This window comes from Rutidosis leptorrhynchoides, chromosome 6 (assembly GCF_046630445.1).
Source record: "Rutidosis leptorrhynchoides isolate AG116_Rl617_1_P2 chromosome 6, CSIRO_AGI_Rlap_v1, whole genome shotgun sequence".
Lineage (NCBI taxonomy): Eukaryota > Viridiplantae > Streptophyta > Magnoliopsida > Asterales > Asteraceae > Rutidosis > Rutidosis leptorrhynchoides.
The window spans coordinates 317754875-317826963 of record NC_092338.1 but is presented as its reverse complement, the minus strand read 5'-3'; positions in this window follow the sequence as shown (position 1 = coordinate 317826963).

Sequence of the window (72089 nt, the reverse complement as noted above, 5' to 3'; positions counted from 1 at the left end):
CATTTGCCTTTTTACCCTTTATATTTTTGGGCTGAGAATACATGCGCAATTTTTATAAATGTTTTACGAAATAGACACAAGTAATTGAAACTACATTATATGGTTGAATTATCAAAATCGAATATGCCCTTTTTATTAAGTCTGGTAATCTAAGAATTAGGGAACAGACACCCTAATTGACGCGAACTCTAAAGATAGATCTATCGGGCCCAACAAGCCCCATCCAAAGTACCGGATGCTTTAGTACTTCGAAATTTATATCATGTCCGAAGGAGGATCCCGGAATGATGGGGATATTCTTATATGTATATTGTGAATGTCGGTTACCAGGTGTTCAATCCATATGAATGATATTTTTGTCTCTATGTATGGGACTTATGTTTATGAGAAATGGAAATATGAAATCTTGTGGTCTATTAAAATGATGGAAATTATTATTTATGATAAACTAATGAACTCACCAACCTTTTGGTTGACACTTTAAAGCATGTTTATTCTCAGGTACGAAAGAAATCTTCCGCTGTGCATTTGCTCATTTTAGGGATATTATTTGGAGTCATTCATGACGTATTTCAAAAGATGTTGCATTCGAGTCGTTGAGTTCATCAAGATTAATATTAAATCAATTATAGTTAGGTATATTATGAAATGGTATGCATGCCGTCAACTTTCGATGTAATGAAATATTGTCTTTTCAATAACGAATGCAATGTTTGTAAAATGTAGCATATAGAGGTCAAGTACCTCGCGATGTAATCAACTATTGTGAATCGTTTATAATCGATACGGACTTCGTCTGGATGGATTAGGACGGGTCTTCACATGATTCGTACGTTCGGTTTGACCGTCCGTTTGAGGATGATACGCTGTGCTCAATTTCAATTGTGTACCCATATCTTCATGAAACTTTTCCCAAAACCGAGATGTAAACGAGTATCTCGATCCGAAATAATCGATATAGGAACTCCGTGTCGAGAGATGACTTCCTTGATAAACAACTTAGCCAAGGTCTCCGACGATATCGCTTCCTTAATAGAAAGAAACAAAGCACTTTTCGTCAATCGATCAACTATCACCCAAATTGAATCAAATTGGGTTCTCGCCATTTTAGGTAACTTTGTAATGAAATCCATGGTAATGTGCTCCCATTTCCATTTCGGGATTTCTAACGGTTGTAACTTACCATACGGCTTTTGGTGCTCGGCCTTAACTTGCAAACACGTGACGCATTGCTCAACATACTTTACAACATCACGTTTCATGCCCGGTCACCAATAATCCTTCCTCAAATCAAGATACATCTTCGTTGCTCCCGGATGAATGGAATACTTTAACTTATGTGCTTCATCAAGTAGCACTTGTCGATACTCACCCATCTTAGGCACCCACACTCTTCCTTGAAAGGACAACAAACCACGCAAACCCATAGTAATGAATTCCGATTGCCCCACAATTCGCTCCGCATGCTTGTTGTGAACGTAAGCCTCTATTTGAATCACACCAAGTTTTTCAAGAAAATCGTTAGTAATAATCATACGTAACAATCCCAATCGTAATGCCGGGTGATGACTCTTTCGACTTAACACATCCGCGACCACATTCGCCTTGCCCGGATGATAAAGTATTTCACAATCAGAATCTTTTACCACATCCATCCACCTACGTTGACGATAACTTAAATCTCGTTGATTAAAGAGAAGTTTCAAGCTCTTATGATCCGAATAAATCGTACTCTTAACACCATACAAGTAATGGCGCCAAATTTTCAACGCATGCACAACCGCCGCCAACTCAAGATCATGAGTCAGATATCTCGTCTCGTGTTCCTTTAATTGTCGAGAGGCATAAGCGATGACTTTACCCCTTTGCATAAGAACACACCCGAGTCCATTTAGCGAAGCATCACAATAAACCGTCATGTCTTCCACTCCTTCCGGCAAAACTAACACCGGAGCTTGACACAACTTCTCTTTTAGCAATTGAAAAGCAATTTCTTGCTCGTTCTGCCAAGTAAATCTCGCGTTCTTCCTCGTCAATTTCGTCAATGAAGAAGCGATCTTAGAAAAGTCTTGGATAAACCGACGATAATAACCGGCCAATCCGAGAAAACTTCGGACTTCTGTAGGCGTAGTCGGTTGTCTCCAACTCTTCACCGTCTCTATCTTCTCCAGATCTACTTGAATACCATCTTCGTTCACAATATGGCCAAGGAATTGAACCTCCCTTAGCCAAAATTCACATTTGGAGAACTTAGCATACAACTTCTCCTTTCGTAACGTCTTCAATACTTCACGCAAATGACGTTCATGTTCGTTCATACTCTTCGAATAAACAAGTATATCGTCGATGAACACAATTACCGACTTGTCCAACATAGGTTGGCACACTCGGTTCATAAGGTCCATGAATGCCGTCGGTGCATTCGTAAGACCAAAAGGGATAACTACGAATTCAAAATGCCCATAACACGTTCGAAAAGCCGTTTTCTCGATGTCTTCCTCACGGACCCGCATTTGGTGATAGCCGGATCGTAGGTCGATTTTAGAGAAATACGTTGCACCTTGGAGTTGGTCAAACAAATCGTCAATCCGAGGTAATGGATAACGATTCTTGATCGTCACTTTATTTAACTCCCAATAATCGATGCACATCCACATACTACCATCCTTCTTCTTTACAAATAAAATCGGAGCACCCCATGGTGAAGCACTCGGTCGAATAAAACCCTTCTCAAGCAACTCTTGGGTTTGATTTAACAACTCTTGCATTTCCGTCGGCGCTAAACGATAAGGAGTTTTAGCAATGGGAGTAGCTCCTGGAACCAACTCAATGCGAAATTCAACTTATCTTTCCGCCGGAACACCCGGTAACTTGTCCAGAAAAACGTCTTCGAATTCACTAACCACCGGATATTGACGAATGGGTGGTGACTCATCACGAGTATCAACAACATGGGCAAGAAAGGTCATGCCACCACTATCGAGGAGACGACGTGCCCGTGCAAAAGTGCATATCGGCACAAGTCTTCTACGCTTATCACCGTGAATAATTAACTCCCCCCCACTTGGGGTCTTCACACGAATAAATTTTTCATGGCATACAATATCGGCTCTATTATGATCGAGCCAATCCATACCCACAACAATATCAAAATCGCCCAAGGTCATCGGAATGAGATCTATCTTAAAGTTTTTGTCACCAAACACAACATCACAATTTTTACACACATCAACTACTAGCACCATCTTGTCGTCCGCTATTTCGACTTTTACCGGACGACTTAACTTAGCTAACGGTCTATTAAGTTTAGGCACAAATTTAGGAGACACAAACGACAAATTTGCACAGCTATCGAAAAGAATCCTTGCCGGATTAGAATTGACCATGAAAGTACCTGAAAAAACTTCGTTCGATTGTTTGGCTTCATCATTGGTCATCAAATAGTTGCGACCCCTAGCCGTACCCGCTGCCTTCTCTAACCGCTTCACATTATCGTTTCGCAAATCGGGACACTCCGGCTTCTTATGCCCTTCTTTACCGCAATTAAAACAAGTGACCTTGTTTCCGAAAGATGGTTTAGGACATTCACGAGCCATATGACCCGATTGCCCACAATTGTAGCACGCATAAGAAAAACCCCTGGAAGCGCCCTTCTTCACGCTATTAACACTCTCGGAATCCTTCTTGTTCTTGTTCTTCTTGTTAGAAAAGTTAGAATGACTAGAACCTTCGAACTTTCTTTTGGAAAACGTGAAATCGCTTTTTCTTGGAACATCAGGCTCAAAACCCCGAGCCAATTCAAATAACTCATCAAAAGACTTAGATATACCCCGACTAATCTTGCCCTTGAACTCATCATTCAAAGTACGGTAGAAATCTTTCATTAGCTTGTGATCTTCACCCACATATTCCGGACAAAAACGAGTTTTTGGCAAAAAGGTAGACTTGAGTGTGACCAAGTCCATTGAACCTTGTTGCAAATGGTTCAACTCGTCCTGGATTCTATCAAGGTCGGAGGAAGTTCGGTATTCTCTAAAGAATTCCTTCTTAAACTCCTCCCATGTCAAGCTCATGCATTGTTCTTCACCATATAAATTGATTTTATCGTCCCACCACAACTTGGCTTCTTCCCTCAACATACTAGAACCATACCTCGCCTTCTTTTCGGGAGGACACTCCACGGTACCAAAAGCCCCCTCGATATCGGAAATCCAACACGTGCTTTTCAACGGATCTCGCACCCCATTAAACATCGGGGGTTGAGCGTCCTTGAAGTTCTTGTAGTGAAAGTCCCGCCTCCCTTCGCCTCCTTCACCACGAGGATAAACATTTCTAGCGTCAAGTGCCTCTTCGACACTGGCCTTCATTCGTTCATTAATTAAATTGGTTATTTGCTCGTCAACCGATTATTTGAAAACTTTCCTCACGCTAACAAGAAAATCCTCCTTGTAGTTCTTCAAGATGGCCTCAACCTTGGCCGTGAATTCGGAGTCCTCGCTTGTACCTCTGATATCGTTATCGCGTACGTTTCTCGTCTTCATTCTATAAAACGGAAAAGGTTAAACAAAGAACGAAAGGACATAACACGTAAGTATACATGTACACCACGCCACCCTATCTTGCTCAACAATCATCGTACATTGCTTGTTTGATACGATTTGCACCCGAAACAATGGTAGCTAATCGTTGTTACGCGAGCACGTCGCATTAACTCGCTAGTACCACGTCTATCTCGCTTGATGATTGCTAAAACAACACAAAGCAATTAGTGCATGGTTAATTCACATAAACACTAGCACTAACAATTCCATTTCCGACCCAAAGTCCTACAAGTCCCGCATAAAGCGTACACACAGTGAAGTCTAAGTCTAGGCACCTATCTCAAGTCGCCTAAATCCCTTAGACCATACTCTGATACCACTTGTAACGACCCAAACCAAAACACAAACGAACCCGCAGAAAATATCAAATAAAAAAAATTTGTTTGTTCAGCATCTGGCGCGGCGCGCCAGACCCCCGCGCGGAGCGCCACACTGGTCTGTCCCAAAAGTCTTGAAATGCAAAAAAAATTGGCCACTTCCCGACATAATTAGACAAAACGCTTTTAACAACATATTCAAATATGTAAAACTAACCCATTCCATTAATAAAAATGAGTTTTACGAAGCAGGGCCCACATCGGCCGTTTTACGAGTTTAATACAAAATATGAGTTTCGACCATCAAAAGTTTAAGTACCAAACTACACTACGAGCATGGTGTTTGGGATTAAACTACCCAAGTCTCGGTCAAACTCCAAAAGCTAATATCTCCAAAAGCGTTCCCTAACAACAACGGGATCTTTAATCCAAGATGATGCCCTTACCCTTGTCCACAACCGAACCTATAAAAAGGTAAACAACAAGAGGGTAAGCTAAAGCTTAGTGAATGCAATAATTATACACATACATATATAATATACCTACTTGCAATCACTTACTCAAACAACGCATACATGCTAGCAAAACAATTAGTTTATAATCTCGAATACGAGCTAGAAATCTCCAATACCACAAGCTAGCATAGCGACGCATATAAATATAACTCGAATAATATAATATGCTTACACTTACAACACAACAACCATGGTTAACCAATCGTACAAGGGAATGGCGCTCGCGAAAACGCCATCGGTGTTCATAACATCCGTTAGGGTACTTAACACCTCGTATCACTAACCCCTAGGGTGGCACCTTAACACCTCGGCACTTCACCCCGAGTGGCATCTTAACACCTCTATGCTTCACTCATTATTTTACAGAGTGGTGCCTTAACACCTCGACACCACACCCCTAGATGGCATCTTAACACCTTGATGCTTCACCCCGAGTGGCATCTTAACACCTCGATGCTTCACTCATCACGTGAAACGTGGTGTCTTAATACCTCGACACTACGCATTTCACGCTACAACAAATAGATACATTATATACCTACACATATAATTATTCCACTCACCTCAAAATCTCTTGTGAAAAGATACCCGAGCTTGCAAAACCTCAATGTAACATACCTATCACATTATACATATTATCAATCACAAACTCAAGTTGGTCAACCAATTCTTTCACCATTCTAAAGTCATTTTGACCCAAAGTGCAATTTCAACCCATTTGCACCCTTAACCCTAATTTTGGGTCAACTCATACCAAAACCCTAACATTAGCCATGCTAGGTTTAAAACACATCTCAAAACAAGGTTTAGACATTAATCACAAACATTAAGTCCACTTTAACCCATTTGACCAATTTAAGGTCTACACACCCTTTCGGGTCATCCACTAACCCACTTAACACCCCTTTATATATATAAGTGTGCTAGTAATTTGACTAACCAATTTAAGCTCATAAACATAAATTAATACTTTTAAAACCCTAGTTAGTCAACTTTGAGTCTACATGACCCAAATTCACCCAAAAACCCCTAATTCATAACAAATGGGTTTTATGTGCAACACTACCCAAACCCTAACCCTTAATACAATTAAAGTAAGATATTAGGTTTTATAACTTACCAACACAATCACCACGTAGCTAGCGACTAGATAAACGACTTTAGAACTCGCACTAAGACCCGATTCAACCTCCTTCTTCCCTTAATGGAGCTTTCTCACTCTAGAACTTCCTCTCTATCTAGGATTTAATGGAAAGTGATAAGGTAGATGAAAATGGAGTAAATGAGACTCCAACAACTGATCCCAAGCCTTAAAGTCGGGTCCCATGTGAATTTACCAAAAAGCCCTTAAAATATCTAATTTAAAAGCAAAAGATGAGCTGTCAGCCCGTAATGGCGCGGCGCGCCACTGTCCCGCGCGGCGCGCAGATTGCCCAGTCCAGATTCTTCTCTATTTTACAATACACAACGAAAACCCCCACAACTTGAATAACTTAATTAAACATATGTACAATGAAATATTTGGGTCTTACACCCGAGTCCCTGCGATCTCGGACGAATATTTATGTACGCACCACTCTTCAGGTTCTAATCTAAACGTTCTCTTTATTTAAACATGTCTTGTTATTATCAATGTTTAAATATGCGCTTCGATACTATTATGCGTGCGTAAACTATTCGTATGTTGCCATGATAGAAACTTAGGCTAGTGTAATTATGTAAATATAGTACGATTACTGTCGCTGAGCTGAATCTATGACCCCGATAAGTTTGTACACTAGAATCTTGAGGATTGACCAACTTAGGTTGTGATCATGACTTTCCACCTATATGAAATTAGCTACATCATATGATTAAGACCCTCGTTTATACTGTATCTAAAGATTCTATGAACTCGGTACGGCTGATGTTCCCGAGAGGTATCCAATACACTTTTAGGACACAGAACCTAGGAATTGAGACATGAATGACCTAGTATGCATAATAAATGACCTCGAGAGACCTTTTAGGATCTGTTATGACTTGTTTAGATGCACTCAATGGTATGACTTAACCTTATTGCATGTTCTTGTCTGATGTTGCTTAAGATTGCTTGTACTAAGTATTGTATGCACTTTGCATGTTCTTATCTGTTTCATAGTCAGTTTAACGCTGTAATGCAGTATAATAGTTAGGGTATTGTGATCTATTATAGTATGATGACCGGTTTGTTAGTGCTTCTATTCATTTTGTCAACTTAACCCGACAGGCCTCTCCTGCTAGTAACTGCGTTTACTCAACATAGCGCGATATTATTCTGTTCCCCCGAGCAGATAACTAGGGTTAGGATTATAGTTTAACTACCAACAATACCTAGCAATTTACTGTAATAACCCGACTTTTTCCGTTAACTTTCCGTTAAAAAAACATAACAACCGTTACTTAAAATCTACAATTTTATATGTAAATTTTTTTTTATAATATACTACTATTAATATTGGTTACATTTTTTTTGAAAACACTACGGTTAGTGAAAACGAAAAAAAATAAATTTTAAGACAACAAAATGTATGATTATTAATTTTAATAATTAGGTTATATAACAATTGAGTTTTGAAAATCATTTTAATTAAGTAGGATGATGATACTTATATTTTTATTCAACAAGTATTTATACGCGTATTATACGAACGTTTCTAGATATATAGTTTTATACACTAATAATTCAAACTAATAAATGAATTAATAATTCAAATTAATAATTCGGTTTAATAATTCAAACTAATAATTCAGTTTATTATTATAATATTTTATATTATATAATGGATATAAAAATTCGTAACCCACTTGCCAACTACTCCCATAATTTACGTAATACATGACTTATAAACAATATAATTACTCTATCATACAATTTAAATATTATAGTGATATTTAAACATAATCTTAATAATTGACTGGAATTAAATATAAAAGGTTTCGAACAATATACATAGATGTATTTTTTTAAATATAAAATTTATCAATCACAGAAACATGTTAAGGCAAAATACATTGGGTTTTAGATAACGGATAAAAATCTAATAAAAATCTAATATATATATTTTAGGGATACCCGTAAATGCCATTGATAATTACCCTTGACTATATATTATATCTATATTTCCTTACTATTAAACCCGTGACTACAAAAATTTATAACCCGTGTTTATTTAATATTACACCCATGATATATCTATACCCGTGACTATAAAGTTAATACCCGTGATATCTATTATTGAGATAGATATTTACCTGTGACTCTGTCTTATCTATATTATCTACATCAGATTCATTTCATCAAACAACCACGTACACAATTTTTCTATTAAGAACACCCATCTACTATTCATCATCTTCATCGATCTTCTTTCCTCAAAAACACCTTCAAGAAATCACTTGATCATAAAATCGTTTACATATTCGGACTCCTCTCGAAGAGTTCTACACATCTATACTAATAATTTCTTGATTAGGGTAAGTTTTAAAAACTCTAATTTTTGAGTTTTCATGTTTTTGATACATATTAGGGTAGATATAGTGTCTAGTGCTCAAGTCCTTGAATATTTACAAATGAAATGGTGTTTAATTGATCATTTGAGTAGTTATAATGAAATTCCATTTTTGAACTGATATGAACTCATTCTTACATGTTAAATACAGTTAATCAAAGTTCATAATTGAATTGCTATCGAAGAGTAGTTAATTTTTCATATAGATATTGCGCGATTTTGATTTCTAGATCAAAAATTGTGATTAATTGATTTTGATTTGAAAATTCGTATTTGATATTGCTAATCTGGAAAAGTTGAGTTTACAATCTGTTCTTGGCATGATAATATTTGAAAAGATCTTGAAAAATTATTAACTTTTCGTTTAGATATCATATGTTTTCGATTTATAGAACTTAAGTTATGAACGATTGAAGTTATGTTTTTGTATGAATAAAGGTGAACGTTTTTGGCATGCTAAATGACATATAACTGAAAATATAAGTTCATAGGATTGTTGGACTTGAAAAACCACTGATATTAGACTCAAGAATCGGGTCGATTCGAATTTTCTTTAGACTTTTACGCTCGTTCAAAGTTTGGTACATGTTAATAAAAATGCTGTTTGATTTCTGAAAACTGCACGAACATAGTTTAACGTATTCTGTAACTGGGGCTATTCTGGGACAAATTAGACTATACGAAAAATTAGGTAGATTCTCTACTTAAAAACGCCGCATCTCCAATTGGCGGTGACTGATTTGGAGTTGCGATGATTTTTCTAAAAATCACAGAAGTTGCTGCTGTAAACCTTGTTTTAAACTTGTGTTTTTGCAAATGTTTCGGGTTATAAAAATAATGACCAATACTTGAGACTTGAAAATTTTTGTATGAACTTAATACACTTATATTAACTATTTCATATAGTGTGGGGTGTTCTAAAGTGATAATTTTGTATATGTATAAACCATGTAATTTAAACCGTCCGTTTGGACATTTAACCCGTTTAAGCCAAAAAGTGTCAAAATGGGTAACGGGCACCGAGGACACGTCCGATATATCAATTTAAGTAAGTTTGAAGTTTGTAATATTTTAAAAATGATTTTTGGCATGTTTTGATCAAAATGGGTATTTATGACCCATTTGAGGCATACGCGTCTACTCTGACCAATATGCGAAATTTTGAGGATCAAAGGTATGTAACACGTCTAAAATATCATTTTTAAACTTATGACATGATTTTTACATGCTCAAGTATTATGGTTTGGAATTTGAGTTGTCAATGAATTTTTTTTATTATTTTAGTGAAATTGTCAAAATGACTCTCGGGCTCACTTTGTAGGCTCGTAAATTATAAATGATTAAGTTATGGCGAAAGCTATTAATTGGGTCAGACAGTAGATATGAGATGCTTTAAAATGATATAAGATATGTATGATTTTGTCGAGTCAAAACTAGTTTAAAACGAGCCTGAAAACAGGATGTTGGGGCTGACTTTTAGTTTTGGTAAAGTGTCAAAAATGACTCTTGGGTCTACTTTGCGGACTCGTAAGTTGAAATCAGTTAAGTATGGATAAAAACTATTAATTGGAATTGAAAGTATTTACGACATGCTTTAAAACGATATATTATATGTATGATTTTGTTTAAGTCTAAACAGGTTTAAAACAAGCGTGAAAATGGGTAATCGTTGCTGATTTTGAACACAGCATTTTATCAGCAGTTTACATTTTATCAGCAGTTTATGTTTCGGGAGGCTGTTTTCGCGAGGCCATAACTTTTAAACCGTAACTCCGTTTTCATCAAATAAACTGTCTATAGAAAGGTGGGATGATATACTTTCCAATGGTCATGACCTAAGGTATTATATCAAAGTTGATGGGACCCGTAATCAGCTGTAAAATACCTAAAAAATACATATATGTAAATAATATTTTATCTAAGTAAAAATAGATAACCTAAGTTTGACTTATGTTTGACTATTTGACCAACTTGGGTAATATTATGAGATTGTTTATTTGTCTTGACCATGTTGACTGTGTTTGACTTGCGTTTGACTTACATTTGACTTACTTTGACTTCGGTTGACTTTTGTTGACTTTTGCTAAACTTTGCTAAATTTATGAGTCGGACTTGAGCAATAGGACTATACTTACCCTATGGACTGACCTAGCTTATTAGACACTTATTGACCAACATATGTTCTCTAGGTTGAGGTCTACGGTTACTTTCATTCCGATATTCGGTCACATCTCTGCGATTTATTTCTGAAGTTGTCAGGTGAGTTTCATTTGCTCCCTTTTTAATTGCTTTTGCAAAATATATTTTTGGGCTGAGAATACATGCGCTGCTTTTATAAATGTTTACAAAATAGACACAAGTACTTAAAAATATATTCTACGTTGAGTTGTACCACTGCATATTTCCCTGTAGCTTGGTAACTACTATTTACATGAGGTATTTTAAACGCGAATCCTGTTGATAGATCTATCGGGCTTGACAACCCCAACCGGACTGGACGACCAGTATTCAACGGTTGCACAGTACTTCGTTTCGGTGACTACTGTAACATCCCGCGTTTTTCCGTTAAATTTATTTTAACACCGTCTTTTTTTAAATAATATCTTTCGCGATTTAAATTTGTATCTTCATTAACTAACGTTCATAATATCCTCGTTATTTAAATATAACGTCACCCGTTTACTCGAGCGTTTTTTTTTAAAATATTCGTTTGGTTAATTCCCGCACCCGACTACAAACTCGAGGGACCATTTTTGCCATATGGCCAAACTAATCACTAGTAGTTGACTAAGTCAACTACTTCTCCACCATTCCCCACATTTTTAATTTCTTTTCTTTCTTCTTTTCTCTCAACCAAAAACTCAAACCTTAAATTCTTCATCATCTTCAATCATCATCCAAATTCAAGCAAGGAATCAAACATCAAAACAAATTGTACTTTTAGAATCCTCGTTTCATCCTCTTCGATTTGATACCAACCTCATTGATTTTGGGTAACATTTCTAAAACACTAAATTTCTCTAAATTCGTTTTAATTACTTGAAATGTTGTTAGTTAGTGACTATGGCTCGTGTATAACATGAATATATGATTTGTTTGCTTGATTTGTTGATTTTGGTGTAACTAGCTTGAAAATGAAAATTGTATGCTTAATCTTTGATTTGGATGATTAAAGGTTGTTAGATTGTTAAAGTTCATGTTTTAAAAGTGTTACTAGCATCATTAGCTTCATGTTGATATATAGATTGATCAAAGAAACTTCAAAAACGTGATTATTGATTTTGGTGTTGCTTGACTAGGGTTTGCTAGTTCTTGAAATGAATTTTTGGATGCTTGAATGCCATGGAATGTTAATTGTTAGTGATTAGTTGTAATGTATGCTTCATTACCTTCAAAACGGCATATCATATGTGTAAATTGGATTCCCGGAACTTAAAATGCATATTGATGAACTTGAGGCTTTGAAATGAGCGTTTATTGATCACATGACGAGAATTCGATTGTTGTAAATGATGTTTTTGTTTGAGGATTTGTGTTTAGTTGTGTTCCTTGTCAAAAGAGCTTTCCAACGGTATAAGATACGTCTTCTAATTGTTTGCGGTTTGCGTTTTGCGTTTGTTTGAAGTTTTGACCAAGACTTGAACCTTGAAAACGACCTGACACCAGACCATGTGTTATGTCGCGGCGCGACACCCCTTGCCGCGGCGCGACATTTGCCTTGTCCAGATTCTGTCCAACTTTTCCATTTTATCAAAAATGTTTGCCATGTTCTAGACCTCCAATTCACATGCAACTTGTTTTAACATGCTTATATATGAATAATTAGCATAGAAAACTTGTCCGAGACCCGACCCGAACATGTTGACTTTTTCGTTGACTTTGACCGACCAAGTTTGACTTTTTGTCAAACTTAGCCAATTAATTATGCAATCTTCCTAACATGCTTTTATACTTGTATCTTGCATGAAACTTGACAATTTGCTTCACATGCTATATTAATCGAGTCGTATTGAGCCATAGGACTAATTGAACATCTTTGACCCTTCGTGACTATCGTTATTGATACAACCTAATTGTGTAGGTCGAGACTAGCATTGTTCTTTGCACGTTTACTTGTTGAAGTACTATTTCACTCTTGCAATCAAAGGTGAGATCATAGTCTCACTTTTACTCTTTTAAACTTACTTTTGGGATGAGAAAACATAAACGATTCTTTTGAACTAAGTGAACACAAGAACGGGAAAACAAACATTCTACATACGAGTTTAGAACGAAAATCCTCAATACGATTATCATTAGTTACATCAGATGGTGTAAGCGAGAACTTATGTTATATGGCCATATGGGTTTGACAAACCCTCATTCAAACGGTTCGCTACCGTTTACGAATGAAATATATTTTCGGGAACAGTGTTGTTCTAGCACTAATTGATGGGGTATTCAACGGACGGAACGTTAAGCTTTGATAATTGGGTGCTCGTGAATATTAACTTTTAGAATGTACTATGGCTTTATCGATGTTGCAAATCTTGTGGTTCAACTTACTATTACTCATTTACTTATTTAAACCTATGATTTCACCAACGTTTTCGTTGACAGATTTCTATGTTTTTCTCAGGTCACTACACGATATGTGAAACATGCTTCCGCTTACTATATGATACTTGCATTGGATGTCGAGTATACGTGCATTTCATGGAGCGTCTTTTGACTTACCTTAAACTGTGTCGCCTAGATTTCAATCGTACTTATAACGTTGTAACTTAACTTTTGGTTGAACAATTCTTGTAAACTTTGAAACAATCCTTATTTTGAAATGAAGGCGACATATTTTGGTCAAACGTTATCTTAAAGACTTATAATCAGGTAATGGGACCCACGTAGTCGACGCCGTCACTTGACGATTTGTCGGGGTCGCTACAAGTGGTATCAGAGCCTTGGTTGTAGGGATTTAGAGTTCATTTGTGTCAACCCCGAGTCATAGGGTACATAGGTGAATCTAGACTACAACCGGCATATAGACTGAAGTAGGAATTACTTGACTATTTGTGCATTTATACTCGAACTCTTCTATCATATCTGACTTGTATTCGATCTTGATCTTACGTTGATAAATTTTGTTGATGCGCCACCTTGACTTTATGAAGTAATGTTAAATGCACATGAGAATCAGGGTAATATAATTTCCGGGATTATATTACGGTGATTCACATGGACGTTCCGACATTATGACATAAAGAATTTAAGGCGAGTCAAGGAAAATTTTTCTCTCTATCCTTATTCCATACTCCGGTTAGTATTGTTGAAAATACTAACCAACGATATTCTTGTGTCATGAAGGAACAATGGCTTACCAAGGTCAACACAATACTCCTCTCGAAACTCTGGAACAAACTCTTCAACGAATGATAACCACCGCCGTGGGTACGGCCGTGGCCGATCACTTTTCTAACAACAACAATCATGGATCCGGTAATTCAAGCGAAGGTTGCTCCTACAAGAACTTCATGAAATACAACCCTCCCACTTTCGATGGAACCGGAGGACCGGTTACTCTCACCCGATGGTTTGAACAAATGGAGACCGTTTTTAACACAAGCGGTTGTCGAGACCAAGATAAGGTCAAGTTTTCCACTCTCACTTTCACCGGCATTGCTCTCTCGTGGTGGAACAAGTACGTACAATCGGTGGGTATCGATGAAGCCCACACACTCTCATGGACCGAATTAAGAGAAAGAATGATCACCGAATATTTTCTGCGCGACGAGACTCGAAGGCTCGAACAGGGTCTAAGGAATTTTAAAAACGGTCGGGAATGACCTCGGAGCTTATAATCAACGGTTTACCGAACTAGTCTCAATGTGTCCGAATCTCATGACTCCCGAATCCCTAAGAGTCGAACTTTACATGGATGGCCTCCCTAAGAGCATTCAACACGGGGTAATGGCATCCCAACCCACTAACCTACAAGAGGCTTTAACAAAGGCCCACCAAACTTTAGAAACGGTGAATGAAATGGAAGCACCGGCACCAATGGTCGAGAACCACTCGAGTAACAACAAAAGAAAATGGGGAGCCTCGCAACCAAGCAACCACAACAATAACAACCTCTCCAAGAAGCCTCTCACCCCCGGCGGCAAGAAAGGGTATGCCGGAAATCTACCTTATTGTAACAAGTGTCGCAAACATCATTTTGGTGAGTGTGGCAAACCATTTTGCATCAAGTGTCACATAAGTGGACATGTGGCCCATGCCTGTAAGAGTACCGCTACCGTCGCTCGAAAGGTGCCCAACGCACACAGGACGGGTGCTTGCTTCGAATGTGGCCAACTGGGTCATTTTAGGAATGTGTGCCCAAAGAAGAAATCAACCCCAACGCACGCCGTTGAACTATCAACATAGACCCCTAGGATGCCCGAGACAACGATGGACTAGTCACGGGTACGTTTCTTCACAACAAACCGTATATTTCATACTTATTCGATTCGGTTACCGCTAGACGTTTTATAACCAAGGCTTTGACTCGTGCTCTTTGCACTCCACCTTTTCCCCTAGACACTACTTAGGCAATTTAAGTGACCAACGGAAAATATTGTGTGCCTATATATTTTATCGGAGGATATACGTTAAGAATTTTGACTTGACACCTATAGAACTAAGGAGCTCAAAACCTATTCGTTAGAAAGAAATTGTTTCCCCGACGTCTTGTATAGATCATTGTGAACTAAGTAATTTTCGGTTGAAAACCGATACCCTCTTCCTTGTATCCATGACCTCATGATTATTGCATGAATCCCGTGTGCGTCCTAAATCGACCTCCGTTCCGGTTAGGGGAGACGATGTCTCCTAAGCCATCTTCCGAACTCACAACGTTAGTTGTAAATCTCTCTTAGTACCATTCGATTTATTTAGGACTCTGTCCGTATTCATGAACCTCCTAAACCACGTATGCAAACTTATCTAGACAAATCGGTTATCGTATTTATAGATGACATCTTGAGTTATTCAAGTAAAGAAGGAAAACGAACAACATCACCATCTTACGCTCGAACTTTTGAGAAAAGAGCAACTCTATACCAAATTCTCCGAGTGAGAATTTCTGTTGAACGAAGTACAATTTTCTAAACCATGATGTGAATGGTCTAGGCATTTCAATCAATCTCGAAATCAAGCCACATGTAATCAGGAAACTCCCCCGACTCAGACTTGTATTCGTAAAATCTTAGATCTCGCCGGTTATTACCGAAGATTCATTTCTGCCTTTTCTCGTGTTACACGACTTTTAACCTCGTTAACTCACTGAGGGAAAAATTTAAACCCCCCCATGTCCGAACCTTGAGCGTGATACTTCACACCAACATTTCTAGTTAAAATCGTATAGCACCAGATGGAACTCAATTATGAAAATATTTCTACATGAACGCCGGAAGGCATGCTCTCTCGACTCAAAATCAGTGTAACTGAAATTCGTTATTTTGCGCGAAGAATTCTAATACTAAATTGTGGATCCGATCAATTTTCTCGTCATCACATACCACGCTACATATCTCTGTTATTTCACCGTTACCGTCTGATGTTACTGGAACTTAAGATAACACACGATCCAATGATACTTCACTCTTCTTTGACTTAATGTCATTGTGTTTCTAATAATCGGCCAACTATTATTCAACCCCGAACTAAACAACTACGTGTACGATCTCGTTTCTCTTTCAGACTTCAACTTTTGACAACTAGAGGCACGATATGGCAACCTCGAGATGTAAGCTCATCCTATTCTAAGTCCTCATTTCACTCCTATCTTTATCGCTCACATTTCCGTTTAAGGAAACTCCTTGTAACATTTCTCCATGGATAGAGAAACTCCTCATATTACATTAGTATTCGCCACGAGGGTGAATAGTCCTAACGAACATTTTTCGAACCCTAACTGACTTGTTCAAACATATCTTAAGAGATTCTATTCCAACACGGTGTATCCTTGTCAATTATCCCGTATCGAAATACTCGTTTCACTTCTAGTTTTACAAGAAACCTTGGAGACCCGCTTAGACATGAGTACCGCGTACCACCCACAAACCGATGACCCAAGCAAACGAACGATTTACGTCTTGAAAAGACATGTCACGAACTCGTATTGTCACCTTTAGTAGATCACTCTTACAACAGTAGTTACCACTCGTGTGTTCGCACGCACTTTCCGAAACCCCATATGACTGCTAATGTCATACCCCTGTTCATTCAATCAAAGCAAATCACCGAATCTGAACTCCATCAAGAAACAACAATTGAGATCTTTCAAGTCCGAGAAAGGCTCGAGACAACCCATGGTCGCCAGAAGAGTTATACCAAACTTAGATGAAAACCTCACAAATCCCAGTGTGTAGCCGCATAATGTTGAGAAACCGCACCTTGGAAAGGTGTAATCCATTTTGGGGAAATCGAGAAAGGCTAGCCGCAATATCGAACCTTTTGAAACCTTGGGGCGTATTGGGACCGCTTCCTACCGCTTAGAACTTTCGACTCAATTAAGTTTCCGTTTACCCTACATTTCGTGTAACAAATTTGGAAACGTGTCCTGCGGAACAGGAACGTGCAATCCTGCCAGATACACCAACTATTGATGACAAACTTCTCTTCATGGGAAAACCAGTTAAAACCAGGGATCGTGAAACCAAACCTTAAAACAACATATGATCCCGACCGTCAAGTTCGCTGAAATGTCCAAGGACGTACCTTCACTTATTCGTAGAATTGGCAACACGAGATCTGGAGGAAGATTCAACAAATACTACTTCCAACTAAATTTCGGGACGAAATTTCTTTTGAGGTGTGGATAATGTAACATCCCGCATTTTTCCGTTAAATTTATTTTAACACCGTCTTTTTTTAAATAATATCTTTCGCGATTTAAATTTGTATCTTCATTAACTAACGTTCATAATATCCTCGTTATTTAAATATAACGTCACCCGTTTACTCGAGCGTTTTTTTTTAAAATATTCGTTTGGTTAATTCCCGCACCCGACTACAAACTCGAGGGACCATTTTTGCCATATGGCCAAACTAATCACTAGTAGTTGACTAAGTCAACTACTTCTCCACCATTCCCCACATTTTTAATTTCTTTTCTTTCTTCTTTTCTCTCAACCAAAAACTCAAACCTTAAATTCTTCATCATCTTCAATCATCATCCAAATTCAAGCAAGGAATCAAACATCAAAACAAATTGTACTTTTGGAATCCTCGTTTCATCCTCTTCGATTTGATACCAACCTCATTGATTTTGGGTAACATTTCTAAAACACTAAATTTCTCTAAATTCGTTTTAATTACTTGAAATGTTGTTAGTTAGTGACTATGGCTCGTGTATAACATGAATATATGATTTGTTTGCTTGATTTGTTGATTTTGGTGTAACTAGCTTGAAAATGAAAATTGTATGCTTAATCTTTGATTTGGATGATTAAAGGTTGTTAGATTGTTAAAGTTCATGTTTTAAAAGTGTTACTAGCATCATTAGCTTCATGTTGATATATAGATTGATCAAAGAAACTTCAAAAACGTGATTATTGATTTTGGTGTTGCTTGACTAGGGTTTGCTAGTTCTTGAAATGAATTTTTGGATGCTTGAATGCCATGGAATGTTAATTGTTAGTGATTAGTTGTAATGTATGCTTCATTACCTTCAAAACGGCATATCATATGTGTAAATTGGATTCCCGGAACTTAAAATGCATATTGATGAACTTGAGGCTTTGAAATGAGCGTTTATTGATCACATGACGAGAATTCGATTGTTGTAAATGATGTTTTTGTTTGAGGATTTGTGTTTAGTTGTGTTCCTTGTCAAAAGAGCTTTCCAACGGTATAAGATACGTCTTCTAATTGTTTGCGGTTTGCGTTTTGCGTTTGTTTGAAGTTTTGACCAAGACTTGAACCTTGAAAACGACCTGACACCAGACCATGTGTTATGTCGCGGCGCGACACCCCTTGCCGCGGCGCGACATTTGCCTTGTCCAGATTCTGTCCAACTTTTCCATTTTATCAAAAATGTTTGCCATGTTCTAGACCTCCAATTCACATGCAACTTGTTTTAACATGCTTATATATGAATAATTAGCATAGAAAACTTGTCCGAGACCCGACCCGAACATGTTGACTTTTTCGTTGACTTTGACCGACCAAGTTTGACTTTTTGTCAAACTTAGCCAATTAATTATGCAATCTTCCTAACATGCTTTTATACTTGTATCTTGCATGAAACTTGACAATTTGCTTCACATGCTATATTAATCGAGTCGTATTGAGCCATAGGACTAATTGAACATCTTTGACCCTTCGTGACTATCGTTATTGATACAACCTAATTGTGTAGGTCGAGACTAGCATTGTTCTTTGCACGTTTACTTGTTGAAGTACTATTTCACTCTTGCAATCAAAGGTGAGATCATAGTCCCACTTTTACTCTTTTAAACTTACTTTTGGGATGAGAAAACATAAACGATTCTTTTGAACTAAGTGAACACAAGAACGGGAAAACAAACATTCTACATACGAGTTTAGAACGAAAATCCTCAATCCGATTATCATTAGTTACATCAGATGGTGTAAGCGAGAACTTATGTTATATGGCCATATGGGTTTGACAAACCCTCATTCAAACGGTTCGCTACCGTTTACGAATGAAATATATTTTCGGGAACAGTGTTGTTCTAGCACTAATTGATGGGGTATTCAACGGACGGAACGTTAAGCTTTGATAATTGGGTGCTCGTGAATATTAACTTTTAGAATGTACTATGGCTTTATCGATGTTGCAAATCTTGTGGTTCAACTTACTATTACTCATTTACTTATTTAAACCTATGATTTCACCAACGTTTTCGTTGACAGATTTCTATGTTTTTCTCAGGTCACTACACGATATGTGAAACATGCTTCCGCTTACTATATGATACTTGCATTGGATGTCGAGTATACGTGCATTTCATGGAGCGTCTTTTGACTTACCTTAAACTGTGTCGCCTAGATTTCAATCGTACTTATAACGTTGTAACTTAACTTTTGGTTGAACAATTCTTGTAAACTTTGAAACAATCCTTATTTTGAAATGAAGGCGACATATTTTGGTCAAACGTTATCTTAAAGACTTATAATCAGGTAATGGGACCCACGTAGTCGACGCCGTCACTTGACGATTTGTCGGGGTCGCTACAACTACACTTGGTACGGTGTAGTAAGATTTCATAATAAAGGGAAAATGCGACGTTGATTAAATGTTAAGTATGGTTACCAAGTGCTCAACCACTTAGAATGCTTTACATACATTTGCGAGTGTATTATGTTTATGATTATGAAATCTTGTGGTCTATTGAAACTATTGATAACTGTTGTTATGATAAACCTATGAACTCACCAACCTTTTGGTTGACACTTTTAGCATGTTTATTCTTAGGTTTTTCAAAAGTGCTTCCGCTGTCTGCTTGCTATTTGCTCAAGGTGGAGTCTTTTATGCCATATTTTCAAAAAGACATTGCATTCAAATATTATTGTTATAATTTGTTATTAAATAAATTGATGATTTAGTCATTTTGTATAAGTTGTCATATATATTTGGGATATGTCTATATTTTGGTAAACTTTCTATGTATAGAAAGTGTGTTTTTTTTCTAAAAAAAAAAAAAATGAATGCAATGTTTTATCAAAACGTATCATATAGAGGTCGAAACCTCGCTGTGGGACCGTAGATAACGTACCGCGTCAATAGCGATTTTGGCGGATCGTTAGATTTACTGAGGATAACGTCTGAAGTATAGACACAATCAATTAGTGTAATATGAGTGACATATCTGTCTTTCCTCAACGAGACCTCTTAGAGCCCAAATACTGATAAAATTACATGATTGGCTCCTCCGATCAGATCATCATTATTCTAACTACAGGCTTAATTAACGTATATTTACCTTTCGCTAGCCTAAGCCTATATCTTGGTCAACATTCCCTTTATCTACATACTCCAGATATCTCTCCAAACCCCTTTACTTTTCCGCAATTAGGACTGTTAATTCTTAAACGACTAATATCTTTTATCCAGTCAGTTTAATCCAAAACAATTATACGTTTGAAATTCAGTTTGTTAAACTATTCAAAAACACGGCCCTAGGTCAACATACTCTTTCTATCCTTGGAAAGTTAAAAAGTAGATTTAAGCCCCGCTCTTACAAATAAAAAATTATCACCCACTGCCTGTTGAGACTCGTTCGGAGGACCTCGTTATACGATAAACATAACCATCCATTTCGGCGATATCAACACATCTCACACACACTAATTATGGGAAACAATGAGCATGCAACCAAAAAGGTGTTGGGTAGTATGCCTGTGGATTCATTCAAGTCTGTAAACCAGGAATATAAAGCAAACAACCTACGTGCGAATATAGGCAACAGGTTCGGGCATATCTTACAATAAAGCATGGAGGGCTAAATTTCATACATTACAGATGCTTCGTGGTAGTGGTGATGAATCATTTACCTATATAACATTAGGATCCACAACTCGGGAAGCGTAAGTAATGTGGTCACCAACAAAGAAGATAGATTTTTTGATGTGTTACTATTCCCTTGGCGTAGTTGTAAGTATCGACAATCAATTTAACTTATTATAACTTATGAACGAGGTACAAGAGATGTAAGCAACATCTTGCGTTTGGTTCACCGTACGCAAGAGCGCAAGCAGTGCCTTAAATTTACCTTTTTTAACATGTAGGTTCGATCATTTTTTCAACATTATTGCCTGATAATCACAGTCGATGGTGCGCATCTGAAGGCAAGGTATTTGGGGACAAATTTAGTTTCCGTTGCGATGGATGGCAATAATGGAATTTCGCCATTGGCTTATTGAATTGGTGGCAGTGAGACAAACGAGGTTCCTAAAGCATTTCACTGTTTCTACGCATATCATTTGTTTGGAAACATCAAAACTAAATCCAACAAATTCAAACATTTTGAATGATATTATTGGAAAATGGTCAAAGCATACCGTGCGTCAGATTTTGAGGATCATGTTAGTGTATTTAGAAGAAGATTGAAAGCGTCTTACAAATATTTAGAACAAGTTGCTTTCCACAAATGGTACAGAAGTAGAGCTGAACATGTTAGTTATTACTAGCAACAATGTAGAGTGTGTAGAGTCTATTAACGCACTATTCAAACATGCTCGAAAACTACATGTTTGCATGTTATTAGAATTTTTTTGTGCTTCGGTACAAGATTAGTATTCAAACATCGAAACCAATCGGTTTGTCTTACTTTAACGGTTACTCCATATGCTAAACGTAAACTATCCAATCGGTTAGTCTTACTTCGTGCCCAGTCCTTTTCCTTCCTTTTTCTCTTATAACTTGCTTTCACAGGAGGCTTATCAACTCTCTTCTACAATAATTCAAGATTAAAGGCACGGATTAGATTAATAATATGGAAGCAAGGATGCAAAGTTGGGCTTGCCTAAGTTAAATCATCGAGATGCAAGAACGCAAAATAGTCTTGCACCTAAACTAAATGCATTGGCACAAGGACGGAACTACATCTTCAGTATCAAGGTGGACAACGTTCTTGCTTTCCACTTTCTCAACTACATCTTTTGACAACTGTGCAAAATAAAGAATCTGGTTAAGTAAACAGACAGATGAAAGGATGCAAAAACGACCTTGCGACCCTCAAACAATAAGCCGCAAGGACGCAAGGTTCATCTTGCATCCACAACAGTCCCACAAAACAAGTTTTTTATGTAACATAAAAGGAATTAATATGTACCTTCTTAATGGATTTTCTGTAGCCAGGTGTTTTGAACGGGGACCTTAATGCATGAGTGGGTTGTCTTTCTCTCATTCCATGTCGAATGAGCATCGGAGAAGGCCCTTCGTTTATAATCTCATTGTCAGACAAAGATCGATCGAAACACGTATCATCCTAAACAATTTAAATAAATAAATATATTCAATTACATTTAAAGGTACCAGTATTTAATTTACATTTAAAAAACTTAAATCAAAATATATCTGATATTTTTGTTCTCATAAAAAAATTTTGTGTTCCGATAAAAGTTTTTTACAATCACTTAACTCTTTTTCTTGATTGTCCATCAGCTTCGTTAACAATGCTACCAAACGATATAATTCTTGTACCTCGGCATTTCTCTTGGATGATTGTCGGGTGTCTGCTCAGCCCCATCAACTGGTTGAACCGGATCAACTGGATCAACCCGGACCACTTGTTGGATCTCATCTTCATGTACATTTCCTCGTACAAAGTACGTGTCACTTTGAATCCACCATTGATAACCCTTCTCAGTATCAGTTGGGTACAGACCGTGTAGAGGTCTCTTTTTCTTGGGACAATCATCTTGCATAATTAATTTTAAAAAATAATACGATAATTAGAAGAATACCAAGGTGCAAGAATGCAATATGAACCTTGCGTCCCTTCTTCTCAACGAGACGCATGCACGCAAATTTAAGCTTGCATCTCATTTTCAAATGGTATACAAGGACGCAACATGTAGCGACCCGACAAAAACGTCATTGACGGCGCCGTCTACTTAGGTCCCGTTACGTGGTCATAAGTCTTTAAAATGACATTTGACCAAAATATGTCGCATTCATTTCAAAAGTAAAGATGTTTCAAGTTTACAAAAGTAGTTTAACGACTAGTTACATTACAACGTTTAACGTACAAATGAAACCTATGCGACATGATTTAAAAGTAAGTCAAAAGATGCTCCATGTATGCATGTATACTCGACATCCAAGCAAAAATCAAAAATAGTGAGCGGAAGCATGTAACACCTATTGTTCAAGGACCTGAGAAAAACATAGAAATCTGTCAACGAATACGTTGGTGAAATCATAGGTTTAAGTAAGTAAGTGAGTAAGTACAAATGAACCACAAGATTTATAATGTTGAAATAATAGTAAATCATTCTAAAAATTGTTATCACGAGCACCCAATTATCAAGGCTTAACTTTCCACGAACCCCATACACATAGTTTTAGAACCAACATTGTTTCGCGAAAATATATTTCATCTGAATAACGGTAGCGAACCGTCCGAATGAGGGTTTGTCAAACCCATATAGCCATACAACATAAGTTCTCGCTTACACCCGGTAAGTGTAACTAATGATAATCAAATTGAGGATTTTTGTTCTAACTCGTACGTAGAATGTTTGTTTCTGTACTTGTGTTCACTTTGTAAAATGAAACGTTTATGTTTTCTCATCCCAAACGTAAGTTTAAAAGAGTAAAAGTGGGACTATGTGTAGTGACCCGAACTTTTCCATGTTTATATATATTAATTGAGATTGATATTTACATGATTAAATGTTTTCAACATGTTAAGCAATCAAACTTGTTAAGACTTGATTAATTGAAATAGGTTTCATATAGACAATTGACCACCCAAGTTGACCGGTGATTCACGAACGTTAAAACTTGTAAAAAAACTATATGATGACATATATATGGTTATATATATAGTTAACATAATATTATGATAAGTAAACATATCATTAATTATATTAACAATGAACTACATATGTAAAAACAAGACTACTAACTTAATGATTTTGAAACGAGACATATATGTAACGTTTATCGTTGTAACGACATTTAATGTATATATATCATATTAAGAGATATTCGTACATCATAATATCATGATAATATAATAATTTAAAATCTCTTTTGATATTATAAACATTGGGTTAACAACATTTAACAAGATCGTTAACCTAAAGGTTTCAAAACAACACTTACATGTAACGACTAACGATGACTTAACGACTCAGTTAAAATGTATATACATGTAGTGTTTTAATATGTATTTATACACTTTTGAAAGACTTCAATACACTTATCAAAATACTTCTACTTAACAAAAATTCTTACAATTACATTCTCGTTCAGTTTCATCAACAATTCTACTCGTATGCACCCGTATTCGTACTCGTACAATACACAGCTTTTAGATGTATGTACTATTGGTATATACACTCCAATGATCAGCTCTTAGCAGCCCATGTGAGTCACCTAACACATGTGGGAACCATCATTTGGCAACTAGCATGAAATATCTCATAAGATTACAAAAATATGAGTAATCATTCATGACTTATTTACATGAAAACAAAATTACATATCCTTTATATCTAATCCATACACCAACGACCAAAAACACCTACAAACACTTTCATTCTTCAATTTTCTTCATCTAATTGATCTCTCTCAAGTTCTATCTTCAAGTTCTAAGTGTTCTTCATATATTTTACAAGTTCTAGTTACATAAAATCAAGAATACTTTCAAGTTTGCTAGCTCACTTCCAATCTTGTAAGGTGATCATCCAACCTCAAGAAATCTTTGTTTCTTACAGTAGGTTATCATTCTAATACAAGGTAATAATCATATTCAAACTTTGGTTCAATTTCTATAACTATAACAATCTTATTTCAAGTGATGATCTTACTTGAACTTGTTTTCGTGTCATGATTCTGCTTCAAGAACTTCGAGCCATCCAAGGATCCGTTGAAGCTAGATCCATTTTTCTCTTTTCCAGTAGGTTTATCCAAGGAACTTAAGGTAGTAATGATGTTCATAACATCATTCGATTCATACATATAAAGCTATCTTATTCGAAGGTTTAAACTTGTAATCACTAGAACATAGTTTAGTTAATTCTAAACTTGTTCGCAAACAAAAGTTAATCCTTCTAACTTGACTTTTAAAATCAACTAAACACATGTTCTATATCTATATGATATGCTAACTTAATGATTTAAAACCTGGAAACACGAAAAACACCGTAAAACCGGATTTACGCCGTCGTAGTAACACCGCGGGCTGTTTTGGGTTAGTTAATTAAAAACTATGATAAACTTTGATTTAAAAGTTGTTATTCTGAGAAAATGATTTTTATTATGAACATGAAACTATATCCAAAAATTATGGTTAAACTCAAAGTGGAAGTATGTTTTCTAAAATGGTCATCTAGACGTCGTTCTTTCGACTGAAATGACTACCTTTACAAAAACGACTTGTAACTTATTTTTCCGACTAGAAACCTATACTTTTTTTGTTTAGATTCATAAAATAGAGTTCAATATGAAACCATAGCAATTTGATTAACTAAAAACGGATTTAAAATGAAGAAGTTATGGGTAAACAAGATTGGATAATTTTTCTCATTTTAGCTACGTGAAAATTGGTAACAAATCTATTCCAACCATAACTTAATCAACTTGTATTGTATATTATGTAATCTTGAGATACCATAGACACGTATACAATGTTTCGACCTATCATGTCGACACATCTATATATATTTCGGAACAACCATAGACACTCTATATGTGAATGTTGGAGTTAGCTATACAGGGTTGAGGTTGATTCCAAAATATATATAGTTTGAGTTGTGATCAATACTGAGATACGTATACACTGGGTCGTGGATTGATTCAAGATAATATTTATCGATTTATTTCTGTACATCTAACTGTGGACAACTAGTTGTAGGTTACTAACGAGGACAGCTGACTTAATAAACTTAAAACATCAAAATATATTAAAAGTGTTGTAAATATATTTTGAACATACTTTGATATATATGTATATATTGTTATAGGTTCGTGAATCAACCAGTGGCCAAGTCTTACTTCCCGACGAAGTAAAAATCTGTGAAAGTGAGTTATAGTCCCACTTTTAAAATCTAATATTTTTGGGATGAGAATACATGCAGGTTTTATAAATGATTTACAAAATAGACACAAGTACGTGAAACTACATTCTATGGTTGAATTATCAAAATCGAATATGCCCCTTTTTATTAAGTCTGGTAATCTAAGAATTAGGGAACAGACACCCTAATTGACGCGAATCCTAAAGATAGATCTATTGGGCCTAACAAACCCCATCCAAAGTACCGGATGCTTTAGTACTTCGAAATTTATATCATATCCGAAGGGTGTCCCGGAATGATGGGGATATTCTTATATATGCATCTTGTTATTGTCGGTTACCAGGTGTTCACCATATGAATGATTTTTATCTCTATGTATGGGATGTGTATTGAAATATGAAATCTTGTGGTCTATTGTTACGATTTGATATATATAGGTTAAACCTATAACTCACCAACATTTTTGTTGACGTTTTAAGCATGTTTATTCTCAGGTGATTATTAAGAGCTTCCGCTGTCGCATACTTAAATAAAGACAAGATTTGGAGTCCATGCTTGTATGATATTGTGTAAAAACTGCATTCAAGAAACTTATTTTGTTGTAACATATTTGTATTGTAAACCATTATGTAATGGTCGTGTGTAAACAGGATATTTTAGATTATCATTATTTGATAATCTACGTAAAGCTTTTTAAACCTTTATTGATGAAATAAAGGTTATGGTTTGTTTAAAAATGAATGCAGTCTTTGAAAAACGTCTCATATAGAGGTCAAAACCTCGCAACGAAATCAATTAATATGGAACGTTTTTAATCAATAAGAACGGGACATTTCAGTTGGTATCAGAGCGTTGGTCTTAGAGAACCAGAAAATTTGCATTAGTGTGTCTTATCGAGTTTGTTAGGATGCATTAGTGAGTCTGGACTTCGACCGTGTTTTCTTTAAAAATGATTGCTTAACATTTTTGTTGGAAACTATATATTTTTAACATATGAATATTATGTGATATATTAATCTCTTAACGTGTTTGATATTATGTGATAGATGTCTACCTCTAGAACAAGTCCCATTGACTCACCTAATAATAATGAAGAGTCAAATGTAAATTGGAATGATTTGTGGACTGATTCACAAGTTCCCGAAGAGGAACCGGAAGAAGAGTCGGAACCGGAAGAAGAATCGGAACCGGATGAAGAAATAGAACCGGTGGGGGAAATAATAAAACGGTTAAGTAAAAGAAAATCCTCAACCAACCGACCAAAGTTAATTATGGTCAATGGTGTTTCCGCCAAGGAAGCAAAATATTGGGAGGATTACCAATTCTCCGATGAATCGGATTCCGACGAGAATTCCGATGATGTTATAGAAATTACCCCAACTGAATTTAAAAAGGCAAAAGAAAATAATAAGGGAAAGGGCATAAAAATAGAGAAATCTAATTCCAACCCCGATGAACTTTATATGTATCGTCAACCCCCAAAGTCCTTAAGTTGTAACAATGACCCGGGAACCTCTAAACCACCAGGTTTTTCTAAACCAATGTGGACAACGACGGCTCGTATTAGGGGAACATCATATATCCCTAGAAACTTGGCAAAACGAACCAAAACCGAAGAAGAAGAAACGAGCAAGTCGGAATAAGATAGTTGTATTCGTGTGGTGTAATATATGGAATATAGTGTTCTTATGCTTTATGATATATGTAAAAATTGCTTGTATTAATAAGTATTTTTTTATGAATCTAACTCTTGTCTATTTTACAGTTTAAAAACACAAAATGGATAGACAACCCAATATTTTAAGAGACCTACCCGGAGACATGATTGATGAAATCTTGTCTAGAGTCGGCCAGAATTCTTCGGCACAACTATTTAAGGCGAGATCAGTTTGTAAGACATTCGAAGAACGTTCCAAGAATGTCTTGGTTTATATGAGACTTTCGTTTGAAAGATGGGGGATATCACATTGGGAAACCCATAAGTTACGATGTGTTTACTTTGACGCATATATTGCGGGGAACCCAAATGCTATTTTACGCAACGGGTTAAGAAATTATTTTGACTCAATATATCCGAATATTGGACTTCGTGATTTAGAAAAAGCGGCTAACATGCAACATAAAGAAGCATGTTATGCTTACGGATTAGTAATGTTCGCTTCTCACCAAAGTGAGAACAAGAACATCGGGCTACAACTATTAAACAAAACGTTCCCACAAGTGACGGAGTCGGTAATTGGAGTAAGAAATGAGGTTTTTAGATTGTTACGGGACTGTTGGACATTACGTAACCCTCGTCCCTTTGACGACGTTACAACACGCTGTCTTATCAACGGCCATAACGGTTATGTTGCACAAGACCAAGGATGGGAAGTAGTCCTAGTAAAACCAGAATGCATGACTTGTTTCTGGACGTATGAATTACGTGTCTTTATTGCCTTTGCTGAACGACTTGTGTACTAGCTAGAATTATATTCACAACTATCTTGTATCAAAGTTATTGTGTGCTATATTTCATGCTTTATGTAAAATAAGCGGTATTGTAAGTTTGTAAAATATTGTATAAAAGTTTAAACGCGAAATATTATTATAATCAGTTTTTCATATAGAATTGTAGTAGTTGAATTGTATATTAGCTACTAAGTATGAACTTAACGGGTAGGTACTACCCGAATTTAAACTTATAAAACGCTAATATGAAGAAAAAGCTTTTATAAATGAGTTCATATTATGCTACGAAATACTATTAACTACTCTTAATATTCTGTATGATTAACTTGTTCCATTTAACTATTTTGAAGGAAATGGCACCGACTACTCGACACACCGTGAATATGAATGAAGAGGAATTCCGTACTTTTCTAGCTTCAAACATAGCCGCAGTACAGGCTGCGCTACATACCAACAATAACCTTGGATCTAGCAGTACAGGAAATCGTGTAGGATGCACCTACAAAGAATTCACTGCCTGCAAACCTTTGGAATTTGATGGAACCGAAGGACCGATCGGATTGAAACGGTGGACCGAGAAGGTTGAATCGGTGTTTGCCATAAGTAAGTGTACTGAAGAGGACAAAGTGAAGTACGCTACGCATACCTTCACAGGTTCTGCGTTAACATGGTGGAATACCTATCTAGAGCAAGTGGGACAAGATGATGCGTACGCACTACCGTGGTCAGCATTCAAGCACTTGATGAACGAGAAGTACCGTCCCAGAACCGAGGTCAATAAGCTCAAGACAGAACTTAGAAGGTTACGAACCCAAGGATTTGATATTACCACGTACGAAAGACGATTCACAGAATTGTGCCTATTGTGTCCGGGAGCATTCGAAGATGAGGAAGAGAAGATCGACGCGTTTGTGAAAGGATTACCGGAAAGAATCCAAGAAGATATAAGTTCACACGAGCCCGCCTCCATACAACAGGCATGTAGAATGGCTCACAAACTAGTGAACCAGATTGAAGAAAGAATTAAAGAACAGACTGCTGAAGAGGCCAATGTGAAGCAAGTCAAAAGAAAGTGGGAGGAAAACGGTGATAAGAATCACCAATACAACAACAACAGCAATTACAACAATAATCGCAACAATTATTCCAACAATCGCAACATCAATCGCAACTACAACAAACGGCCCAACAACAACAACAACAACAACAACAACAGCAACTACAACAATCATCCCAACAACAATAATAACCGCAACAACAACAACAATCAGAAGCAACTATGCCAAAGGTGTGAAAAGAATCACTCGGGGTTCTGCACCAAATTTTGCAACAAGTGTAAAAGAAATGGTCATAGCGCGGCGAAGTGTGAGGTCTACGGACCAGGGGTTAATAGAACGAAAGGAACAAATGGTGTCGGAACGAGTAATGGCGGAGCAAGTAGTGTCGGAGCAAGTTATGCCAATGTAGTTTGTTATAAATGTGGAAAACCGGGCCACATTATTAGAAATTGCCCGAACCAGGAGAACACGAATGGACAAGGCCGCGGAAGAGTTTTCAATATTAATGCGGCAGAGGCACAGGAAGACCCGGAGCTTGTTACGGGTACGTTTCTTATTGACAATAAATCTGCTTACGTTTTATTTGATTCGGGTGCGGATAGAAGCTATATGAGTAGAGATTTTTGTGCTAAATTAAGTTGTCCATTGACGCCTTTGGATAGTAAATTTTTACTCGAATTAGCAAATGGTAAATTAATTTCAGCAGATAATATATGTCGGAATCGAGAAATTAAACTGGTTAGCGAAACATTTAAGATTGATTTGATACCAGTAGAGTTAGGGAGTTTTGATGTGATAATCGGTATGGACTGGTTGAAAGAAGTGAAAGCGGAGATCGTTTGTTACAAAAATGCAATTCGCATTATACGAGAAAAAGGAAAACCCTTAATGGTGTACGAAGAAAAGGGCAACACGAAGCTACATCTTATTAGTAATTTGAAGGCACAAAAACTAATAAGAAAAGGTTGCTATGCTGTTCTAGCACACGTCGAGAAAGTACAAACTGAAGAAAAGAGCATCAATGATGTTCCCATTGCAAAAGAATTTCCCGATGTATTTCCGAAAGAATTACCGGGATTACCCCCACATCGATCCGTTGAATTTCAAATAGATCTTGTACCAGGAGCTGCACCAATAGCTCGTGCTCCTTACAGACTCGCACCCAGCGAGATGAAAGAACTGCAAAGCCAATTACAAGAACTTTTAGAGCGTGGTTTCATTCGACCAAGCACATCACCGTGGGGAGCTCCTGTTTTGTTTGTCAAGAAGAAAGATGGTACATTCAGGTTGTGTATCGACTACCGAGAGTTGAACAAACTTACCATCAAGAACCGCTACCCACTACCGAGAATCGACGACTTATTTGATCAACTACAAGGCTCGTCTGTTTATTCAAAGATTGACTTACGTTCCGGGTATCATCAAATGCGGGTGAAAGAAGATGATATTCCAAAGACTGCTTTCAGAACACGTTACGGTCATTAAGAGTTTATGGTCATGCCGTTTGGTTTAACTAATGCACCAGCTGTGTTCATGGACCTTATGAACCGAGTGTGTGGACCATACCTTGACAAGTTTGTCATTGTTTTCATTGATGACATACTTATTTACTCAAAGAATGACCAAGAACACGGTGAACATTTGAGAAAGGTGTTAGAAGTATTGAGGAAGGAAGAATTGTACGCTAAGTTTTCAAAGTGTGCATTTTGGTTGGAAGAAGTTCAATTCCTCGGTCACATAGTGAACAAAGAAGGTATTAAGGTGGATCCGGCAAAGATAGAAACTGTTGAAAAGTGGGAAACCCCGAAAACTCCGAAACACATACGCCAGTTTTTAGGACTAGCTGGTTACTACAGAAGGTTCATCCAAGACTTTTCCAGAATAGCAAAACCCTTGACTGCATTAACGCATAAAGGGAAGAAATTTGAATGGAATGATGAACAAGAGAAAGCGTTTCAGTTATTGAAGAAAAAGCTAACTACGGCACCTATATTGTCATTGCCTGAAGGGAATGATGATTTTGTGATTTATTGTGACGCATCAAAGCAAGGTCTCGGTTGTGTATTAATGCAACGAACGAAGGTGATTGCTTATGCGTCTAGACAATTGAAGATTCACGAACAAAATTATACGACGCATGATTTGGAATTAGGCGCGGTTGTTTTTGCATTAAAGACTTGGAGGCACTACTTATATGGGGTCAAAAGTATTATATATACCGACCACAAAAGTCTTCAACACATATTTAATCAGAAACAACTAAATATGAGGCAGCGTAGGTGGATTGAATTATTGAATGATTACGATTTTGAGATTCGTTACCACCCGGGGAAGGCAAATGTGGTAGCCGATGCCTTGAGCAGGAAGGATAGAGAACCCATTCGAGTAAAATCTATGAATATAATGATTCATAATAACATTACTACTCAAATAAAGGAGGCGCAACAAGGAGTTTTAAAAGAGGGAAATTTAAAGGATGAAATACCCAAAGGATCGGAGAAGCATCTTAATATTCGGGAAGACGGAACCCGGTATAGGGCTGAAAGGATTTGGGTACCAAAATTTGGAGATATGAGAGAAATGGTACTTAGAGAAGCTCATAAAACCAGATACTCAATACATCCTGGAACGGGGAAGATGTACAAGGATCTCAAGAAACATTTTTGGTGGCCGGGTATGAAAGCCGATGTTGCTAAATACGTAGGAGAATGTTTGACGTGTTCTAAGGTCAAAGCTGAGCATCAGAAACCATCAGGTCTACTTCAACAACCCGAAATCCCGGAATGGAAATGGGAAAACATTACCATGGATTTCATCACTAAATTGCCAAGGACTGCAAGTGGTTTTGATACTATTTGGGTAATAGTTGATCGTCTCACCAAATCGGCACACTTCCTACCAATAAGAGAAGATGACAAGATGGAGAAGTTAGCACGACTGTATTTGAAGGAAGTCGTCTCCAGACATGGAATACCAATCTCTATTATCTCTGATAGGGATGGCAGATTTATTTCAAGATTCTGGCAGACATTACAGCAAGCATTAGGAACTCGTCTAGACATGAGTACTGCCTATCATCCACAAACTGATGGGCAGAGCGAAAGGACGATACAAACGCTTGAAGACATGCTACGAGCATGTGTTATTGATTTCGGAAACAGTTGGGATCGACATCTACCGTTAGCAGAATTTTCCTACAACAACAGCTACCATTCAAGCATTGAGATGGCGCCGTTTGAAGCACTTTATGGTAGAAAGTGCAGGTCTCCGATTTGTTGGAGTGAGGTGGGGGATAGACAGATTACGGGTCCGGAGATTATACAAGAAACTACCGAGAAGATCATCCAAATTCAACAACGGTTGAAAACCGCCCAAAGTCGACAAAAGAGCTACGCTGACATTAAAAGAAAAGATATAGAATTTGAAATTGGAGAGATGGTCATGCTTAAAGTTTCACCTTGGAAAGGCGTTGTTCGATTTGGTAAACGAGGGAAATTAAATCCAAGGTATATTGGACCATTCAAGATTATTGATCGTGTCGGACCAGTAGCTTACCGACTTGAGTTACCTCAACAACTCGCGGCTGTACATAACACTTTCCACGTCTCGAATTTGAAGAAATGTTTTGCTAAAGAAGATCTCACTATTCCATTAGATGAAATCCAAATCAACGAAAAACTTCAATTCATCGAAGAACCCGTCGAAATAATGGATCGTGAGGTTAAAAGACTTAAGCAAAACAAGATACCAATTTTTAAGGTTCGATGGAATGCTCGTAGAGGACCCGAGTTCACCTGGGAGCGTGAAGATCAGATGAAGAAGAAATACCCGCATCTATTTCCAGAAGATTCGTCAACACCTTCAACAGCTTAAAATTTCGGGACGAAATTTATTTAACGGGTAGGTACTGTAGTGACCCGAACTTTTCCATGTTTATATATATTAATTGAGATTGATATTTACATGATTAAATGTTTTCAACATGTTAAGCAATCAAACTTGTTAAGACTTGATTAATTGAAATAGGTTTCATATAGACAATTGACCACCCAAGTTGACCGGTGATTCACGAACGTTAAAACTTGTAAAAAAACTATATGATGACATATATATGGTTATATATATAGTTAACATAATATTATGATAAGTAAACATATCATTAATTATATTAACAATGAACTACATATGTAAAAACAAGACTACTAACTTAATGATTTTGAAACGAGACATATATGTAACGTTTATCGTTGTAACGACATTTAATGTATATATATCATATTAAGAGATATTCGTACATCATAATATCATGATAATATAATAATTTAAAATCTCTTTTGATATTATAAACATTGGGTTAACAACATTTAACAAGATCGTTAACCTAAAGGTTTCAAAACAACACTTACATGTAACGACTAACGATGACTTAACGACTCAGTTAAAATGTATATACATGTAGCGTTTTAATATGTATTTATACACTTTTGAAAGACTTCAATACACTTATCAAAATACTTCTACTTAACAAAAATGCTTACAATTACATTCTCGTTCAGTTTCATCAACAATTCTACTCGTATGCACCCGTATTCGTACTCGTACAATACACAGCTTTTAGATGTATGTACTATTGGTATATACACTCCAATGATCATCTCTTAGCAGCCCATGTGAGTCACCTAACACATGTGGGAACCATCATTTGGCAACTAGCATGAAATATCTCATAAGATTACAAAAATATGAGTAATCATTCATGACTTATTTACATGAAAACAAAATTACATATCCTTTATATCTAATCCATACACCAACGACCAAAAACACCTACAAACACTTTCATTCTTCAATTTTCTTCATCTAATTGATCTCTCTCAAGTTCTATCTTCAAGTTCTAAGTGTTCTTCATATATTTTACAAGTTCTAGTTACATAAAATCAAGAATACTTTCAAGTTTGCTAGCTCACTTCCAATCTTGTAAGGTGATCATCCAACCTCAAGAAATCTTTGTTTCTTACAGTAGGTTATCATTCTAATACAAGGTAATAATCATATTCAAACTTTGGTTCAATTTCTATAACTATAACAATCTTATTTCAAGTGATGATCTTACTTGAACTTGTTTTCGTGTCATGATTCTGCTTCAAGAACTTCGAGCCATCCAAGGATCCGTTGAAGCTAGATCCATTTTTCTCTTTTCCAGTAGGTTTATCCAAGGAACTTAAGGTAGTAATGATGTTCATAACATCATTCGATTCATACATATAAAGCTATCTTATTCGAAGGTTTAAACTTGTAATCACTAGAACATAGTTTAGTTAATTCTAAACTTGTTCGCAAACAAAAGTTAATCCTTCTAACTTGACTTTTAAAATCAACTAAACACATGTTCTATATCTATATGATATGCTAACTTAATGATTTAAAACCTGGAAACACGAAAAACACCGTAAAACCGGATTTACGCCGTCGTAGTAACACCGCGGGCTGTTTTGGGTTAGTTAATTAAAAACTATGATAAACTTTGATTTAAAAGTTGTTATTCTGAGAAAATGATTTTTATTATGAACATGAAACTATATCCAAAAATTATGGTTAAACTCAAAGTGGAAGTATGTTTTCTAAAATGGTCATCTAGACGTCGTTCTTTCGACTGAAATGACTACCTTTACAAAAACGACTTGTAACTTATTTTTCCGACTAGAAACCTATACTTTTTTTGTTTAGATTCATAAAATAGAGTTCAATATGAAACCATAGCAATTTGATTCACTCAAAACGGATTTAAAATGAAGAAGTTATGGGTAAAACAAGATTGGATAATTTTTCTCATTTTAGCTACGTGAAAATTGGTAACAAATCTATTCCAACCATAACTTAATCAACTTGTATTGTATATTATGTAATCTTGAGATACCATAGACACGTATACAATGTTTCGACCTATCATGTCGACACATCTATATATATTTCGGAACAACCATAGACACTCTATATGTGAATGTTGGAGTTAGCTATACAGGGTTGAGGTTGATTCCAAAATATATATAGTTTGAGTTGTGATCAATACTGAGATACGTATACACTGGGTCGTGGATTGATTCAAGATAATATTTATCGATTTATTTCTGTACATCTAACTGTGGACAACTAGTTGTAGGTTACTAACGAGGACAGATGACTTAATAAACTTAAAACATCAAAATATATTAAAAGTGTTGTAAATATATTTTGAACATACTTTGATATATATGTATATATTGTTATAGGTTCGTGAATCAACCAGTGGCCAAGTCTTACTTCCCGACGAAGTAAAAATCTGTGAAAGTGAGTTATAGTCCCACTTTTAAAATCTAATATTTTTGGGATGAGAATACATGCAGGTTTTATAAATGATTTACAAAATAGACACAAGTACGTGAAACTACATTCTATGGTTGAATTATCAAAATCGAATATGCCCCTTTTTATTAAGTCTGGTAATCTAAGAATTAGGGAACAGACACCCTAATTGACGCGAATCCTAAAGATAGATCTATTGGGCCTAACAAACCCCATCCAAAGTACCGGATGCTTTAGTACTTCGAAATTTATATCATATCCGAAGGGTGTCCCGGAATGATGGGGATATTCTTATATATGCATCTTGTTATTGTCGGTTACCAGGTGTTCACCATATGAATGATTTTTATCTCTATGTATGGGATGTGTATTGAAATATGAAATCTTGTGGTCTATTGTTACGATTTGATATATATAGGTTAAACCTATAACTCACCAACATTTTTGTTGACGTTTTAAGCATGTTTATTCTCAGGTGATTATTAAGAGCTTCCGCTGTCGCATACTTAAATAAGGACTAGATTTGGAGTCCATGCTTGTATGATATTGTGTAAAAACTGCATTCAAGAAACTTATTTTGTTGTAACATATTTGTATTGTAAACCATTATGTAATGGTCGTGTGTAAACAGGATATTTTAGATTATCATTATTTGATAATCTACGTAAAGCTTTTTAAACCTTTATTGATGAAATAAAGGTTATGGTTTGTTTAAAAATGAATGCAGTCTTTGAAAAACGTCTCATATAGAGGTCAAAACCTCGCAACGAAATCAATTAATATGGAACGTTTTTAATCAATAAGAACGGGACATTTCACTATGATCTCACCTTGAGTGCACGAAAGTAAATGTACTTAACAAGTAAACGTGTGCAAGAAAGAATGCTAGTCTTGACCTAAACAAATAGGTTGTATCAATATCGGTAAACACGGTCGGTTAAAGTTATTCAATTAGTCCTATGGCTCGTTACGACTCGATTAATATATAGCATGTGATTCACGTTGTCAAGTTTCATGCAAGGTACAAGTATAAAAGCATGTTAGGACGATTGCATAAGTATATGGTTAAGTTTGAATAAAAGTCAACTTTGGTCAAGACAAAGTCAACGAAAAAGTCAACATGTTCGGGTCGGGTCTCGAACTATTTTTCTGAGCTAATTATTCATACATAAGCATGTTAGAACAAGTTACATGTTAATCGGAGGTGCGTAGCATAGTTAAAATTTTTCATAAAATTGTAAAGTTGATCAGTCCCTGAACACTGTCATTGCCGCGCCGCGACAAATGAGGGTCGCGCCACGACATTAAGCGTGAGCTGGTGCCTGGGCTGTTTCAAATGTCTAAGTCTCAAAACTAAATTTCATTCAAACATAAATTATGAACCGTAAACATTCAAAACACGTATTGATAATGCTAAAAACGAACATATATTTCATAGCATTATTCCCCAAGAAAGACAAGCTTTTAGTTGCAATTGTTCTATTTACAAGTGATATTCGTTTAAATATTAAAAGTTGAAGACAAAAGACAGATTCGACGAATTGAAGACGCAAACGACCAAAAAGCTCAAAAGTACAAAATACAATCAAAGAGGTTCCAATTATTGATAAGAAACGTCTCGAAATTACAAGAGTACAAGATTCAAAACGCAAAGTACAAGATATAAAATAGTACGCAAGGACGTTCGAAAATCCGGAACCGGGACCAGAGTCAACTCTCAACGCTCGACGCAATGGACTAAAAATTACAAGTTAACTATGTATATAAATATAATATAATATATAATTAATTATATTAATTATATATATATTATATTTATAAAATAAATCGTCGGCAAACAAAGAGCCAAAGGTGGGTGAGCTGTAAAAACAAACTCCGCGACTCGCGGAGTTTGAAGAAGGAAAGGGCCGCAAGTCGCGGTGCCCCAAAAACTGAAACTCCCTATAAAAGCAAACGAATTCTGATCATTTTAAAACATAATATATATCCATCCATCCATCTATCTATACGTAAATATATATATATATAATTTATATTTTAATTTTAATTTTAATTTTAAATCCTAATAATAAGGGTATGTTAGCAAATGTTGTAAGGGTGTAAGTCGAAATTCTGTCCGTGTAACGCTACGCTATTTTTAATCATTGTAAGTTATGTTCAACCTTTTTAATTTAATGTCTCGTAGCTAAGTTATTATTATGCTTATTTAATCCGAAGTAATCATGATGTTGGGCTAATTACTAAAATTGGATAATTGGGCTTTGTACCAGAATTGAGGTTTGGATAAAAGAACGACACTTGTGGAAATTAGACTATGGGCTATTAATGGGTTTTATATTAACTAAACAATACCTTGTTAATTTAATATACAAACTTATAATTCGACGTATTTATATATAACCACATACGCTTGACTGGGTACGGTGGGCGGGATATCTATAAATACCAATAATTATTCATTTTACCGGACACGGAACTGGATTAATAGTTAATAGACTTTTTGAAACAGGAGTGAATTACATTCAAGGGTAATTGGTGTAATTGTTAACAAAGTAGTAAAACCTTGGTTTACACGAAGTCGATAACCTGGTGTATTCATTAAACAAAGTATTAAAACCTAGTTACAATTCGAATCCCCAATTTGTTGAAATATTTGACTTCGGGAATAAGAATAATTTGACGAAGGCTTTCGCTCTTTATATTTATGACTGATGGACTATTATGGACAAATCCGTATGGACATATTAAATAATCCAGGACAAAGGACAATTAACCCATGGGCATAAAACTAAAATTAACACGTCAAACATCATGATTACGGAAGTTTAAATAAGCATAATTCTTTTATTTCATATTTAATTTCCTTTATTTTATATTTAATTGCACTTCTAATTATCGCATTTTTATTTATTGTTATTGTATTTAATTGCACTTTTAATTATCGTACTTTTTAATTATCACAAGTTTATTTTATCGCACTTTTATTATTCGCAGTTTCATTATCGTTATTTACTTTACGCATTAAATTAAGTTTTTTAATATTTTACATTTGGTTTTAACTGCGACTAAAGTTTTAAAATCGACAAACCGGTCATTAAACGGTAAAAACCCCCCTTTATAATAATAATATTACTCATATATATATTTGTATTTTTATAAAAGTAAACTAATATAACGTTAAGCTTTGTTTAAAGATTTTTCCTGTGGAACGAACCGGACTTACTAAAAACTACACTACTGTATGATTAGGTACACTGCCTATAAGTGTTGTAGTATATCCATTCTATAAATAAATAAATATCTTGTGTAAAATTATATCGTATTTAATAGTATTTCCTAGTAAAATTTAATAGTATTTTATACCCCTTAGCTTTAACTATCAAGTATTTTTGGCGCCGCTGCCGGGGAACAATCTAGCTTAAAAGCCGGAAGAGCAACGCTAATAATTATAAAAAAAAAAAATTTATTTTTAGTTTACTTTTATAAAAATACGTTTTTGTAAAAATACGTTTTAAATATTCGAAAACATAGAAAAGAAAAACAAAAATATAAATATTTTTAAGAATTTATTAAATATTTAAGTTTTATAAAGTTTCTTTATTTTTATTTTATAAAAATATAAGTTTTATTTAAATATTTTGTGTTTATTTAATCTAGTTTTAAGATTTGTATTTCTATTTTTATTTTAGTTTTTAAATTTAAGTTTTTATTATATAAATAATTATATTTAAACAGAAAATATAAAAAAAAAAAAAAACGCGTCAAATTTTAATCAACCTGTCAATTGAATTTTGAAACCCCGCGACTCGCGGAGTTTGAGGAAGAAAATACCGCAACTCGCGGAGCCTCCCTGACACACGTGACAGAACCCTAATTTCGCATTAATTACGGATTTTATTATTATTTATTTATTATTAATAAACCCTAATTACTTAATTATTATTATAATTAGTTTAAGTTTTTAAATTAAATTGTATTTTAAATTTTAATTAGTTTTATTATATATAAAAATTAATAGTTTAATAAAATAAATAATATAAAAATAATATTTTTTTTGTAATTTTTACAACTTTTTGTATATTTTTTATATTTTGTCCCTTTTTAATTGTTTTAGCGTAATATTTGTATTTTTCGCTCGTATTTAGTTTTAAGATATAGTTTTTTCCATAGTTATTTTTTTACTTCTAGATTTTTAGACTTTGCCGTAAAATCTCTTAAGTGCCTTTTCTTTAGACTAAGATTTAGGTACTTTAGAATTTTGCGACGCCTTTTTAAGTTTTAGTTTCTTTTTAAGTTATTGCCATTTGGGATATAGTTTTTCTTGTAAGCTTTAATATTTTTAGACACCTTTTACCTATGTATCAATTATCATTTCAATTAGTAATCTCAATTTGCGATTATAATTTTAAGTTAGTGATAGTAATAAGGTTGGGTTAGTTTAGTGTTTTTAAGTTCTATAAGTCATTTTTTTTTCTTTATTATTTTTATTTTTCGATCTTTTTCCTACACGCTATTTTTCTTTCTTATTTCTCGCTATTCTAGTTTTTAGGACATAGATTTTTATTCTACTTCTTATCTAAATTTCTTAAAATTACGAAAATTTATTTTAAGTGATTAAATTGATAGACATCAAAATTTTCTGGATCGTAGTAATAGTTGGATTTGTACGTGGACCGGGTTATTGGAGCCAAACAGTCCTCAATTATATTGAGACCAAACGAATCCTGCCCCTCTGTTGCATCTTTTGGCTATTCGAAACGTGGGTAAAATCAGAAAAGTCTATTTATTGGATAACTTATATAATTTTTCTTTCCTTTTAAAAACTAATAGGATATTCAGTGAATGCACCGAGCAAGACGTTCACCACCCTTTGTACGTTCACCACCTGTAACTAGATCAAGACATTTAGCAAATATTACCGTCGTTGATTTTTCTTTAGAATCGTCATCTAGTCGACCAAGTACTCCAGTTCAAATTTCCGATAATCCATTTTTTGAACCCGACCTCACAATTGAGAATCCGGAGAATATTCAGGGACGATTCATAGATCCTGAACCACTAAACTTTCCTCTGGAACCACCAATCATTCAAACAGAGATTTTTGAGGAACGAATCATTAAATCAGAATCCTCTAGTGATTCCGATTCAACAAATTCAATTATGGAAAATATGGAACCTTTAAGTATGGAAGACTGAATGAGAGCTAAACGCACTGGCCAAGGTCACGCAATTACTCATCCGGAAATTAATGCGCCAGATTATGAAATCAAAGGACAAATTCTACACATGGTGACTAATCAATGTCAATTTAGTGGTGCGCCAAAGGAAGATCCAAATGAACATCTTCGTACCTTTAATAGGATCTGCACACTATTTAAAATCCGAGAAGTGGAGGATGAACAGATATATCTCATGTTATTTCCCTGGACTTTAAAGGGAGAAGCCAAAGATTGGTTGGAATCGTTGCCTGAAGGGGCGATTGATACATGGGACGTTTTAGTTGAAAAATTTCTTAAACAATTCTTTCCGGCATCTAAAGCCGTAAGACTTCAAGGAGAAATTGTTACATTCACACAGAGGCCAAATGAAACTCTATATGAGGCGTGGACAAGATTTGGAAAGTTATTAAGAGGATGTCCGCAACATGGTTTAGATACCTGTCAAATAGTACAAATATTCTACCAAGGATGTGACATCACTACAAGAAAAGACATCGATATAGCAGCTGGTGGTTCCATTATGAAGAAAACCGAAACTGATGCTTATAAAATTATTGATAACACTGCTTCCCACTCACATGAGTGACACCAAGAAAAAGATATCGTTAGATCATCTAAAGCAGCTAGAGCCGATTCTAGCCATGACTTAGATTCCATTTCTGCAAAGATAGATGCTGTCGAGAGACGAATGGAAAAGATGACTAAGGATATTCACTCAATACGAATTAGTTGTGAGCAGTGTGGAGGACCACATTTGACAAAAGATTGTCTTAGCATTGAATTAACAATGGAACAAAGAGAGAATATTTCATACATAAACCAAAGGCCTGGAAATAATTATCAGAATAATTATCAACCGTCATGACCGATTTACAATCAAAACCAGAATTATAACAGAAATGTTCCATACAATAACCAACAAGGTCCTAGCAATCAACAAGTGTCCAACAATAATTACAATCAGCAAAGACCTATTTTTCAAAACAAACCACCACAACCCGATGATAAAAAGCCGAATTTAGAAGATATGATGACGAAGCTAGTTGAAACTCAAACGCATTTTTTCACATCTCAAAAACAAACCAATGAACAAAATGCTCAAGCATTTAGAAATCAACAAGCTTCTATTCAAAACTTGGAACAAGAAGTAAGTAACCTAGCAAGGTTAATAGGTGAAAGAAAACCGGGAAGTCTACCTAGTGATACAAATGCTAACCCCCGAAATGAAACAGCTAAAGCTATTACCACAAGAAGTGGTACAACACTTAAACCACCTGAAATACCTGTAACTTCTGATGAAGCTATTCCTACTCCACAAGAACCACAACCTGAACAAGATAAGGAAAAAGAACCGGTAGTTGAAAAGGTTAATGAAGATAACACAGTTAAGGATAAACCTTATGTTAAACCATACCAACCACCACTTCCTTACCCGAGTAAAATGAAGAAAGAGAAACTTGAAGCCGAGCAATCCAAATTCTTGGATATGTTTAAACAGATAAATGTAAATCTTCCTTTCATTGATGTGATTTCAGGAATGCCTAGATATGCTAAATTCTTGAAAGATCTGATCACGAATAGAAAGAAAATGGAAGAACTCTCGGCTATTACTATGAACGCTAATTGTTCAGCAGTACTGTTGAATAAGATACCAGAAAAACTATCTGATCCAGGAAGTTTCACAATTCCATGTTTTCTGGGTAGTCTTAGTTCAATAGAAGCATTGACAGACTTAGGTGCTAGTATAAATCTAATGCCGTTTTCACTATACACTAAACTAGACCTTGGAGAATTGAAACCAACAAGAATAAGTATACAACTAGCCGATCGATCAATAAAATATCCTAGAGGGATAATGGAGAACATGCTAGTTAAAGTTGGTACTTTAGTATTTCCAGTAGATTTTGTTGTCCTGGACATGGAAGAAGATTCTCAAGTTCCTCTCATATTAGGAAGACCATTCTTAAACACGGCTAAAGCAATGATAGACGTGTTCGGTAAGAAATTGACCCTAAGTATAGAGGATGAGAGTGTTACCTTTTCAGTTGATAGAGCAATGCAACAACCAAAATCTGCAGATGATACATGTTATTATATTCAAACTATAGATGCACATGCAGAATTATTAGAAGAATTTCCAGAATTACAAGGAACAGGAGAATGTTCTTTAGGAGAAGGAACTGAACAAATTGATGAAGTTGAAATGTTAGCTACACTTATAGCTAATGGATATGAACCAACAACAGAAGAAATTCAAATGCTAAAAGAAGAAGACAGATATCGATCTAAATCATCGATAGAAGAACCTCCAAAATTAGAGCTAAAGCCACTTCCAAACCATTTGGAATACGCTTATTTACATGGTGAATCTGAATTACCTGTAATAATATCGTCTTCTCTTACTGAAAATGAGAAATCACAACTCATTTATGTGTTGAAAGCTCATAAACCAGCCATTGTATGGAAGATTCATGATATTAAAGGAATAAGTCCTTCGTATTGCACACATAAAATCCTTATGGAAGAAGGTCATAAAACGTATGTGCAACGCCAACGAAGACTAAATCCTAATATGCAAGATGTAGTTAAGAAAGAGATTATTAAACTGCTAGATGCAGGTTTGATATATCCAATTTCTGATAGTCCATGGGTAAGCCCAGTTCAATGCGTGCCTAAGAAGGGTGGCATGACTGTCATTACAAATGAAAAAAATGAGCTTATTCCTACTAGGACTGTAACAGGATGGTGTGTATGTATTGATTATAGAAAATTAAATGACGCCACTAGAAAAGATCACTTTCCCTTACCTTTCATTGATCAAATGTAGGAAAGATTAGCCGGAAATAGTTACTATTGTTTTCTAGATGGATTTTCCGGATATTTTCAAATTCCAATAGCACCCGAAGATCAAGAGAAAACCACATTCTCGTGCCCTTATGGTACTTTTGCTTACAAACGCATGCCATTTGGACTTTGCAACGCCCCTGCAACCTTTCAAAGGTGTATGATGGCGATTTTTCACGACATGATAGAAGAATGCATGGAAGTTTTCATGGATGACTTTTCAGTCTTCGGTGATACATTTGAATCATGTCTAGCTAATCTTGAACGAATGCTTATTAGATGCGAACAATCAAATCTAGTTCTTAATTGGGAGAAATGCCATTTTATGGTTAAAGAAGGCATCGTTCTTGGACATAAAATTTCAAAAGAAGGAATTGAAGTGGATAGAGCTAAAGTAGATGTAATTGCTAAACTTCCACATCCAACCAATGTTAGAGGAGTTAGGAGTTTTCTAGGGCATGCCGGTTTTTACCGACGTTTCATAAAAGATTTTTCTAAAATTGCCACTCCTATGAATAAACTCCCAGAAAAGGATGCTCCATTCATCTTTTCAGATGAATGTATCAAATCTTTTAATATTCTTAAAGAGAAACTCACTAATGCACCGATCATGATAACACCAAATTGGAATCTACCGTTTGAACTAATGTGCGATGCAAGTGATTTTGCAATGGGAGCCGTTTTAGGACAAAGGATTGAAAAAATATTTTAACCTATATATTATGCTAGTAAGACGTTACAAGGAGCACAAACGAACTATACAACTACTGAAAAAGAACTCCTTGCTATTGTCTTTGCTTTTGACAAATTTCGTTCATATCTCGTTCTAGCTAAAACGGTGGTCTATACCGACCATTCTGCTCTTAGATACCTATTTTCGAAACAAGATGCCAAACCAAGATTAATCCGTTGGATCTTACTCTTACAAGAGTTTGATATTGAAATCCGAGATAAAAGAGGAGCAGAAAATCTCGCCGCTGATCATCTTTCTCGTCTTGAAAATCCCGAATTAGAAGTTCTAAATGAATCGGCCATACAAGACAACTTTCCTGATGAATATCTATTGAAGATAGATTATAATGAAATACCATGGTTTGCAGACTATGCAAACTACTTATATGTGGATTCCTTGAAAAAGGATTATCGTACCAAAAACGAAAGAAATTCTTCAGTAATATAAAACACTATTTCTGGGAAGATCCACATCTGTTTAAAAGTTGTCCAGATGGAATAATACGCTGATGTGTATTCGGAGATGAAGCTAGTAAAATTTTAAACCATTGTCACACAGGACCAACAGGAGGGCACTATGGGCCTCAACTAACAGCAAGAAAAGTTTATGAAGCTGCCTTCTATTGGCCTACAATTTACAAAGATGCACACCTTCTTTGCAAATCCTGTGATGCTTGTCAAAGGGCCAGAAAAATAAGTTAACGTGATGAAATGCCACAAAATGTCATTCAAGTATGTGAAGTATTTGACATTTGGGGTATTGACTTTATGGGTCCATTTCCAAAATCTCATAATAATCTCTATATTCTCGTAGCCATTGATTATGTATCTAAATGGGCAGAAGCACAAGCTCTCCCAACTAACGATGCACAAGTTGTAGTAAACTTTTTAAAACGTCTTTTTGCAAGGTTTGGAACACCGAAAGCTTTAATAAGTGATCGGGGAACTCATTTCTGTAATAATCAACTTGAGAAAGTTCTTAAAAGATATGGAGTAACTCATAAAATCTCCACCGCATATCATCCGCAAACAAGTGGACAAGTTGAAAATACCAACCGAGCTTTAAAACGTATTCTAGAGAAAACCGTAGGATCAAATCCGAAGGAATGGTCCATTAAATTGGAGGATGCACTCTGGGCTTTTAGAACAGCCTACAAAACTCCAATTGGAACCACACCTTTTAGACTTGTTTATGGAAAAGCATGTCATCTTCCAGTAGAAATTGAACACAAAGCATTTTGGGCTTTGAAGACATGTAATCTTGATTTACATGAAGCTGGACGTCTACGATTAAGTCAACTAAACGAATTAGAAGAATTAAGACATGAAGCATACGAAAATTCGTTAATCTATAAAGAAAGAACGAAGAAATGGCATGATAAAAGAATCAGAAGTTCAAAAGAATTTAAAAAAGGAGACAGAGTTCTTCTTTTCAATTCACGATTCAAGCTATTTCCTGGAAAATTGAAATCAAGATGGTCTGGACCATTCATAGTCAAAAGAGTTTTCCCATACGGAACAATAGAATAAATAAATTCAAATGGGATTGAATTTAAAGTTAATGGTCACAGAGTTAAACATTACATACATGGTCCGATGGAAGTTGACAATAAAGTTAATCATAATTTCACCACCAAAGAAAAACCTTCAAAATGAAAACATAAATATGTTATCAACAACATATGAAAAATCAAAATTAGAATATAAGGAGGATTCAAATTTTAGTGATGAAGAAGAATTCTTATACAAACCTCCCATCCCAAGAAACGAAGAAAAATGTGAACAAGAAATTCAAATAGAAGTGAAAGAACCAAGGAAAGAACACCCGAAAAAGGTTTACAAACCAACTCGACTTACTAAAGCAGGAGACCCGGGTGAATTTATCATTTCTTGCTTACTTAATGATGGTGCTGTATATAATAGACTCGCAGATTTAGGAGCAAGTGCAAATATTATGCCTCTTTCCTTATACAAAAGATTAGGCATGGGTAAATTAAAACCAACCAAAATAGGTGTTCAATCATTTGACCAAACCATTAAACACCCGGTTGAAATAGCAAATAATTTTCTTGTTAACGTGGGAAGTTTGACCTTTGTTGCAAACTTCATAGTGATTAATATGGAGGAAAACCTTGATATTCCTCTAATTCTAGGTCGCCCATTTTTAGCAACCACCGAGGCATTCATTGATGTAAGAGAAGGTAGAATGACACTTAGGGATGGTGATACATTGATCACCTTTGTGAACCGAAAGTTTAGATCTCCACAAACCAAAACTGTTAGACCAATAAAAACGCATAAGTGTGGGGAAGATGAAGAAACACTTAATGATGATCCAATCACAAAGAATGCCGTTGATGATACGAAATTAGATGAACCCATTTTTAACAGTTCAACGAAGAAACTTTATAAACGGATTCACGATGCTAAGATTAAAGGAAACTTTAAGTTATATAACCGATTAATATCCAATTTATCGTCAAAAGAAAAGGCAATGTTAGTTGAATTTGTGAAAGTTACGAAGGAAATCAACAATTGGATTGAAGTAAAAGTCAAAGATATACAAGTTGTTGATGATTCAATTAAAAATAATGTTAATCACAATTTCAACTAAGTATAGGGGGTTTATGTATTTCTGTTAGAGTTAGATTTTATGTTTTCATGTAGTTCTCGAAAATGGAACTCGAATGGTCTTTCCCTAGCAGACCCTAAAGAACTAGTCTTCTCTCCCCATTCTGAATTTTTTTTTTTTAGGTTTTTACGAAATGAAGACTGCCTGTGAACTAAACCATGGTCTAATGCTACACGCTTTGATCACTAAATGTAATAATGACACACTTCCGAGTGAAATAGTATCAGTAATCAGAGAAAGATTTGACGGAGTAAGAAAAAATCCAGATGCGAAGATAATAAGTTACAATTTGGTAAAGGAAAATCAAAATACGCAGCGAAAAGAAGAGCACGACACCTTGAAAGATGTCACAAATGCGGAAAATGGTCACATGGAGGTAAATGTTCAAATAATCAAACCTATTCAAACACCGAATTTGTTACTTTATGTAGAGACGGACCGTTCATATGTTTAGAAGAAACAACACTGAATGCTCGAGGTTACGCCTATGTAGCCATGGAAAACCAATTAAACCGACTATCTTATGAATGGGATAGATCATATAACTAAGAATACTATATCACAGGTAAGTCTGTACAGTTTTTTATTTTTATTTTTTATTTTTAACCTTTTGATAATAAACGCTAATTTGTTAGCTATAAAGTATTAAATTGGTATTGAATAAAATTAGGTTTGGCGACCAAAATTATTGATATCATACAAAAATTTATTACATCACTGCGAAATTTAACGTTTATTCTTAAGGTATAAATATCTTTAATCAATCAACCCAAAATATTTCAAAAATTCGTCATGAGTTAAATTAGGTTATGGAACCGAAATTACTTTACCGAAAAGAGGGGCGTATATTTTTGATAATATTTGATTGATTAAAGTGGGATAAATAGCCAAAAAGATTTTTAATTTTATTTTTACCATGTTTTTAAAATTAATATATAAATCTTAAATTAATATTGTAAACTTTGTAAAATCAATATATTTAAAATTGTAAATATTTGAAAAATTAATATAAGTTTGGTGTGAATTTATAATATGAATTTTTAAATTAAGTTTGGTGTGAATTTATTTTTTAATTTTTAAAATATGAATTTTATTTTTATTCATTTTAAATTTTAAGTTTGGTGTGAATTTTTAATATTAATTTTGAATTTTATATTTAAGTTGTGTGAATTTAAAAATAAAAATTTACTTTATGTCGCTAAGTTAAAAATATGATTTTTAAAATTCGTCGTAAGTTGAAGACTAGGTCTTTGAACCGAAATTGCTTTACCCGAGGGAGGGACGAGAACTTTTATTATCATTATTTTTAATCTTATTGAATTAAAGTATGACAAAAACATTTAAAAAAAAAATCAAAAATCTTAACTTTTAAAACAATCGCTACAAAAAGACAAATTTTAAAATTTTGTCGAAGGACGGACTAGGACATCGATCCGAAACGACCTCATCCTAAATAACAAGGGAAACAAAATTTTAAAATTAATTACTTAATTGTTTTAATTAGTATAAGATATAAAAAAAAAAAAAAAAAAAAAAAAACAAACTCCGCGACTCGCGGAGTTTGAAGGGTAAAATACCGCGACTCGCGGAGTTCCAAAAATACAGAAAAAAAATAAAAGGGCCAAAACTGATCAGTCCCCAACCCAACACCCACAAATTCTGCGAAACAAACCCGAAAAAACCCGAAAAAACACTCCTAAATTCACAATTTTTGACCGTTAATCATCAAATCTTTTACTAAAATCATGTTAAGAAGGATGCTATCAAGGAATTACTCAAGAAAAACGGTAAATTTCTACACCTAAACACCATTTAATCCGAAAATTAGTGTTCTTGAGGAATTTTATACCCAATTTGATTTTGATGCTTTTTAGTGTAATTATGCTTAAATTGTTTATGTATTATGCTTGTATAACCTAGATTGATGCTATTTAACATGATTAGAAGCCTTAAACTTCAAATTTTGAGTAATCTAGGGTTTGTGTTCTTGAGCAAATTTGGGGCTTTTTGATATAAACAGGTTATGGCCGATTTTTGTCATGAATTGTTGCTAAATTAAGTAGTGTAACATGTTTAGGTAGTTAAATGATCCAAACTTTGAGCCTAAACATGATTTTGAGAATTAAAGTGGACTTTTTCAAGTCTAAAATTCATGAACTTGATTTTTGAGAGATAATGCCATTTGAAACTTGTTTAATTGCTAGTAATGATTATTTTGACATGTTATTTGAGTTGAATGCTTATGAACTTGGCGAACATTTTCGTATATGCTTATTTGAAAAAGTGTAGATTTGATGAAAATATGAAAATGAGCTTAAGTTTGATATAAATTGATCATGTCATTGTAATTATTTTGATTGATGATTTTGCTGACACTAATGCATATTTGGATGCACAAAAATTGTGTTTGATGTGTTTTGCAGACTGAAAGGGGTGAATCTTCATCCCAATCTCGCAATGCTCCTGCTGAGAATGCGGAACAACAGGAGGTGGATAACTACTACAAACAAGATATACCTCATCCAGTCATGACATTTTCTTATATGCACTTGGAAGATTTGCACCCGAACCTGAGATTTGACAGACTTTGGATAGATTATCCAAAATACCAAAGGGGTTTGCATACTCTTCATTCTAAAGCTGTTGAAGTACCTAGGGTCATAGAATGGGGACCATTAGAAGCTGTAGAATTGGTCGGGCCAATTAGGGAATTACTTGCACAGAGGTATGGTAATTCTACTTTTAACGATTGGGTACGGTTATTCAACATGCGTAGACCTGTATATAAAGTATGGTGTGAAGAATTGTTGTGTAGTATAGAATTAAATGATCGGGTAGCTAGTTTAACCGATCGATCTTTTATTAGATTTTTGTTAGGAGGTTCGATGCGCCACATGTCTTTACTAGACATGGCTCAGGCTTTACGTATATATACGCCTGAGGAGTTAGAATCTGCCGATTGTAGAGGGTTGATATTGAACAGTAGGAAGATAGACGAAAATTTTGATACGCATGGTGTATGGAGTCAAATGACTAGCCATCACCGATTTAAAGGGGGAAATTACTCTTATTTGGATATAGATAGAGCTGAATTAAGAGTAATTCATAGGTTTTTAGCCAATTCGATTACACAACGAGGTAAGAACAAGGAAAAGGTAAATGAACAGAATTTGTTTTACCACATGTGTATTCGAGACCCACAAAGCGCTGTAAGTATACCTTATTGTGTGGGTTATTATTTATCAGCTATGGTTAGGGGATGAGACCGCATAGCATAATAGGAGGTGGTATATTTATTACTTTGATTGCTGAATATCTCGGTGTGGATATAAGTCGGGGGGGATTATTAGTCGAAGAACCAGAACCCCGCGATACAATAGGTTTAAGTGTATACCATGGTGCGAAGGTTTTGAAGAGGCGAAATAACGCCGCAGTAAAATACCATGGTAGACATCCACAGGTTGAGAGAAACCAACAGCAAGGTAATGTAGGAGGGGGAAATGAAATGACAGAAATGCAAAGGTTTATAGCTTCACAAGAGTATGAAAATGCTAGACATATATATATATATATATATATATATATATATATATATATATATATATATATATATATATATATATATATATATATATATATATATATATATATATATATATATATATATATATATATATATATATATATATATAGTTGAAGCTAAGGGCCTGCCTATTCTATTAGTCAAGCTTGGAGAACATAGTATTTGAAGATTGGCAAGTTCATCAAAACCAAATCATTGCTTATTGCCAACATATAGGTAGAAACTATATTCCTACTCCATCGCCCATATTCCCTCCCTGGTCTATAGAGATTCAACCACCGTATCCTACGTATAACCCAGCCGAAGCATTTTATAGCACCTATGGTTATGCATGGAACCCCTACTGGTATCAGTATCATCCCTAGTCTACTTAGTTTTATTTATTTTGTAATTTGTAATGTTGCTACGTTTAATACTTATGATAATATTGTAATAGTTTTTATAATTTTCTAACTTTTATTCTTAGATTTTAATAATTTTTGAATGTGGGGTAATATACCAAACTTCAAAAATATGTATATATGTTTACAGTTTATTTTATGTACACAACAGGGTAAAACAACGCATTTTCAAAGACTGGCATTAAGTTCAGCAAAAGCAACTAATTTTGACGACAAGATGCAAAATATATGTGAAATAACAACAAGACGGAATGAACAAATGATATGCACCATTTATCATTCAGCAAGCAAACACAAATATGTTTGGAAACTTTGGTAAAATTTAATCATTTTCACACAAATCACCCTCAATAATTTAAATTGTTACTGATTTCTTGCAAATGAGGGCATTGCAAGATCTTAAGTGTGGAAAGGGGTTAAATTCTTTCGGATTTTAAAATTTTTACTTTATACACTTGGTTACCATTAGAAATACTAGTAAAGTAGTAGTTGTATTAGAATCTAGTGCTCTCTGATAATAAAGAACAGCCCTAGTCTTATATACTGACTACCCAATTCTAGTAAAATTTTTCAAAATTTTCAATTAAATGAACTCAAAATCATGTTTATACATATTTATGAACGATAAAACTAGGTGTTAACACCGAAATTATTGTTACCTTGGAAAGGACATAAATTGAGAAACAAACCAAAATGTTAGAATTCATTTAAAATGGAATAGAGTACAATAAAAAGAAAAATAAAAACCAAGTGTGGGAAAAATTACCAAGTTATCTTAAACATATGTCACATATATCTGTAACAAATAACTGAAAATACTTTTGCTTTGGACTAATCTAAACTGTTTTACCCGATGAAAGAAAAGAAGAGATGGATCTACACGATGAATCAATTCCATCATTAAAAGGAAGTAAAGTCTTCCGAAAAAGAAACGCGCTTCTTTATTTAGGTCAGGAAGTTGTCGTCCAGACCAGCTGTAGGTTGACGAAAAATCTAGAAAAGTCATCACTAAAATCAGCAGGAAATCCACGGACCTCAGCATCAAACAGGGTCGCCAAGTGGTCAGATTTACCCTAACCATGAGAAGGATTTATCTCGTACAATGGGGGGGCACCGTGCAAATTAGCTTGATAAGACTAATGAATCAGATCCCCAGAAAGGATAATCTCCTTAAAGATTAAAAATCAGCTTTTAAGCCTGATATTACTCAATCCTTGAGATTGACCTTAAAGATTGAGAATTACAAACTCATGGAATTCAATGATATTTAAACTTGAGCTTGAACGAGAAAATATTTTGATCAAATTATAAACCGATTTGTTTTCTGAAAACCCATTTTCAATGCTTTCATTACCATTGAACGTAAAATCCTAGGAATTCACCTGGAATTCATTAGGTCACCTGAACTAAATCGGGTGTCAACCGTAAGAACGGTGGTTGCATAGCATGGTCAAAGACAGGACCTTGTGCCAGATCGACAAATTAAAAGGGTGAGCTTTACTATTGCTCCTATAAAGGATAGTAATTGCGTCCGACATGTTATAGACCATAATTAAAAGCATGTCAGGGGACATTGCCTTAACAGTTGCTTGTTCAACGCTTTCCTTTACAACCGGACGGTAGTTTACCGAAAGGTAATATACGGGACAAGTAAACTGGACGTGTTACTTTCCTAATACAAGGTTAGCAAGTGGGTGACACAAAACCGCAAGTTTTGAGCTAAAATTTTCAAATCTGAAACCCACCAAACCCACAAAAATAATTTGCAAACACCAGTAAAGGGTTATTCCGGAAAACTTATCTAGGGTAAAAACTAGATTTAATTTTCAAAAGATCAAATGTTTTCATAAAGATCCAATTTCCTTAATGGATCTAAATTTTTATAGTCATGTGGTGAAATGTCCCGTTCTTATTGATTAAAAACGTTCCATATTAATTGATTTCGTTGCGAGGTTTTGACCTCTATATGAGACGTTTTTCAAAGACTGCATTCATTTTTAAAACAAACCATAACCTTTATTTCATAAATAAAGGTTTAAAAGCTTTACGTAGATTATCAAATAATGATAATCTAAAATATCCTGTTTACACACGACCATTACATAATGGTTTACAATACAAATATGTTACATCGAAATCAGTTTCTTGAATGCAGTTTTTACACAATATCATACAAACATGGACTCCAAATCTTGTCCTTATTTTAGTATGCAACAGCGGAAGCTCTTAGTATTCACCTGAGAATAAACATGCTTTAAACGTCAACAAAAATGTTGGTGAGTTATAGGTTTAACCTATATGTATCAAATCGTAACAATAGACCACAAGATTTCATATTTCAATACACATCCCATACATAGAGATAAAAATCATTCATATGGTGAACACCTGGTAACCGACATTAACAAGATGCATATATATGAGAATATCCCCATCATTCCGGGATACCCTTCGGATATGATATAAATTTCGAAGTACTAAAGCATCCGGCACTTTGGATGGGGTTTGTTAGGCCCAATAGATCTATCTTTAGGATTCGCGTCAATTAGGGTGTCTGTTCCCTAATTCTTAGATTACCAGACTTAATAAAAAGGGGCATATTCGATTTCGATAATTCAACCATAGAATGTAGTTTCACGTACTTGTGTCTATTTTGTAAATCATTTATAAAACCTGCATGTATTCTCATCCCAAAAATATTAGATTTTAAAAGTGCGACTATAACTCACTTTCACAGATTTTTACTTCGTCGGGAAGTAAGACTTGATCACTGGTTGATTCACGAACCTATAACAATATATACATATATATCAAAGTATGTTTAAAATATATTTACAACACTTTTAATATATTTTGATGTTTTAAGTTTATTAAGTCAGCTGTCCTCGTTAGTAACCTACAACTAGTTGTCCACAGTTAGATGTACAGAAATAAATCGATAAATATTATCTTGAATCAATCCACGACCCAGTGTATACGTATCTCAGTATTGATCACAACTCAAACTATATATATTTTGGAATCAACCTCAACCCTGTATAGCTAACTCCAACATTCACATATAGAGTGTCTATGGTTGTTCCGAAATATATATAAATGTGTCGACATGATAGGTCAAAACATTGTATACGTGTCTATGGTATCTCAAGATTACATAATATACAATACAAGTTGATTAAGTTATGGTTGGAATAGATTTGTTACCAATTTTCACGTAGCTAAAATGAGAAAAATTATCCAATCTTGTTTTACCCATAACTTCTTCATTTTAAATCCATTTTGAGTGAATCAAATTGCTATGGTTTCATATTGAACTCTATTTTATGAATCTAAACAGAAAAAGTATAGGTTTATAGTCGGAAAAATAAGTTACAAGTCGTTTTTGTAAAGGTAGTCATTTCAGTCAAAAGAACGACGTCTAGATGACCATTTTAGAAAACATACTTCCACTTTGAGTTTAACCATAATTTTTAAATATAGTTTCATGTTCATAATAAAAATCATTTTCTCAGAATAACAACTTTTAAATCAAAGTTTATCATAGTTTTTAATTAACTAACCCAAAACAGCCCGCGGTGTTACTACGACGGCGTAAATCCGGTTTTACGGTGTTTTTCGTGTTTCCAGGTTTTAAATCATTAAGTTAGCATATCATATAGATATAGAACATGTGTGTAGTTAATTTTAAAAGTCAAGTTAGAAGGATTAACTTTTGTTTGCAAACAAGTTTAGAATTAACTAAACTATGTTCTAGTGATTACGAGTTTAAACCTTCGAATAAGATAGTTTTATATATATGAATCGAATGATGTTATGAACATCATTACTACCTCAAGTTTAGTAGGTAAACCTACTGGAAGTGACAAGAAATGATCTAGCTTCAAAGGATCTTGGATGACTTGAAAGTTCTTGAAGTAGGATCATGACACAAAAACAAGTTCAAGTAAGATTTTTACTCGAATTAAGATAGTTTATAGTTATAGAAATTGAATCAAAGTTTGAATATGAATATTACCTTGAATAAGAAAGATAACCTACTGTATATAACAAAGGTTTCTTGATCTTAGATGATTACTTGGAATGGATTAGAAAGCTTGGAAGTAAATTAGTAAACTTGAAGGGATTTTTGAAGTGTTCTTGAAGTGTTCTTCCTATGATGATTATAGCTTGATTCTTGAAGTGATTTTTGATGAAGATGATGATTAACTACTGGAAAAATACGTTCATAATAGTGTGTGTATGTGTGTTGAGAGAGAATTAGAAAGAGAATTGGAAGTGAAATGGAGTGAATGATGAGTGGTAATTTGTGAGTGGTGAGTGGGGTTAAAAGGAGTTCTAGTTAGTTGACTAGCTCATGGTAGAAGTTAAAATTGATTAGTCATACATGACATAATCAAGAGTGGAATCCCATGCTAGTTCCTATTGGTATATACTCATAGTAAGTACGTTTTGAAGCTGTGTATAATACGGGTAAGAATACGACTAGAATTCTTGATGAAAGAAAAGAATGGAAAAGTAACTGTAACCATTTTCGTTAAGTATGAGTGTTTTCATATATGTCTTGAAGTCTTCCAAAAGTATTTTAATACATCTAAATACACTACATGTATATACATTTTAATTGAGTCGTTAAGTCATCGTTAGTCGTTACATGTAAGTGTTGTTTTGAAACCTTTAAGTTAACGATCTCAATTAATGTTGTTAACCCATTGTTTATTATATCTAATGAGATGTTAAATTATTATATTATCATGATATTATGATATATTAATATATCTTAATATGATATATATACATTTAAATGTCGTTACAACGATAATCGTTACATATATGTCTCGTTTCGAAATCCTTAAGTTAGTAGTCTTGTTTATATGTATATAACTCATTGTTAATATACTTATGGAGATACTTACTTATCATAATCTCATGTTAACCATATTTATATCCATATATATATCGTCATGTCGTTTTTACAAGTTTTAACGTTCGTGAATCGCCGGTCAACTTGGGTGGTCAATTGTCTATATGAAACATATTTCAATTAATCAAGTCTTAACAAGTTTGATTGCTTAACATGTTGGAAACATTTAATCATGTAAATATCAATCTCAATTAATATATATAAACATGGAAAAGTTCGGGTCACTACAGTACCTACCCGTTAAATAAATTTCGTCCCGAAATTTTAAGTTGTTGAAGGTGTTGACGAATCTTCTGGAAATAGATGCGGGTATTTCTTCTTCATCTGATCTTCACGCTCCCAGGTGAACTCGGGTCCTCTACGAGCATTCCATCGAACCTTAACAATTGGTATCTTGTTTTGCTTAAGTCTTTTAACCTCACGATCCATTATTTCGACGGGTTCTTCGATGAATTGGAGTTTTTCGTTGATTTGGATTTCATCTAACGGAATAGTGAGATCTTCTTTAGCAAAACATTTCTTCAAATTCGAGACGTGGAAAGTGTTATGTACAGCCGCGAGTTGTTGAGGTAACTCAAGTCGGTAAGCTACTGGTCCGACACGATCAATAATCTTGAATGGTCCAATATACCTTGGATTTAATTTCCCTCATTTACCAAATCGAACAACGCCTTTCCAAGGTGCAACTTTAAGCATGACCATCTCTCCAATTTCAAATTCTATATCTTTTCTTTTAATGTCAGCGTAGCTCTTTTGTCGACTTTGGGCGGTTTTTAACCGTTGTTGAATTTGGATGATCTTCTCGGTAGTTTCTTGTATAATCTCCGGACCCGTAATCTGTCTATCCCCCACTTCACTCCAACAAATCGGAGACCTGCACTTTCTACCATAAAGTGCTTCAAATGGCGCCATCTCAATGCTTGAATGGTAGCTGTTGTTGTAGGAAAATTCTGCTAATGGTAGATGTCGATCCCAACTATTTCCGAAATCAATAACACATGCTCGTAGCATGTCTTCAAGCGTTTGTATCATCCTTTCGCTCTGCCCATCAGTTTGTGGATGATAGGCAGTACTCATGTCTAGACGAGTTCCTAATGCTTGCTGTAATGTCTGCCAGAATCTTGAAATAAATTTGTCATCCCTATCAGAGATAATAGAGATTGGTATTCCATGTGTGGAGACGACTTCCTTCAAATACAGTCGTGCTAACTTCTCCATCTTGTCATCTTCTCTTATTGGCAGGAAATGTGCTGATTTGGTGAGACGATCAACTATTACCCAAATAGTATCAAAACCACTTGCAGTCCTTGGCAATTTAGTGATGAAATCCATGGTAATGTTTTCCCATTTCCATTCTGGGATTTCGGGTTGTTGAAGTAGACCTGATGGTTTCTGATGCTCAGCTTTGACCTTAGAACACGTCAAACATTCTCCTACGTATTTAGCAACATCGGCTTTCATACCCGGCCACCAAAAATATTTCCTGAGATCCTTGTACATATTCCCCGTTCCAGGATGTATTGAGTATCTGGTTTTATGAGCTTCTCTAAGTACCATTTCTCTCATATCTCCAAATTTTGGTACCCAAATCCTTTCAGCCATATACCGGGTTCCGTCTTCCCGAATATTAAGATGTTTCTCTGATCCTTTGGGTATTTCATCCTTTAAATTTCCCTCTATTAAAACTCCTTGTTGCGCCTCCTTTATTTGAGTAGTAAGGTTATTATGAATCATTATATTCATAGATTTTACTCGAATGGGTTCTCTGTCCTTCCTGCTCAAGGCATCGGCTACCACATTTGCCTTCCCCGGGTGGTAACGAATCTCAAAGTCGTAATCATTCAATAATTCAATCCACCTACGCTGCCTCATATTCAGTTATTTCTGATTAAATATGTGTTGAAGACTTTTGTGGTCGGTATATATAATACTTTTGACCCCATATAAGTAGTGCCTCCAAGTCTTTAATGCAAAAACAACCGCGCCTAATTCCAAATCATGCGTCGTATAATTTTGTTCGTGAATCTTCAATTGTCTAGACGCATAAGCAATCACCTTCGTTCGTTGCATTAATACACAACCGAGACCTTGCTTTGATGCGTCACAATAAATCACAAAATCATCATTCCCTTCAGGCAATGACAATATAGGTGCCGTAGTTAGCTTTTTCTTCAATAACTGAAACGCTTTCTCTTGTTCATCATTCCATTCAAATTTCTTCCCTTTATGCGTTAATGCAGTCAAGGGTTTTGCTATTCTAGAAAAGTCTTGGATGAACCTTCTGTAGTAACCAGCTAGTCCTAAAAACTGGCGTATGTGTTTCGGAGTTTTCGGGGTTTCCCACTTTTCAACAGTTTCTATCTTTGCCAGATCCACCTTAATACCTTCTTTGTTCACTATGTGACCGAGGAATTGAACTTCCTCCAACCAAAATGCACACTTTGAAAACTTAGCGTACAATTCTTCCTTCCTCAATACTTCTAACACCTTTCTCAAATGTTCACCGTGTTCTTGGTCATTCTTTGAGTAAATAAGTATGTCATCAATGAAAACAATGACAAACTTGTCAAGGTATGGTCCACACACTCGGTTCATAAGGTCCATGAACACAGCTGGTGCATTAGTTAAACCAAATGGCATGACCATAAACTCGTAATGACCGTAACGTGTTCTGAAAGCAGTCTTTGGAATATCATCTTCTTTCACCCGCATTTGATGATACCCGGAATGTAAGTCAATCTTTGAATAAACAGACGAGCCTTGTAGTTGATCAAATAAGTCGTCGATTCTCGGTAGTGGGTAGCGGTTCTTGATGGTAAGTTTGTTCAACTCTCGGTAGTCGATACACAACCTTAATGTAACATCTTTCTTCTTGACAAACAAAATAGGAGCTCCCCACAGTGATGTGCTTGGTCGAATGAAACCACGCTCTAAAAGTTCTTGTAATTGGCTTTGCAGTTCTTTCATCTCGCTGGGTGCGAGTCTGTAAGGAGCACGAGCTATTGGTGCAGCTCCTGGTACAAGATCTATTTGAAATTCAACGGATCGCTGTGGGGGTAATCCCGATAATTCTTTCGGAAATACATCGGGAAATTCTTTTGCAATGGGAACATCATTGATGCTCTTTTCTTCAGTTTGTACTTTCTCGACGTGTGCTAGAATAGCATAGCAACCTTTTCTTATTAGTTTTTGTGCCTTCAAATTACTAATAATATGTAGCTTCGTGTTGCCCTTTTCTCCGTACACCATTAAGGGTTTTCCTTTTTCTCGTATAATGCGAATTGCATTTTTGTAACAAACGATCTCTGCTTTCACTTCTTTCAACCAGTCCATACCGATTATCACATCAAAACTCCCTAACTCTACTGGTATCAAATCAATCTTAAATGTTTCGCTAACCAGTTTAATTTTTCGATTCCGACATATATTATCTGCTGAAATTAATTTACCATTTGCTAATTCGAGTAAAAATTTACTATCCAAAGGCGTCAATGGACAACTTAATTTAGCACAAAAATCTCTACTCATATAGCTTCTATCCGCACCCGAATCAAATAAAACGTAAGCAGATTTATTATCAATAAGAAACGTACCCGTAACAAGCTCCGGGTCTTCCTGTGCCTCTGTCGCATTAATATTGAAAACTCTTCCGCGGCCTTGTCCATTCGTGTTCTCCTGGTTCGGGAAATTTTTAATAATGTGGCCCGGTTTTCCACATTTATAACAAACTACATTGGCATAACTTGCTCCGACACTACTTGCTCCGCCATTACTCGTTCCGACACCATTTGTTCCTTTCGTTCTATTAACCCCTGGTCCGTAGACCTCACACTTCGCCGCGCTATGACCATTTCTTTTACACTTGTTGCAAAATTTGGTGCAGAACCCCGAGTGATACTTTTCACACCTTTGGCATAGCTGCTTCTGATTGTTGTTGTTGTTGCGGTTATTATTGTTATTGGGATGATTATTGTAGTTGCTGTTGTTGTTGTTGTTGTTGGGCCGTTTGTTGTAGTTGCGATTGATGTTGCGATTGTTGGGATAATTGTTGCGATTATTGTTGTAATTGCTGTTGTTGTTGTATTGGTGATTCTTATCACCGTTTTCCTCCTACTTTCTTTTGACTTGCTTCACATTGGCCTCTTCAGCAGTCTGTTCTTTAATTCTTTCTTCAATCTGGTTCACTAGTTTGTGAGCCATTCTACATGCCTGTTGTATGAAGGCGGGCTCGTGTGAACTTATATCTTCTTGGATTCTTTCCGGTAATCCTTTCACAAACGCGTCGATCTTCTCTTCCTCATCTTCGAATGCTCCCGGACACAATAGGCACAATTCTGTGAATCGTCTTTCGTACGTGGTAATATCAAATCCTTGGGTTCGTAACCCTCTAAGTTCTGTCTTGAGCTTATTGACCTCGGTTCTGGGACGGTACTTCTCGTTCATCAAGTGCTTGAATGCTGACCACGATAGTGCGTACGCATCATCTTGTCCCACTTGCTCTAGATAGGTATTCCACCATGTTAACGCAGAACCTGTGAAGGTATGCGTAGCGTACTTCACTTTGTCCTCTTCAGTACACTTACTTATGGCAAAGAACGATTCGACCTTCTCGGTCCACCGTTTCAATCCGATCGGTCCTTCGGTTCCATCAAATTCTAAAGGTTTGCAGGCAGTGAATTCTTTGTAGGTGCATCCTACACGATTTTCTGTACTGCCAGATCCAAGGTTATTGTTGGTATGTAGAGCAGCCTGTACTGCGGCTATGTTTGAAGCTAGAAAAGTACGGAATTCCTCTTCATTCATATTTACGGTGTGTCGAGTAGTCGGTGCCATTTCCTTCAAAATAATCAAATGGAACAAGTTAATCATACAGAATATTAAGAGTAGTTAATAGTATTTCGTAGCATAATATGAACTCATTTATAAAAGCTTTTTCTTCATATTAGCGTTTTATAAGTTTAAATTCGGGTAGTACCTACCCGTTAAGTTCATACTTAGTAGCTAATATACAATTCAACTACTGCAATTCTATATGAAAAACTGATTGTAATAATATTTCGCGTTCAAACTTTTATACAATATTTTACAAACTTACAATACCGCTTATTTTACATAAAGCATGAAATATAGCACACAATAACTTTGATACAAGATAGTTGTGAAGATAATTCTAGCTAGTACACAAGTCGTTCAGCAAAGGCAATAAAGACACGTAATTCATACGTCCATAAACAAGTCATGCATTCTGGTTTTACTAGGACTACTTCCCATCCTTGGTCTTGTGGAACATAACCGTTATGGCTGTTGAAAGACAGCGTGTTGTAACGTCGTCAAAGGGACGAGGGTTACGTAATGACCAACAGTCTCGTAATAACCTAAAAACCTCATTTCTTACCCCAATTACCGACTCCGTCACTTGTGGGAACGTTTTGTTTAATAGTTGTAGCCCGATGTTCTTGTTCTCACTTTGGTGAGAAGCGAACATTACTAACCCGTAAGCATAACATGCTTCTTTATGTTGCATGTTAGCCGCTTTTTCTAAATCACGAAGTCCTATATTCGGATATACTGAGTCAAAATAATTTCTTAACCCGTTGCGTAAAATAGCATTTGGGTTCCCCGCAATATATGCGTCAAAGTAAACACATCGTAACTTATGGATTTCCCAATGTGATATCCCCCATCTTTCGAACGAAAGCCTTTTATAAACCAAGGCATTCTTGGAACGTTCTTCAAATGTCTTACAAACTGATCTCGCCTTAAATAGTTGTGCCGAGGAATTCTGACCGACTCTAGACAAGATTTCATCAATCATGTCTCCGGGTAGGTCTCTTAAAATATTGGGTTGTCTATCCATTTTGTGTTTTTATACTGTAAAATAGACAAGAGTTAGATTCATAAAAAAAATACTTATTAATACAAGCAATTTTTACATATATCATAAAGCATAAGCACACTATATTACATATATTACACCACACGAATACAACTATCTTATTCCGACTCGCTCGTTTCTTCTTGTTCGGTTTTGGTTCGTTTTACCAAGTTTCTAGGGATATATGATGTTCCCCTAATACGAGCCGTCGTTGTCCACATTGGTTTAGAAAAACCTGGTGGTTTAGAGGTTCCCGGGTCATTGTTACAACTTAAGGACTTCGGGGGTTGACGATACATATAAAGTTCATCGGGGTTGGAATTAGATTTCTCTATTTTTATGCCCTTTCCCTTATTATTTTCTTTTGCCTTTTTAAATTCAGTTGGGGTAATTTCTATAACATCATCGGAATTCTCGTCGGAATCCGATTCATCGGAGAATTGGTAATCCTCCCAATATTTTGCTTCCTTGGCGGAAACACCATTGACCATAATTAACCTTGGTCGGTTGGTTGAGGATTCTCTTTTACTTAACCGTTTTATTATTTCCCCCACCGGTTCTATTTCTTCTTCCGGTTCCGATTCTTCTTCCGGTTCCGACTCTTCTTCCGGTTCCTCTTCGGGAACTTGTGAATCAGTCCACGAATCATTCCAATTTACATTTGACTCTTCATTATTATTAGGTGAGTCAATGGGACTTGTTCTAGAGGTAGACATCTATCACATAATATCAAACACGTTAAGAGATTAATATATCACATAATATTCATATGTAAAAAATATATAGTTTCCAACAAAAATGTTAAGCAATCATTTTTAAAGAAAATATGGTCGAAGTCCAGACTTACTAATGCATCCTAACAAACTCGATAAGACACACTAATGCAAATTTTTTGGTTCTCTAAGACCAACGCTCGGATACCAACTGAAATGTCCCGTTCTTATTGATTAAAAACGTTCCATATTAATTGATTTCGTTGCGAGGTTTTGACCTCTATATGAGACGTTTTTCAAAGACTGCATTCATTTTTAAAACAAACCATAACCTTTATTTCATAAATAAAGGTTTAAAAGCTTTACGTAGATTATCAAATAATGATAATCTAAAATATCCTGTTTACACACGACCATTACATAATGGTTTACAATACAAATATGTTACATCGAAATCAGTTTCTTGAATGCAGTTTTTACACAATATCATACAAACATGGACTCCAAATCTTGTCCTTATTTTAGTATGCAACAGCGGAAGCTCTTAGTATTCACCTGAGAATAAACATGCTTTAAACGTCAACAAAAATGTTGGTGAGTTATAGGTTTAACCTATATGTATCAAATCGTAACAATAGACCACAAGATTTCATATTTCAATACACATCCCATACATAGAGATAAAAATCATTCATATGGTGAACACCTGGTAACCGACATTAACAAGATGCATATATATGAGAATATCCCCATCATTCCGGGACACCCTTCGGATATGATATAAATTTCGAAGTACTAAAGCATCCGGCACTTTGGATGAGGTTTGTTAGGCCCAATAGATCTATCTTTAGGATTCGCGTCAATTAGGGTGTCTGTTCCCTAATTCTTAGATTACCAGACTTAATAAAAAGGGGCATATTCGATTTCGATAATTCAACCATAGAATGTAGTTTCACGTACTTGTGTCTATTTTGTAAATCATTTATAAAACCTGCATGTATTCTCATCCCAAAAATATTAGATTTTAAAAGTGGGACTATAACTCACTTTCACAGATTTTTACTTCGTCGGGAAGTAAGACTTGGCCACTGGTTGATTCACGAACCTATAACAATATATACATATATATCAAAGTATGTTTAAAATATATTTACAACACTTTTAATATATTTTGATGTTTTAAGTTTATTAAGTCAGTTGTCCTCGTTAGTAACCTACAACTAGTTGTCCACAGTTAGATGTACAGAAATAAATCGATAAATATTATCTTGAATCAATCCACGACCCAGTGTATATGTATCTCAATATTGATCACAACTCAAACTATATATATTTTGGAATCAACCTCAACCCTGTATAGCTAACTCCAACATTCACATATAGAGTGTCTATGGTTGTTCCGAAATATATATAGATGTGTCAACATGATAGGTCGAAACATTGTATACGTGTCTATGGTATCTCAAGATTACATAATATACAATACAAGTTGATTAAGTTATGGTTGGAATAGATTTGTTACCAATTTTCACGTAGCTAAAATGAGAAAAATTATCCAATCTTGTTTTACCCATAACTTCTTCATTTTAAATCCGTTTTGAGTGAATCAAATTGCTATGGTTTCATATTGAACTCTATTTTATGAATATAAACAGAAAAAGTATAGGTTTATAGTCAGAAAAATAAGTTACAATTCATTTTTGTAAAGGTAGTCATTTCAGTCGAAAGAACGACGTCTAGATGACCATTTTAGAAAACATACTTCCACTTTGAGTTTAACCATAAATTTTGGATATAGTTTCATGTTCATAATAAAAATCATTTTCTCAGAATAACAACTTTTAAATCAAAGTTTATCATAGTTTTTAATTAACTAACCCAAAACAGCCCGCGGTGTTACTACGACGGCGTAAATCCGGTTTTACGGTGTTTTTCGTGTTTCCAGGTTTTAAATCATTAAGTTAGCATATCATATAGATATAGAACATGTGTGTAGTTAATTTTAAAAGTCAAGTTAGAAGGATTAACTTTTGTTTGCGAACAAGTTTAGAATTAACTAAACTATGTTCTAGTGATTATGAGTTTAAACCTTCGAATAAGATAGTTTTATATATATGAATCGAATGATGTTATGAACATCATTACTACCTCAAGTTTAGTAGGTAAACCTACTGAAAGTGATAAGAAATGATCTAGCTTCAAAGGATCTTGGATGACTTGAAAGTTCTTGAAGTAGGATCATGACACAAAAACAAGTTCAAGTAAGATTTTTACTCGAATTAAGATAGTTTATAGTAATAGAAATTGAATCAAAGTTTGAATATGAATATTACCTTGAATAAGAAAGATAACCTACTGTATATAACAAAGGTTTCTTGATCTTAGATGATTACTTGGAATGGATTAGAAAGCTTGGAAGTAAATTAGTAAACTTGAAGGGATTTTTGAAGTGTTCTTGAAGTGTTCTTCCTATGATGATTATAGCTTGATTCTTGAAGTGATTTTTGATGAAGATGATGATTAACTACTGGAAAAATACGTTCATAATAGTGTGTGTGTGTGTGTGTTGAGAGAGAATTAGAAAGAGAATTGGAAGTGAAATGGAGTGAATGATGAGTGGTAATTGGTGAGTGGTGAGTGGGGTTAAAAGGAGTTCTAGTTAGTTGACTAGCTTATGGTAGAAGTTAAAATTGATTAGTCATACATGACATAATCAAGAGTGGAATCCCATGCTAGTTCCTATTGGTATATACTCATAGTAAGTACGTTTTGAAGCTGTGTATAATACGGGTAAGAATACGACTAGAATTCTTGATGAAAGAAAAGAATGGAAAAGTAACTGTAACCATTTTCGTTAAGTATGAGTGTTTTGATATATGTCTTGAAGTCTTCCAAAAGTATTTTAATACATCTAAATACACTACATGTATATACATTTTAACTGAGTCGTTAAGTCATCGTTAGTCGTTACATGTAAGTGTTGTTTTGAAACCTTTAAGTTAACGATCTCAATTAATGTTGTTAACCCATTGTTTATTATATCTAATGAGATGTTAAATTATTATATTATCATGATATTATGATATATTAATATATCTTAATATGATATATATACATTTAAATGTCGTTACAACGATAATCGTTACATATATGTCTCGTTTTGAAATCCTTAAGTTAGTAGTCTTGTTTATATGTATATAACTCATTGTTAATATACTTATGGAGATACTTACTTATCATAATCTCATGTTAACCATATGTATATCCATATATATATCGTCATGTCGTTTTTACAAGTTTTAACTTTCGTGAATCGCCGGTCAACTTGGGTGGTCAATTGTCTATATGAAACATATTTTAATTAATCAAGTATTAACAAGTTTGATTGCTTAACATGTTGGAAACATTTAATCATGTAAATATCAATCTCAATTAATATATATAAACATGGAAAAGTTCGGGTCACTACATGTGGGACTGTAAACCATATCGGTACTACCATTGTTTATACCGCCGTATAGAAATCACTGATGTACAAAGTGTGAAGAATAAAGAAGTGATTCTTGTATTTCAAGACTATATTGCTTGAGGACAAGCAACGCTCAAGTGTGGGAATATTTGATAATGCTAAAAATGAACATATATTTCATAGCATTATTCCCCAAGAAAGACAAGCTTTTAGTTGCAATTGTTCTATTTACAAGTGATATTCGTTTAAATATTAAAAGTTGAAGACAAAAGACAGATTCGACGAATTGAAGACGCAAACGACCAAAAAGCTCAAAAGTACAAAATACAATCAAAGAGGTTCCAATTATTGATAAGAAACGTCTCGAAATTACAAGAGTACAAGATTCAAAACGCAAAGTACAAGATATAAAATAATACGCAAGGACGTTCGAAAATCCGGAACCGGGACCAGAGTCAACTCTCAACGCTCGACGCAATGGACTAAAAATTACAAGTTAACTATGTATATAAATATAATATAATATATAATTAATTATATTAATTATATATATATTATATTTATAAAATAAATCGTCTGCAAACAAAGAGCCAAAGGTGGGTGAGCTGTAAAAACAAACTCCGCGACTCGCGGAGTTTGAAGAAGGAAAGGGCCGCAAGTCGCGGAGCCCCAAAAACTGAAACTCCCTATAAAAGCAAACGAATTCTGATCATTTTAAAACATAATATATATCCATCCATCTATCTATACGTAAATATATATATATAATTTATATTTTAATTTTAATTTTAATTTTAAATCCTAATAATAAGGGTATGTTAGCGAATGTTGTAAGGGTGTAAGTCGAAATTCTGTCCGTGTAACGCTACGCTATTTTTAATCACTGTATGTTATGTTCAACCTTTTTAATTTAATGTCTCGTAGCTAAGTTATTATTATGCTTATTTAATCCGAAGTAATCATGATGTTGGGCTAATTACTAAAATTAGGTAATTGGGCTTTGTACCATAATTGGGGTTTGGATAAAAGAACGACACTTGTGGAAATTAGACTATGGGCTATTAATGGGTTTTATATTAACTAAACAATACCTTGTTAATTTAATATACAAACTTATAATTCGACGTATTTATATATAACCACATACGCTTGACTGGGTACGGTGGGCGGGATATCTATAAATACCAACAATTATTCATTTTACCGGACACGGAACTGGATTAATAGTTAATAGACTTGTTGAAACAGGGGTGAATTACATTCAAGGGTAATTGGTGTAATTGTTAACAAAGTAGTAAAACCTTGGTTTACACGCAGTCGATAACCTGGTGTATTCATTAAACAAAGTATTAAAACCTTGTTACAATTCGAATCCCTAATTAGTTGAAATATTTGACTTCGGGAATAAGAATAATTTGACGAAGGCTTTCGCTCTTTATATTTATGACTGATGGACTATTATGGACAAATCCGTATGGACATATTAAATAATCTAGGACAAAGGACAATTAACCCATGAGCATAAAACTAAAATCAACACGTCAAACATCATGATTACGGAAGTTTAAATAAGCATAATTCTTTTATTTCATATTTAATTTCCTTTATTTTATATTTAATTGCACTTCTAATTATCGCATTTTTTAATTATCGCAAGTTTATTTTATCGCACTTTTATTATTCGCAATTTCATTATCGTTATTTACTTTACGCTTTAAATTAAGTCTTTTTAATATTTTACATTTGGTTTTAACTGCGACTAAAGTTTTAAAATCGACAAACCGGTCATTAAACGGTAAAAACCCCCTTTATAATAATAATATTACTCATATATATATTTGTATTTTTATAAAAGTAAACTAATATAACGTTAAGCTTTGTTTAAAGATTTTCCCTGTGGAACGAACCAGACTTACTAAAAACTACACTACTGTACGATTAGGTACACTGCCTATAAGTGTTGTAGCAAGGTTTAAGTATATCCATTCTATAAATAAATAAATATCTTGTGTAAAATTGTATCGTATTTAATAGTATTTCCTAGTAAAATTTAATAGTATTTTATACCCCTTAGCTTTAACTATCACGTATCTTATATCGTTGGAAAGGTAATTTGACGAGGAAATACAACTAAACACGCTCCATCAATCAAATTCATCATTTGCAATAATCAAATTTCCAAATTAAATGATCAATTAATGCTCATCATAAATGCTTTAACTTCATAAATGCACATTGATGATTTGGGAATTAAATGCACACATGTGATACGCCGTTTCGTAGGTAATTACGCATACAATACAACTAGACACTTACAAATAACATTGCAAAGCATTCAATACATCAAAAGTTCATTTTACTTATATCAAACCCTAACTCAAAATCACAAACTTAACAATTATGTTTATGAAGCTTTTTCATGTCAACCTACACACCAAATTGAAGCTAGTGATGTTAGTAACACATTTAATACATGCACTTTTAACATCTAACAACATTTAAGCAACCAAATCACAAGATCAAACACACCAAATTTCAAGTTCATGCTAGTTACTTAAAATAACAAGATCGAGCATATAAATCACATATTCATGTTAGACTTGAGCCATAGACACTAATTAACACTTTTATAAGTTAAAAACATCAAGAACAAAGAATTTAATGATTTTAAAAAGTTACCCAAACTAGATGAAATCGGTATGGAATTGAAGAGGAAGATACAAGGATTCCAAATATGTAATTTATTTTGTAAAACACTTGCTAGATCGGATTTAGATGATGATTCTTTGTTTGAAGGTTGAGAGAAAAGTTGAAGTATCAAAAGAGAGAAAAGAGGAGAATGAATGGAGGAGAAGACATGGTTGACTAGTTGACCTAGTCAAGACTTTGCCCACTTGACAACTTTAGTCCCTTAAGTTTAAAAGCGGGTGCGTGAATTACCTAAACGAAATATTTTAAAAACGCGTATTAACGGAAGATGCTATAATTATATAACGGACTTTAAAATAATTAAACGAAAGGTAAACGGAAAAAGGCGGGATGTTACACAACATTAACCTTGAGTCCCGGATTCAGAGCATACGCAAGGACGCAAGGCCAAGCTTGTGCCCTTACCTGAAACTCTCTGTTAACAAAAGAACTGTATGTTTTTGATGTTGAAGTTAAGCTAACATTTTTGAAATGCAACTAACCTGAATTTCTATGAATTTAACTTACTCAGAGATTCCATATGACTAAGCTGATGAACGCTTCCAAAAAAGACCCCTTGGTACTCCATTCTTGTCTGTCTTTTTAGCAAACAGTTTAATGGTACGGCGGTAAGCCTCGAGATCAAAATCTACAAATAAACAATCAATTAATGTTAAAAATAAATATTATCATTAAATAATACAAAGATTTATATTCAACCATTTAGTTACCTTAAATGCCCACATAAATCCCGCCAAAGTGTACGCCTTTCCGCTCTCTAATTGGCTTTCCCAAACTACAAACCCTTCACTAAGCGCTTTGTAAGTTGGATCCCACATATGAGACCCCCATGGGTACTCATTAAACACTCGAAAAATCTTCGACTAACCATAAAAACTTCTTATTCACCACATGTATCCCCTGTTCACCTATAAAACTTCTCTCTACAATCAAGATAATTGCTAGTCGCACCACATCATCGTCACTAATACCACCGTGATCAGATTTTAGAAGCATCTTTTCAATATCACCAATCAAAATATTTTGGGTATCTTTACGGGTCACAAATAAACGTCGCTTAATAGGTGCATTCTGGATGACATAATTCTTAGGGATGTAATGTGTCATGTCCATCCGGCTACTAAACAAAAAACCCATGACTAGAAAAAATTCATGGCGACAAAATCTAATTGAATAATTTGGATTAAAACTGAACCATAGGTCCTGATGCTCAACGGGGTACTTAGTATCATCTATTCTTTTCGTCCGTACACTTTTCCGTTTGAGCATCACATGTACAAGTCCGGGATCATTACCCACGTATTCAAGATCTAACCTTGGATCAAAACACGTTTGTTTAAACTTTTTTATTTGATTGTCTGTCATGACTTTCTTGACATCACCTATAACGCTCAACTTATTCTTCATCGTCAATTTGCCTTCCACATATCCCTATTAAAGTAAGAAGAACATCAGCAAAAAATAATACAAGGACGCAAGACATATCTTACCTGTGAATTAACCATTGAGACGCAAGGACACAAAATGAACCTTGCGTCCAGTTTTGTTCGATATGCAAGGACGCAAGTTTGACCTGGCGCCTGGACAGTGATATAAATTTGACGAGCTAATAATATTTGTTTCACCCCAACATATACACACACAACGTAAGCTATACCCTTGATTATCATTAATAAACACATGTACATCACTAACCACAAACACAATTCATAGAGACATTTCATCGAACAGTTGGTGTGCACAAAAACACAATTCCCATCGTACATAAAAACTATATATATAACGAACATATACAACGAACTAAGAACTAACCTGGTTATTTGCCATAGTGAATAGCTTGATCACTTGATTTAATTTGATTAAAAGCCTTCTTGTTTTGTAACGAATGGTGGAGTTACGAAGGGTAGAGGGGTACATTCATCTGTGGTGGTGGTGATACAACCTAGTGGTAGTAGAGGTGGTGATGGAGGACAATCTGGAGGGTAACATATTCTTTGAATTTGATAATGCTAAAAACGAACATATATTTCATAGCATTATCCCTCAAGAAAGACAAGCTTTTAGTTGCAATTGTTCTATTAACAAGTGATATTCGTTTAAATAATAAAAGGTGAAGACAAAAGACAGATTCGACGAATTGAAGAAGCAAATGACCAAAAAGCTCAAAAGTACAAAATACAATCAAAGTGGTTCAAATTATTGATGAGAAACGTCTCAAAATTATAAGAGTACAAGCCGCAAAACGCAAAATACAAGATATTAAATTGTACGCAAGGATGTTCGAAAATCCAGAACCGGGACCAGAGTCAACTCTCAACGCTCGACGCAACGAACTAAAAATTACAAGTCAACTATGCACATAAATATAATATAATATTTAAATAATTCTTAAAATTTTTTATATATTATATATATATTTATAAACCGTCGGCAAGATGCAAACA